General features: G+C 40.8%; 2 protein-coding genes and 1 long non-coding RNA gene across 6 annotated transcripts; 1 reads left to right on the top strand and 2 right to left on the bottom strand.

Annotated features, from left to right (window-relative positions):
* Positions 1 to 2,163: 2,163 nt before the first annotated feature.
* Positions 2,164 to 10,488, bottom strand: pik3ap1 (phosphoinositide-3-kinase adaptor protein 1). 3 transcript variants are annotated; one of them, XM_036215647.1, is made up of 18 exons: positions 10,407 to 10,488; positions 9,955 to 9,996; positions 8,932 to 9,348; positions 8,057 to 8,253; positions 7,715 to 7,862; positions 7,497 to 7,639; positions 7,283 to 7,415; positions 6,876 to 7,072; positions 6,624 to 6,795; positions 6,489 to 6,551; positions 6,155 to 6,415; positions 6,020 to 6,076; positions 5,311 to 5,504; positions 5,160 to 5,232; positions 4,918 to 5,079; positions 4,170 to 4,231; positions 3,578 to 3,672; positions 2,164 to 2,446 (listed from the first exon to the last, which is right to left on the bottom strand). In XM_036215647.1, exons 1-18 carry the CDS (start codon positions 10,426 to 10,428, stop codon positions 2,338 to 2,340), a joined length of 2,547 nt encoding a protein of 848 aa, XP_036071540.1. In that variant the 5' UTR covers positions 10,429 to 10,488; the 3' UTR covers positions 2,164 to 2,337. The 3 variants fall into 3 exon arrangements, with proteins under 3 accessions (XP_036071540.1, XP_036071541.1, XP_024152805.1); XM_036215648.1 differs by having other exon boundaries at positions 3,578 to 3,669; positions 10,407 to 10,485; XM_024297037.2 differs by lacking the exon at positions 10,407 to 10,488 and having other exon boundaries at positions 9,955 to 10,318.
* A 12,490-nt stretch (positions 10,489 to 22,978) lies between these two features.
* LOC118599736 lies at positions 22,979 to 28,381 on the bottom strand. Its single transcript, XR_004949221.1, has 3 exons — positions 28,216 to 28,381; positions 25,203 to 25,282; positions 22,979 to 23,251 (listed from the first exon to the last, which is right to left on the bottom strand). It is a non-coding gene; the product is annotated as an uncharacterized LOC118599736 (long non-coding RNA).
* A 59-nt stretch (positions 28,382 to 28,440) lies between these two features.
* fam204a (family with sequence similarity 204 member A) lies at positions 28,441 to 44,935 on the top strand. Of its 2 annotated transcripts, XM_024297040.2 has the most exons (7): positions 28,441 to 28,773; positions 28,899 to 28,980; positions 29,059 to 29,089; positions 29,780 to 29,882; positions 31,090 to 31,179; positions 44,406 to 44,515; positions 44,612 to 44,935. In XM_024297040.2, the coding sequence occupies exons 1-7, from the start codon at positions 28,573 to 28,575 to the stop codon at positions 44,661 to 44,663; spliced, it is 669 nt and encodes a 222-aa protein (XP_024152808.1). In that variant the 5' UTR covers positions 28,441 to 28,572; the 3' UTR covers positions 44,664 to 44,935. The 2 variants fall into 2 exon arrangements, with proteins under 2 accessions (XP_024152808.1, XP_024152809.1); XM_024297041.2 differs by lacking the exon at positions 31,090 to 31,179.
* Positions 44,936 to 71,698: the final 26,763 nt, after the last annotated feature.

Consider the following 71,698-nt stretch of genomic DNA (forward strand, 5'->3'; position numbering starts at 1 on the left):
AAAAGCCTCAGCTTGGTCTCATGGAGGGATCCCCCCCCCCCCTCCCTCCTCCCTCCCCCAGAGCTGAAGATAATTTATTTATGAATTAATCACATATCATAGAATTTATAACGAACAAAAAGGGAAGAAAAAAACTGGAATTGCATCTCCAAAAACAATTTAAAAACATCTTAAAACAATGACGAGGTTCCACATCTTCATCACTGAACCCCTCATCCTCCTCTGCAGAAGACTCAGGGGTCCTCCAAGCCTCTTGATCTTTCTGTCACATCCCTCATCCATCCAACATTCACTGTAGATTTAAGCCTTTTCACTTTTAATTTATTGCAGGAAGTGCAGAAATGCTGATACACAACCAGGGACGCGCACAGGATTATAGAGGGGCAGGGGCTCAAAGTTAGAAAGGGGCAGCTTGTGAAAAAAAAACAAAAAACGTTTTTTGGTTACACAATATGGAAATATACATTTTATTATACGGAGAACAAGGAAAGGGGAACTTTGAAAAGTGTGTAAAATTAACAAAATGGAAATAACTTGAATATGAAAATAAGGCCCTAAAGCAGCAACCTAATCCTCTGGGGGGCTCAAAGCAGACACTCTCTGGGGGCCATGTCTGTGTGATATTAACCATGTTATATTGATTTATGGGTATATTTTTTATTTCTTCTTTTAATTATTATATGATTATTATCATTAGTAAATTTAAAAAAGCTGTACAATAACCCCATAGTTTTCTATCATGGGGAGGGGGTGGTTTCACCCACAAATTAAAGTTATATTCAATCCTCAATTTAAATTTGACTATGTTGTATGAAACTGCATTATGTTATTTAGAATGAAAAATTACAATTTTATCATACTTTTTTAAAAATTCAATTTTGAATAAAAGGAAATTTTGCATTTTAGATTTTAGCTTTTCTTGGTACCAAATTCAATTGAAAATGTATTTTTAATATTAAAATATGACATTTCAGTTGTTTAAAATTCATTTAATAGAAATATAAAATCTATTGTGTTGTAATTTGCCTTGGTGTGTTTTTTGAACGTTCATTTTATTATCTCTTAGAGGAGCATTTAATTCTGTTAAATTACAGTATTTGTGAAAGAAGGTTGGCAAATCAGCCAACTGGATTATTCATGCATGAAATCATCTATAAGAGTCATTTGAATCCCGGTTCTCGTATATTCAAATTAAGAAGCATTTTCACTTTAAGCTGTGAAATAAGTTCACAAATGCAGAATGTCACAGCAGTAAAGAGTCTGCCACTGGAAAGCAAAGAAACATCATCTTCAGTTCAGACTTGAAACTATAGTGGAGTCAAAGGTTAGGACTAAAAACAGAGCAGCCAGACTCATTATACTATACTTAATTTTGAATTTGCTTTGGGGAATGGCTTAAAAAACGTATCTTGAAAGTTTCAACCAAAAGTATTACCTGTTTAAAAGTGTAGAAGTTTTCATCAGATTTATAAAAAAAAATTCAAGAGGGTAAAGATGATTGATGAGATGGATCAGAGATTCATCCTTTACAATAAACAAGACTAAACATCTGACAGAAAAAGAAAATGTGTCCTGTGTTTCTGATGGGTTTTTTTGTAATATCTAAATAAAGACAGATGTCAGAGAATGGCGAGTTTTCAAGTTTAATGGGAATTGAAATGAATTGAAGTTTTAACTTGTTCGTTCTATACAGAAAACTCCTCAGTGTCTGATTTTATCAAAAGGAGCGAGCGTCCGTCTGTGAAAAAGGAACTATTGAAGAGATCTTCAGCATCTGTGAGGAAGACCCTCTGTGGGAAGTAATGCTAAGATCCCTCCAGAACTCTGGGACGGGAGATGCTCCAGTGTGCTACCATCCATCCACGGTCCTTCTTGAAGGGGAGTACCTCTCATCCAAAAGTGCTGCAGCAGAACACATCTGAGGTTCCAGGAAATATTAGGATCCCATCAAAGATTCAGGAATTCCCCATCATTCATTTGAATACATGACCTAATTCATTTTAAAGTGAATAAATTAAAAAACCTAAAGATTATCAGGTAACATTTCAACAAACACAACAAGTTCCAAAATAAAAGAAAAAAGTATTTTTAAAACGTATAAAGTCTTTGCTTTTCTTAATTGTTATTGACTAAAATTAATCACATTAACGTCCACATTTGTTATTTTTTACAATGAATTATTTTTTGCTTTAAAACAAAAGACATTTTGACACTTCCTATTACTCACAGCCACACCAGCCAAACTTGATATGTTCAGTTAATTTAAACCAGTTTAAAGTGTTCCTCTGTGAACAGCATCCCTCCTTTCACTGATGACCTCTGGGAGACCCGTGGTCATCACCTCTGGCGGCGAGGGACCGGCGGGGCCATGTCTCTGTTCATCGGCCTGTTAGGAAGCGCTCGGGTCGGGCAGGGTATGTAGCGCTCATGCACCACCTCTGGAACCCTGTGAAAACCAGAATCAGAAGCTGAAGACCAACTCTGAGACGTGTGTGACTCATTTCCAAACACAGCTGAGTGAAAACTTCAGAACAGAAACTTCACCTCATGATTCCACCAATTTCAGGATCACAGCTTAATGAATCATTTTTAAAAAGTGACAGCAAAACTGAATTGACATTTTATATTTATTTTCTGAAAGCTAAAGCTTGAACTTCACTTCCAGCTAAGGTTGTTTCATGTGCATCAGTTTACCCTGTCCTCCTGAAATGAGTCACAGAACCAAGAAGCTGAAATCATGAGGGGCCCATCTGAACTCAGACAGATTTTATTACATAAAATAAATGCAGTAAAAGAAAAAAAAGAAGGGTTTTGAGGTTATTTTTGGATTCTTGAAGGTTAAATCTTTGCTAGCTTAAAAATATCTAAAGACTTCTTCAGTATTTTAGATAACGCGCAGTTGTTGTGTTTCTGTTTGTTCTGTTAAAGGTATTTTTTTAGTCTGAATGTCAGAGCTATCTGCGTCTCATCAAAGCTTAAAGTGTCACTTCCTCCAGAGTTCTGCTTTGTGAAGCTGATCCATTGTTGTGCTGTTTCTCATGTTCTGTATTCTCGTGTCAGCCGTTCACTTTTGAACCTTCCGGATCCTTTTGGTGAATTAATCTGACAGCAATGATAAAGCGTGACAGCTCTGTAACGGTGGCAACATTAACCACACAGATAGATGTTATCAGAGCTTTGCAGCAACTAAAGCACTTTAGGTGTCTTTTGTAACAGTTTTTTTTTTTTTTTACAATAAAATCGTGACATTAAGTTGTGCTAAAGACTCCACAAATGTGACGGTGTAAAATTCAGCAGCTCTTTAGGGTCATATCACCATATTTGGTGGTTGAATCTCACAGAATCAGGAAAAAACCTGAGGAGAGGGTTCCCAAACTATTGATTTGTTTAAATATAAAAAATAGATATAGTTTCTGTCTCCTGTGAAAGCTGTTCTGATCATCTGAGCAGGAAGACACTGAAATGCTCATAAACTGAAAAGACTTTCGTCTGGTCTGCATTGCTTCACTTGTGGGTGAACTCTTGTCAGGCGGTTTTTCTAAAGAATGAATATCTATATTTCAAACTCTGCACTGACCTCTCCGGGATCCGTGGAGGAATCCTGGGCGGAGGAACGGGCAGTGGGTCGGACGGCCGTTGCGGACGTGGAGGAAGACTTTCTGCTGCGTCCTTCTTGGAAAAAAATAAGTTGAAGTGAAACTGAAACTTTTAAAACTAGGATCAAGCGTGAGACTCCTCAGTGAACTTTGCAGGATAAGCATTGCTCTTTAGACGTCAGCTTTACCAGAGCGTGACCTACAGCTTTTCTGATTAGTAATGAATAAAACACATTCTGAAGTTCAAGTTCTGGGCTGAACACAGCTCCCATCTGAAAATGTCACCATAAGTTCAGCTAAACTCAGACAAAATGTAAAGAATTTGAAAGGACTGAGGTTCTTTAAAAACAAGTAAAGGTTAAAGCGCATTCAGACCATGATAAAAACAGGAAAGACGCTTTCTCTTATCATTTGCTCTGAACATAGATGCATAAGTAGAAGTACATTAAATTTTAGGAAATGGAAAACTGAAGTAGAGAAACAGAATAAGCGTCTGTGTGAATGCAGGGCTCGCTGCAGGTTCTGCAGGCGGTGAACCTGAGACAGCAGGAACATGTTTGGTCATCTACTCACCTCAAATTCTGGCTCCGTCCCGCTGCTGCAGCTGAAAGTGCTGAGTCTGTTGCTGTCAGTGCCTGGTGAGACAACAAAGAGTAGACAGCAAACACGTGACTTCCAGCTCCTCTGAGGTTCCTGCGTGTGGTGACCTACCGCGTCATCGTCAAGGGGGTTTCATGTTGTAAGTTTTCTGATCGTAAAGCAGAGAAAAGCAATTTTGGACTCTTCTGCCTTTGAGTTAGTTGAGAGGGGAAATTTAAAATACTAAATGGAGTTGAAATAATTAAAAAAAAACCCAACTTTTCTCTAACCAAACTCAAATAATGTGGGCACAAAAAATAAAAGTAGAAGTAGAAATAAAGGTGGAAAAAATAGCAAGTTAGGATCCGATTGGAACAGATGTAAAGAGTGATCACTTTGTCGTGTGAATTGAATTTAAGTGAACTTTAACACACATTTGAGAGGTAATTCTAAGAAAAGGAACTTTTATTGAACTGAGCAAAATGAGCAATTTATGACTTGAAGACAAAAAAATCATCACAGCAAAAATAAAATATTAAGTGTTTTGGATGATTCTGAATCTGATCATCAGTCTTTGGGTTCTTTCCAAAAGTATTGATTAGATCTGTTTCTAACAACTGGGACCTCTGGGACCCAGAAGTTTCCCTCAAACAGAAAAGCATCACTTAAACAAAAAATCAAAGATCTGAACCAGCCAGCATGAGGGGGGTGAGACACTGACAAGAAGATCTCACAGACTCACTGGATGTGCTGGAGGTGCTGCCGGTTTTCCAGGTGCCTCTCTGGATGGTGTGAACAGGCGGAGGAGGCGGAGCTGAGATTCTTGGCGACGGTTCGTACACGCCGCACTCCAAGTTGGAGCCCCAGTAAAGGTTCCTCTGCAGCGGCGCACTTATCTCATATTCTATGAACACAGGAGGGTCTTCAGACGGAGGTCTGACCCCCAAAATAATCAGCATTTAAAAATTAAAAGTCCAGTCCTACCGAGATCTTTTCCAACCTTCTCTCGTTCTTTGTGACGTCTGGTGATGCTGTCTCTGAGCTTCTTCAGGTTTTCCTTCAACAAACAAACATGAATGAGATGACTGAATGAATCCACACACATCTGGAGACAAAATGCACCCGATAAAATTACCTGCTGATAGCGCAGAGAGCTGGCTCTGCGCTCATGGTCAAACTGCCAAGCCCTGAACTCCTGCACCGCCTCCTCCACAGTTATTTCCCCAACTTTGACTCTCTCTTGCAGAGATATGAGCTGCCTTTGACCTGGGGTCTTCATCCCCGCATAGGGGTCATAGGTGGAGATGGGGGCTTCAACCGCGGGCCGGGCTAAAAAGATGGTCATTTTAAAAGACGGAAAATCAATACTAAAAGAGCAGAAAAAGAAGAACAAACAAAAATAAAATAGTAAACTGGAGCAACCCATATCAATAAAATGGTTTGCTTTTGGTTCTATTTGCATTTTAAATAATTTTTATAATTGTGAAACATACTACAATCAGATTTATGTGTGTTTTAGGCTTCCGCTGCTCAAACATGACAGGACGACAGTCGTGGTAATGTTCTTCTCTGTTAACCAGACTGCAGCAGACCGCTGGGAACATGAGGTCTGATCACCTCAAGTTTTATTTTTGGTTTCAGAGATGCACCGTCTTCCCACCATCAAAGACTTTCAGAGGTTCCAGCTCACAGAAGCCAGGGGCTTCAAAAAGCCTTTGGGTGTTTTAAATTGAATGCATGAGTAACATCTGTGCAATGCAAAGTGAAAGTGTCCTCAGGCTTGCAAAGCAGCAAAAACAGAAGCTCTTCGTCTCACTGGGCTAAAAGACTTAACTGAGTTTTACCTGGTGGATATCCGGCTTCAATGGCTGAGTTTCTTGATACATCTTTATCTGAAAACACTTTAGAAAATATCATATTATTTACATTTTGGTCTTTTTAGAAAGCTGATGTTTTAACTCAAAGAACGGGCTGTATACCTCTGGAGATGTAGGTCTTTCGTTTTTCAGGGTCCAACGCTGACTCTGGCCTGGGCACAGGAGCTGGTGGACGGTTCACAATCGCAGGGTTGTAGGTACTTTTAGCATCTACAATGTCATAAATGTCTTCTGGACAGAGATTGTACGGATTCTCTTCTTCCTCTCTCTCGTCATGAAGGAAGCTGGTCGGTCCATCTCTCTGCTCCTCCTCACTTTGAAGGCTGAGGTTGTTGACCTGCCGGTCTGGAGCTTGAGGTTTTGCTGAAGGACAAAAACCTTTCACTACACACATTAATTTTGAGAAGAAAACAGAGACATTTCAATGAGGACAGACCTTGAAAGAATGTCCTGAGCAAAGCTTCTTCAGGATTCGTATCAACTGCACTCATTGCTTCATCTGGAAGGGAAAAAAAAACATGTTGGTGAGATCGTTCTGGAGGCAGTTTGTCTGTGAAGGACACCAGCTTACACAGATCTTCAGCACACTCCGGATCGATTCTCAGCATGGACTCATAGATGTCCTCAGAGCTGCCCGAATACTTCATCATCATGTCCTGGGAGTTGTTTGACATGGCCTCATAGATATCTCCATCTATGTTCGCTGCATCCTCCAGGTGTGACTTCAGCATGTCTGCTGTCTCCTGGATCAGGTCAGAGAGGTGGAATTAAGGAACAGACTGTCTCCTCGTTATTATTCTTCATGCAGGAAAATAAAACATACAACAAACTCATCCATGAAGCGTCTGAGATCGCCAAAGCCGTTCTTTTCCGCCAGCGTGTTGGGATAGTCTCCGTGCTTGTTCATCACACTATAAGCCTGCAGAGCTCCAGGACTGTGGAGCAGCGTGGTGGTGAGCTTCTTCAAGCCGTACTTGGCAGCAAAATGGAGCAAAGTGGGGACTTCCTCATCCCGTTGATCTGAAAAACACAAACTGTCATCATCTGAACCAACAGCACATGCTGCCGTAGAAATGGCTCGGCAGACAAACGGTTCGGTTTGTGGAGGTTTTCTCATCATCTTGATTTGGTCTTTATCTTAATGTTCTGTCACAACAGCAAATTTGCATCCTCTATGGGGGGGAAGGGAGGTTGTCACAGAGGGAACAGGAAATGAAGAGTCACACTCACTTGCTGACATATTATCTGTTTCAATCTGCTTGACTCCAAAAAGCTGAAGACCGCTCTCTGGCATCTTGGATTTGAGTGATTCATTTAAAATTTCATCCACTGATTCTGTTGCGTTTGATGTCAAGTTGAAAGCCTGGAAATCACAAATAAGTCCCGTAAGATGAGGAACAATAAAAATGACACATTTTTCCGCTGAAATCCAAAGGTACTTCACCTGGCAGATGAACTTGAGAGGATCGGCAGCCTGTTCCAGGTATCGGCTGACTTCCCCCATACAGGTGTAATAGGTGACAGGTGTCAGGCTAATGCAGGACTGCCCGATGTACAGCGTTAGAGAAACCAACCCAGCAGACATTTCTGTGTGACGAGCAGAGGATAAAGATTCCCTGAAGACCTCTAGTTTCCAAGTTAATTCTCCTGTAAAGGTCTTACCTGGAGCGGTGACGCTTATCGTGTACTCATTTTCCATGGTGCCACAAAGCCTTTTGGATCCGCCTTTTTCAGATGAAAACTCCACCTCAGGTCCAGAACCAGCATCGCTTACTTTGGTCGTTAAAACGATAAAAAGTTTCTCCCGTTTCTTTGAGAAAAGTTCAAAAAGACAGGAAATCAGTATATATTATGACTAAATGTTTTTAGAATCATTATTTTAAAGGAACTGATTAAATATACAATATAGGAAGAATCCATGTTAGGTACTTTGACAGCAAATCGCCAGAACACATTAAGAAAAAGTCAAGGATGGAGCTTCCAGGTATTAAGATGGCACCGTACCTCACACTGAATCCTGCTGGGCTGAACAGTCAGACAGGTGAGCTGTTCAGATGGATTCACTTCATCACCTGAAGGCTCCACGTGGGCACTTTCTGAATCTGCTGCTTCCTCAGAGGGGTTTTCATGAGCAGACGGAACAGCCATGGGTGGCTCCACTGCAGCAGCTTCATTTTCACACATGGCCTCGGCTTGTCTACCTTTAAAACCATCAAACTCAATCAGATCATTGTTTTCACCAAAGTCACTAATACATACATATTTCCTAAATATATCTGTCATGCTGATATATCTATATGCTGTGAAGGAACTTTAAAGAGCATGATTGTTGTAAAAGGAAAAAGCCAAATTCTCGCCAGTGCCACATTTCAACAGAGCTGAATAAAACCTGATATTTTATAAACCCTGAACCCATTTGAACAGAACCGCATGAGTGTGATCCAAAAAAGGAAGGAAGATAAAACATCTAGCAACCTTTAGTTTTATCAAATGAGATTTCTGTCTTTTCAGGTTCAGAGAATTAAAGCTTCGAATTAACCCTTTGTTACAAAATATATGTTTTACTGTGAACTCAAACGGCTTACAAACATGTTCTGAAATTGTGAGTTCTAACTTATGGGGTGAAACTGATGAACCATGAAGGGGGACATGTGAGTGGGGCTTCTTCTCTTTATATTGCATTGAAAATGATGTAACAGCAACTTCAAAAAAACCTTTGCAAAAGGGAACTCTACTTAAACCGCAGTGAAAGTACTAAGTTGTCCTAAAAGGCAAATAATTTTAGTGACCATCCCCCCCGTGCTGAGTTCAATGTTAGCTGAAGGGAGTACAGACAAATTTGAGAAGCAAAAAGGGTCAAATTTAGAAAGGTTCCATACTATCAGTCACTGCAGCCATGATGGTGGAAACATAAGTATCAGGCTCATCTTCAGCAAAGATTTTCCTCCAGCTGATCCAGTCCCTGAACGTGTCCTTCAGCACATCCTCTTCAAACACCCCACAGAACAACACCACCACTCTGTGCGGGGGCTGCAGAAATCCCTGAAGGGCTTGCTGCAGGTTCTGCTCTTGTAGCATGTCCAGAAATACAGCAGAGAGGAGCAGCACGACGCATTTGCTGCTTTGGAAATTTGCAAAGTTGTATCCATGGAGCTGATCAGCTGAGCTCAGTGAATACAGCAAAACGGACTTTCTGTGCAACTTGTGAGATTTCAAGACCTGCTGCAAATACGTGGCCCATTCATGTGCTTCAGAAGTGTGGAGAATCAGAACCTCACATGTGGACTCAGAATGACCTGTGAGACAGGACAGAGATCAGAACATCGTTATCATGATCATCAGCTGAACACAGGACTATAGTATCAGAACTGTACAGTGTGTTGGTTTCATGGAGCAACAGGTTGTGTTTACTGTGGTGTGCTGCGCTTCGTGAAGGTGACTGTGGTTGGAGGATGAATGTCCACTCTGTTAGAAATGTGGGTGCAGGGCGGGCAAAGAGTTGAACAAACATTTCAGAGTCAACACTGGCTGGAGTCCTTTGGTAGGACTCGTTAGCGTCTTCCAAAGTCACGTTCATCTCAGCTAACCGTTCATGAACCCTAGCAAAGAGCTTTGCCCTCCCTGTCTGACCGGCCGATAAAGGGAAAGTCTTATCAAAAAAAGAACAGATGAGTCAAATTTAGACTGTCGGAAATTCTTCATGAGCCCAGCTGAAGCACACAGGATGCTAACATTTCAGTTCCTCTTTTTCTGGACGTTCATTTGCCACGTTTCACATATAGTTTAAGGTTTAAAGATTAAAAAATGAAAAAGTTTAATGTTCATCAGTAGTAACTTTGACTTTTAATGCAGAACTAAATTCTAATGGAAAAAAAACAGAGGAAGACTGATGGTCTTCTTACCTGATTTGGTGCTTGAGATGGATTCATTCATGGTTCTGGATTCTGGAAAGGAGTCAATATCAGTTCAGAATGGGCATCATCGCAGAAAGAATTCCTCTGGCTTCTCTCAGGAGCGTCTTTTGTGAACGGACACGTCACTAGCTTTCCCCAGATAGAGCCCTTTGCAGCTTGTATAAATAGCAGCTGTTAATTTCCTGATTTTGGTTGCACTGCCCCACTTCCTGAAACAGTTGAAGAAGTGAGAAAATGCCCCGCTTGCACGTCTGAGTGCAACATGTCTGCAAGTATGTTTGACAGCGTCTCTGTGGTCCGGGCTGATTTAAAGTCAAAGGAGTGGTCTAACAAGGAGGCTTGTAAGACAGAGGATCAAAAGTTAACGAAAGACCTCAAGGTTTGAACAAACAGACCCCTGAGGACACTTTTGCTTTCAAAAGAGAAACGAACAATTGTACCTGTGGTGGGAGTGAGAAGCATCTTTTGTTTTCTCACTTCCCTAAAAAGGTGTAAAGTTTCAGAAGAGCTTCCGATATATGTGCTGCGAGGGTATAGTCCAGTGTTTATCTGCTCCACCTTGATTTCTCACCAAAGTTCATGCTTGTAAAAGTCTGTTTAGACGACACCAGGTCATTCTTCCTCAGGGACTGTAGAGTCTAATGATTGATGATATACTGTTTCATTAATGGAGCTGACTTTTAATTTTTCTGTCTGGGGAAATCAGAGAAAACACTGAGGGCAAGGATTGATTTGAAGATTCTCCATCTAGTTTCTAAATATCTTTATAAACTGGAACTTTCTCAGATCTCCTCAGTCCTTATAAAGCCTCCAGAATCCTCAGATCATCAGGTTCTGCTCTCATATCCAAACCCACCCAATGGACCAGACCTTACGGCAAAGCCTATTTTCAGAAGTGTGATCCTCACCTGTGGAAGAACTTCCATGAGGATCTGAGAGTTTTTGCATCTGAGGAGATTTTTAAATGTACATTAATGACACGTTTTAAACTTAGCATACAATTACAATTACATTAACGCATTTGTCTGTGATGGTTTTCATTCATCCAAGTGGTGTTGTCTTGGAAGTTGAGTCATAGCAACTGGACCTAAAGTCTTCTTCCTTGAAATGTTTCACTGCTGATTAGAGTGTGTTCATCAGTATGAGTGGTGTGCAGTTCAGTTCACATTTGTGTCCTTCAGGGACACCCACATTTCTGCAATTGAGTAGACACCCCTCCTCTTGTAATCCCCCTATCCCAGGCCTTGAGGGTCGGTGGGTCTGTCTCTCTGTTGTGTGAAGGGTTCTTACCATGTATTGCTTATTTATTTATATTTCCTACAAGCAGTTTATGGCTTTTATGGTTTATCGTTTGTACATTTATTACTCTTACTATCTTTTAATCTACACAGTTCCGTCTCAAACTATTAGTCATGGCGTTTCCAACATTTTGATTGTTGTTATTTTTAGTCTGATGTGTTTTATGACTTTTTATTTTTAACCCGTATTTATGTGTCTTCTATGTTCTACGCATGTTGATGAAATATGTTCTACAAATAAAATGATTGACTGAATCTGAAAGCAAATAAAGAAACCAGAATAACAAAATGAACTGAAAGGATTTCAACTCCTGTCGAGTTTGCAGACTAAATGATTGTTTTCAGAAACAGCTCATTTCAACAGAAGATCTTCTCTCACAAAGTCAGAAACACAAATGCTTTGAGTCTGTTTATGTCAGTGTTAAAAATAGAACTCCAGACAAATGTTTGTTATTGTTCTGTATATGAGAAAACGATGATCTTATGACTTAGAAGAAAAACTTTTCTAAACTGTTAAAATATTCTGCAAAGCACACCACGGGCACATGACAGTTACAAACACTAGATGGCAGGAGAGATCTATATGAAGCATTGATGAGTCCAGCTTTTCTGAATAGAAGCAGTTCCCATGAACAAGAACCCGTTTTGAAGAAGTGAAGGTGTTCAGTTTAGTCTGAGTCTCATTTTCAGGTCCAAAAAACACAGAAGATCAGCGGAGAGGAGGTCACCGGGAACCCCAGACCTTCCTTCCCACATCGTCCTCACAGGAACCAGTTAGATTTCCCTTCCTCAAATCTTGAAGGGACGATAGATCCAGTTCTTATGCTATCTGTCACTGTGGACATTTCAACTTTTCACTGAAAAGATAGATTTCATGCATAAATGTTCCTGACAGTTTCAGCTAACATCTGTTCAGCTTCACAGTAACATTACAATTAATTCAGAAATAAATCTAAATTCTTTCTTTATAAGGTAAAGCTGGTTGACATTTTTTGTTGTTCTCATATTTTGATATAATGTCATCATCCTCACGACATCTAAACATTCTTCACGGATTTACATATGTTTACCAATTTAGATTTGATGGTGATGAATGAGCCAATCACAATGAAGAAAAGAAAATCTACCAAATCTCAATTATAAGAACATGATCAGGTATAAATATTTCAATCAGAAAAAGAGCAGAGATGAACGTTTCTCACAGAAACAGATTTAGACTCTAAGTCATGAACGTGATTTTAGTTTCACGAAGCTGACCTTCGTGGTATTTCAACTCAACCGAACAGGAAAAACAAACTCTGCTTCACACAGATCAGCCGTAACCATGGCTGTGGTTTAGGGAGCGTTTGCAGCTGAAAACTTTTCTGTTTTTCATCCCCGTTTCTTTTGGCTGGCTAAGGTTTCACCTGAAGGTTACCACCTATACCTGTGCTTCTCCCACTCACATGGAGGTTAACACCCACTCACCTGTGGTTGTCCGTGGAGTCGTCCACTTGGATGGGTTTGGACGAGCCATATGTTAGTGTCTCTGAGTCCTCCATGTCTGAATATTCTAATCTACTTGGTTGCCCTTTGTCTGAGGTTTATGATTGTTTTTTAAGTTTACTTTGGGGTTCTCTGCCACCTCAACTGCTGCTTCTTGTTATTAAATAATCGGTTCTTCGTCTGATCTTTCCTGCATCTGGATCCCCCTGCACCACCGTGACACAGAGTTCCTGGAGCAGCTTTTCCCACAACAGCTTGAACTTTCTTCAGTAACTTCACCATTGCAGGACATGAGTTTATACACCTGTCTGTGAATTTCAGCCATGAAATCAATTTACACATCCCCGCTTTCCTCCAATAACATGACCAGTTTAACCTCCTTCCCCGATGCAGACCCTGGGATGGCTGCAGCAAAAGTTCACCCCCGGACTTCTGAGGCCGCCTCTGAAGAGCAGGGCGATCCATGACCTGCCCTTAAGTACAATTTCCTGTGGAAAAAGAATTCCCTAATTTCTTCTAAATCTGCCATTAGCTACCATAAGCATGACCGTCCCGTCACCTTTTGTTTGGGCTCCCTTGAAACCACTATCTATTAGGTGGCTCAAACCAAATCCCTGTAGCCTGACTTTAATAAGAGAACATTTTTGCTCCAATATTTTAACCTTGTTATCCAATATCCTGTCTTTTCGTGGCGTGTTTTCAGCAAGCCTGCGCGCAGAGCGTGCACTGCGCAGACTCGACATTGCTGCAAGCGTGAACATTTGCAGTGTGAGCGTTCTGTGGGTCTGAATCCATCTGAACAGCAAACAGCTTGAATTCGGGCCCGTCTGTCCTGCGCCTGCAGGTCAGCTACGCAGGCTAAACATGCGTCTGCATGCAAGCGGTGCAGGTTTACAGGAAAGTTTCATTTTTTGAGTGTAATTGTTTCACTCCTGGGCAGGGATTTTGCACGTTAAGTTCCCTCATTGTTACTCGGCTCTAACATCTCTTTTATAGCTGACAGTCATAATTACTGCTGCAGCTACGCGCAAATTGATTTGTGCAAATTTTCCAAACTATGTTTGATTTGACGAACATCTCTGTGGCTCCTGGCTGAAAACTTTCCATGAAGGTAATTTTCTGGGAGTCGGAGATATTCAGCTTTCCTTTAACATTGATGGCAGTGCATTTTTCCCCTTGAAAACAGTTTCATGAGCTCCTGGAATGCGCCGCGCTCACAGAGAAATGTTTAATTGCAGAAAATGTGCAGAAGTCGGAGTGAAGAATAACTCCGGGGCAGGAAGGGTGGAGGCATAGCACTTTGCATTCAGAATGGCAGCGGCCATGGTCATGTTACCATCTCGTTTACTGTACTTCCCCATCCCGGGTAAGCTCTACCTCGTATCTGCTCTGCGTCTGAGCTTCGACTGGAAGACTTTAAAGTGGAGGAAACAGTAACAAAGCCCAGTCCGAGGACACAGAGCTGGTTCCTGAAATGGAAAACTGAAATGGGTAAAAGGGTCTGGAGCTGAAATGTTTTTTGGTGATAGCCTGAATAAGAAAGGAACTTTGTTGGGTTTCTCATTGAGAGTCACCAGCAGGGCTCATTGTGATAAGGAAATACGTCTAACGTTACCTGATCTGGTATAATGTGGACCAATTACCACTCCATTGCACTTCATTACAGGACTGTAATAGGGCCGGGGGTCAGAGCTTGAGATGGAAAATTGAGGCGTCATTGATAATATGATAAAAACTGACAGTGAGAGGCCCCTCCAACAAATTATTGAAATTTACAGTTGATAGGGAAACACTATAACCCCATTTGGTGGACAGCTGGCAAGCACTTGTACAAAGCAGGTCTTCCAGGACAATGAAAGGCTTATGGAGAGCAAGAAATCCAAAACTATCAGGGAATAGTTTGAGGCTACCTCTCAGAGGCCTTTTGCACCAAGAGTTCATGCATTTGACCTAAAAATCACCCAAACAACCCTTTAAGACATGGAACATGAAGAATCTTAGTGAAACGACACTGAAGTCCTGCTAAAAATATATATACAAAAACAATGTTGTTTTTGGGGCAGGAGAGCAAAGAAGAGAAGAGCAGATGCTGACAAGATCCAAGTCTGTGTTTGTTCCGTCCAATCAGGATCTCCTGAATAAATAAATGAAATAAACTGGAGCCAGACATGCATTTTCACTCCATCAAGGTAATCAGATTCTGTTTACTTCAAGAGGAACTATTCTAAAATGTTATTAAAAACTTAAATGGAGTTTAGGCGTGGAATAACGAGGCACATGAAATCGTGAGCAAACAGCAGGATAAGATTCCAATTACTATTAAACAAGCGCCGCCTGGACTATAAAGAGGAGCTTCTCCTGTCGGCCTTCGTTGGAGAGAACATTTTTACAGAGGCAGGAAAAACTGTCTCTCTTTATCAATTACTCAGAGATCCATTTCCAACGTCCATGTTCGTGAGGAGGTAATCATGTCCTGCTCAGTGGTTTACAGGTTACGTTCCTGTATGCTTAAATGTGTGATGGGCTTTAAAGCTTTTTGTTTGAATTGGTCACGTTCCTGCAGCGTCTTCTGAAGGCTGGAACTCATGTTTCCGCTGCAGGAAACATAATTTATGAATCATTTAGACCAATCAGGTTTATCTCTGCTATCTAAATAGGCAGAATACCAAATGCTCATCGATCCAAACCGTCCTGGAGAAACTTATCAAGCATCCATCATCAACTGCTATTCAAACATCGTTTTGCTTCCGTCTCCAGTCTGCACACGTCTGAATTCACTGCAGCATGATAAGACAGTCAATTTGGATGTCAACTTTGGCTAAAGTAATCACACTGTCCCTCAGATAAGTCTGACTTTATTTATTTCTATGAAGTCTACTTAGAGATAATGGTCTCATTTTGCAGAGGAGTTTGCTGGCTGCCCTCATTGTACAGTAAATGTGACAGATTGTGGCTTCATTAGGATTCATCAGGGTGACAAAGATGAACTCATGAGATGAATGAACAAAACTGGGAATCAGCCTGAAAAACCTCCCAGAACTTCTTTTCAGAATGTTTCCTGAACTAAAGTATCACATAAATACAAACTAGAGTATTTTCAGGAAAATAACATGAAATAATACAAACAATTATAAATGAACATCTGAGGAGAAAAAGTAAAATTAAAAAGTACTTGTGTCTCATTTGCTAAACAAAATTCAAACAAACAAAAATAAAATCAGTACACGTTTTCGTTTGGTCAAACCGCACTTTCTGTGAAAGGCACCAGACTCTGGAATTTTCTTCACGCTCATTATGTGTTTCTTAACATTAACTTGTTGTTTTTTTGTTTTTTATTAGCTTTTTTGCAAAAAAAAAAAAAAAAAGCTCATCTGCAAATGAGCATCTGTTGAAAGCATTATTATACAGGTACAGGACTGCTGTTTCATAGTTTTTTTTTTTTTACATCTTTCCATGTTCAAAAATAAATGAAATTCAGAAGATCCTTTTAAAGAAGCTGTACAACAGCAGTGATAGTCACATGACAACAACAATCATCTGTAACCTCCTGAAGAACCGCTTCATTTACAGAAACTTTTTTCAGCACGAACTGTGCTTCTTCAGAAATATTTATAAAGTTGCTTCTCTGTTGTGAAATGATTATTTAAGGTCAATTTCTGACTCAATTTTTTGCACATTTTTTTTATTGTGGTTCTGTTTTTAATGTATATTTATTCTTGTTTATTTCTTATGTTTGTTTTGTTTTTTACTATGCAGACTCCATGAATGGCCAGAAAGGCGCTTTAAATAAAATGTATTATTATTATAATAACTTCTCCTTTTTATTTGTCTTTTGTAGTTAGTTTGTTCAACCAAGCAGCTTCCAGAGTGACCTCTGACCTCTTAGCTGATTCTCTGTGAATTTTTTAATCATTTGAATGAAACAGAAGGTGGAAATGGAACGAAAACCAACAAGGGACTGAAATACTGTTTATAGCTGAAGTAAAAATGTGTTATAAATGACTAAAAGCTGATGAAAAACCAAATACTTTGTCTGTCAGTTCATCGTCCGCTCCTCCTGCCTCTGACAGACATGCTGAGGGCTTTAAGGAACATTAGGAATATTTGATGACATTTCTGTGATAACGGCGTGAACTGGAGGGTGACAGCTGTGCAAAGGTCATGAACTATGTGAAAGAATAAAAACGAAGGGCAACAGAAGATATGGATAATTAAATATGAATGTGATGAGGATGCAACTGACACCAAATCTGCTCTGTTACATGTTGGAGCGGCTCAAGGTTAGATCAGACTGACAGTTTCAGTCTGATTAGCCGGTTTGTTAACTAGGAATGTTTAAAAAATCAGCCTAAATAATTCCTTAAAGTCTTAGCTCATCAAAATATAAAAAGAGCCTTCTAAAGCAGTTTGAATATCAGTAATCATGTTTTTTTTTTTTTATTTCTATTACTTTTTATGGTCAGAGTTGCAGTAAAATCCAGGATCTTGCAATTCCCCAACGTGGCACAAGAGGTCAGATTTTAGCTATAAATTCCAGGTCTGCAGTGAACCCACAGCTCCTGTGAGCAGACATCATCTGATCATGGAGGCCCGGTTCAAAAAGCCGTCTGCTGAAGTAAGTTTAGCTGAAACGGGAGGATAAATTCAATGAAAGCTGTTTAAGTAAATGTGAATGCATGAATAGAAATTATTTAAATTCTTAGCAAACAATTTTTATTTGGTTTAAAATATTTTTTTAAATGGCTGCACATGACAAGAGCATAGCTTGTCATTTTTAAAAGCAGAATTTATATGATTTTTTGAGAAAGAAAAGTTAATTTGAGACATTTTTAAAACCAACTTCCTATGTTAATAAATGCATGTCTGCAGTCCTTTAGAAACACAGTGTTGTGATTTAATTATTACATTTAAATATACAAATACTGCATTCATATAACACTCAGTATTTTACAATAAAGAGAAAATTTGATTTAACAGAATGTAATGCAGAAAAAGTCAGGAAAAATGAGCTTTTGTAAATTGGTAAAAGAATATCAGACATGACGTCCAATTTTTCTGATAAGCATAGCGGCTCGGTTCAAAGCTAATTGTTTTTGTTGGACAAACATTAATGAGACCAAAAACTAATAAGTTCATTCATGTTTGGTATGTTGTGGAAATAGATTCTGACGAGAGTCACATAATGAGAGCGCAGTAGTTCTAATGAATTTTGCAGGGAAGATTTCCGCCGACTCAGCACCAGTCTGTGAGGGCGTTCATTTCTTCTGCAGGAACGGAGATGCAGGTTTATCACTCTGAGGATTAAATCAATAAAGATCTCCTGTTGTCATCTGAGTGAACTGAATTTCTCCTAATCTGTCTGTAACGACGATTCCATGTCAGCGTTAACAGAAGATTCTTCACAGCTTTCAAACACAATGATGGAGATCATCATGGTTGTGTTCATATAAGCAGATGCTCTCCACTTCTTCAAACTTTCCTTTTCATTTTGAGTAGATCTCTAACTTTCAGCAAATGGCACAGAGAAGACGTCCGTCCAGACAGACGAGCGTTCCACTCCCCACTTTTTAACAAGCATAGTAATACATCAGTCAAAAGCAATAATTTTACTATTAATGAAATTCCAATTTGCCTTCAGTGCATTTCACGTTGACATTTTCCACATTGCAACAGTGCTTTGATAAAGTTTTTAAAATGCAAAAACGCATCTAAGAGGCTAAAGAGCAGGCCGGGTGTCAGCGTGCCTGGCAGAGGACTATGGTACTTCATTTTTATCGCCAGGCGCCTCAGGCCCAGGAAGCCTGAATGTTAACATTGGCTCCATTTTCATTATCATCACATGATTATGGATTTTACTGCATTTAGCTGATAATACAACTGGGAGCTCACCTTAAAAGAAGTCGCTCGGAGGTTTCATTTCTGCCCAAATGAAATTTTCATTTGACAAACAAGTATAATTAGGCTGCACTTCTTGTTCAGTGTCAGTCTGTTTTCTGATTGAACTTAGACCAATTTGCTGCCACTAAATGAGTTTGAATAATTTCCATCCTGAATGTCTGGGGGACATTAGCTTTAGGAGTGCTAAGTAGCAGCATCCTTTTTGAAGTTGCTGATGATTTGATGCCACCCCTGTCTACCTGTCCGTGCCGCAGCTTACTTCAAAGTTAGCGGCAGAAAAAGCGTTTCCACGCGGCGTACCTGGGAGTACAATAAGGACCTGAAAGTGTTTTTCTGGGGTCTGCGAGGCAAAGTGAAAATGACTTTAATAAGTGTGTAATGCACTTCGTTAGCTTCAATGCTCCTTGCTGCTTCACTTTATTTCTTTCATGTGTCCGTGTTTATTGTAGTGAATGAGCAGATTTGTTTCTGCTGAACCTGTACAACTAAAAACTAATACTTTTCTATCAGTTTCATTAAAGCTGCTAATTACAAATTAATAGGAATTATGAGGGCAGCTCCGGCACGCGCAGTAGTTTCTGATATAAAGAGTTTAACGTGCTAAACAAGTTCAACAGAAAGGATGTCATTTACATTATTATTATTATTATTAAAATATGGTATTTATGTCCTCTAACAGCAGAAACAGAAAACAGCTGCAGATTATAAACAGCAGTGTAAAAATGCAACTACAAGGCCAGACGCTGCAGGCTGCTGCAGATGCAGGGAAAGCATTTCTGCCTAATGGATTCGGGAGATGACCTCTAATCTCACCAACAGCTAATCCAGTCATCCTCCAAATAAGTAAACACCAAAGTGAAGCACAGAAAAAAAAACAGGCGGGGTCTCAAATGAAGCTCATATCCATGAGGAGGAATGGGGATTCTGACAATGTGATTAAGTAATGGCTTCAAAATGTGAATGTGAGGATAAAAAAGAAGAACTCAGAGTTTATGAGAGCTGGATGTCAGTAAAGGAATTACATTTCATTATCAAACCGAGGAAAATTTCTGCTTTAAACCAGAGAGAAGGATGTAAACGCAGGTGATCTTCAACCAAACAGCTCCCTGCAGGATCATTTTCCCATGAAGCTATGCTGCGTACAGCAGCAATGCACACTCAAAGGCAAAAATATGGTTGAAAAGAGCCACAAAGACACACAAAACTGCTCTACTGCTTCCAGGAAAACTACAAATGTTGATGAGAAGGTGGAATTTGACTAACCTGACCCACAGACTTTTGCACATCTGTACAGTTTCAGTCCAAAAATACATCCAGAATTATACACTGGTAATAATACACTAACAAATGAGGAATTTTGAAGAGTCATATATGAAAATACACATCAACTCAACAAACAACTCAGTGAAAATATTAATTGAAAAAGTGTTAAGCCTTATTTATCAAAAATCAGAAATAGTTACAGATTTTACAGAATTATTTTCTTAGAAAAAGTTGAAATAATATTTCCATAAAATTACGTGTGTTATTTTAAAACTGATATTGTTTTGTCCTTTTAGTGGCACAAATATCATTTTTTTGAGTTTATAATTTGATGTTGAATTTAATTATTTCATTTACCAGCTTCAGTTTTATCAGCAGCTGAAAACGCGTTCATTTCTGTTGCCACGGTGACGTGTTATAGACGGATGTGGAGTTTGCGTGTCAGAAAAGCCTGACGTCTGCAGTGATGATGAAGACCTCAGCACCTTCCTGTGAAAATGTTGGTGCTAAAATTACAAGAAACCAAACCAATTTAAAAAAAATCGATTCTGTTTCGGAAAATGAAATACAGTTTGGATAAACAAACGTGATGACAAATCCCAAAGCTTTAACCCAACAAATGAACTAAACGCTGCATTCACATCCAGACCTCATTTTCCTTTACATATAATACTTAGAAATCATATGCATTAATACTTAAACAAATATAAATATCCTTCTAATGTTTTTTTTTCTTTTTTGTTTGTTTTGGAAGTAACGTTAGTTTATGCAGCTTGATTTGTTTGAGTAAAAGCACAAAGACAGGATTCCCACCATCTCTACACTTCAGAGGCTCAAAATGAAGCTCTCTAACCTTGACAGGTAATTACAGAAGATTGTCAGTCACCTTTGTTCATTAACAGCAGTGCAAACAAAAAGTTTTGGAAGTCATTAGAAGAAGTTGGGGATGATTCGTTGTCTCTCTGGATAAGGTTTCCTGAAGATTAACGCTCCCTTAAGCAGCTGCACCAAAGCAAACAGTGATAAAGTGAAAATCAGATTTGCGTATCAGCATTCCAGCTCAGTTTGGATCTCTGTCCGTAAAAAAAGCTGCTTAGCTTTGGCAGCTCCGGCTTCCGAGGCAGGAACTCCAGGCCGAGGCCTCCTCAGAAACCATGGAAACGCTCCACGGCTATACGTTTATCCCACAGGGGTTATTAGAAAAGATGGCGTGTTATTGCTGCTGAGAGTTTATTCAGCTTCAATAAATATCCAAAGTGTGCGTCTGCTCAGATCTCAGGTGAGTGACAGGTGGCAGCTACAGGCAGCAGCAGAGCGTTTGTTGGTTTAAGCGTGTTTCCTCTCTTTGAGTGACTGATCTGTAAAGGTACACATGAAGGCCCTCCTTCAGCCATGTAGACACAGCACTTCCGTGGAGTACACAGCAAAGCCGCCCCCTCCCTGAAACTTTAAACTGTGAGGGTGGGGGGGCACGGAGGGAGGATGGGGGAGTCAAACAAATGCTGGAGAGTTTGCCCACACCAACAAGCTCCTATCTCATTAACAAACCGCTGAAATAAAAGAGCGCTTTTTTGGCTCACAGCTATAAAAAAATTATCATAGTGATGATGTTCCTCAGCCGTCAACAGAGCTGTGATAACGTTGTTTGATGATGACTTTCCCATGAATGTTAAGCAGCCGCCGCGGCGGAGGAAAGGAGCTTATCAGCGCCTAATGCCCATCTCTAATTCCTGCCCTTCTTGAACTAGCCATTTTCTAACAGCGTTAACTGTCAAATTTACATCCCGTCTTAATGCCACTAAAGAGGACGGGGATGAAGAGTAAATGACAGCAGTGTAATGAGGAAGGTAAGGCATTCCTTCCACTTTCTCCGAGGAGACTTTCCACAATGCGGGGGCTCTCCCCGCCTGATGGAGAGGTTACCTGTGAACTGAGGTTCAGAGGAGCTTGATTAGTTACAGACTTTGTCAAACAGGAAAACAGGATTAAGGAACGGCACGATATTCTGTAAATGAAGAGAGCTTTCCAGAAACTAAAGAACAAAACAACTGTTTTAACAGAACGGAAGATTTCAGTCTGATCCACGATTCTGTTTGTCACTTCAATAGAAATGCTGTTTGTTAATATTCTTATAATATCTTTAAATAATTGATGTTCTTCTTTCCTCTTTCAGAAGTTTGTTTGTGGATCTGCACCGTAATTGGAATAAACTAAAAACAGATACATTTAAATTGGAAAAATCATTTTATAATTTTAACAGTTAAAACAAAATAAGTATAGAATCTCTTCAGAGAAAAGGAGCGATCCCAAAAGCAAAACAAACTACACATGTCATGGTAGTTAGTGTGTTAAAGGTTTGCATTATGAAAACATTTAACATTTAGACATTTATGAATTTCTTCTGCATAAAAAGACGAAAACATATGTTTTCTCTGTATTTCATCCTTTCAACAGGCTGTTCTGACGGACCGTCATCCAACCTTTTACAGCCTTTGATATATCAGAGCTCAGCGGCTGCAGCGCATAATGAAACAACAAAACATTACATTCAGGATCAGCACATTTCTACATGGCCTTATCTGTGAAATGACCACTTTAATTACTTATTTTAAATTTGCATTTTGTGCATTAAGTCAATTAAAAAAGCAGAACAACCTCAGGAAACAATCAGTCAAATATAGAAATGAGAAAATGACCAGCGTCACCGTGAAAGAATAAAGGACTGAGGCCACAAACGTATGTGGAATGTAGAACGATAGAATAAATCATTTTTTATGAAAAAATGTTTTCTTTTTTCCCACTTAAGTGCTTCAGTCTTTTTTCAGTAAATGTCACCCACCAAAAGTTTTGTTTTCTTTAGGTGTAATTTCACATTTAAATCTCCAAACCCAGATACACTTCAGGAAACGCCATCAATATTAGAGCAGAATATCAACTGCCAGAGAAATAAATGCACAAAATAAAAATGTAAACTGCCTAATATACACATTTCCTAGAGGAAAACCTCTTAGAATTAATAAAAATGATGGAAAGCACATTAATGAACGTGATTTATAAATAAAAATAAATATTTTAAATTCTATTTTAATTTTTAGATAGAAAACTGTGACAACACAGAAGAAAGGATGTTTGTTCCATCTGTGTTGCTGTAATCAACCATGGGGGATCGTATGAATATGTAGTCCATTTCATCCGAGGGGTCGGACTCTGGTGAAGCGGGCCAGCAGAGATGAAATCTGCGCTCATCTGATTGGACCACAGAAAGATTCAAACTGAGCTCATTTCATGCTGATCTGGCCGCCTCTAGTGAAACTATCCAAAAGCCGAGCAGCTATAATGATCTGCACAGACAACACACAGACGTGGGAATTACGGTGAAGGGCCTTCTTACCTTTGAGAGGAAATATTTCAATTTAAATGTATCACTTCATCAAGATAAGATCCTCCTGCTTTGGAGCCCCAGATTACACCAATTAGATAGCAAATATGTCGAACTAACTGCAAATGAACAAATGTTTTATGCCTCACTTATCTGACTACATTGCTGATAAACGTCAATTTCCCTGAAATGACTTTACTGAGACCCAATCAAGCTAAAGATCTGGCCCAGATCAGAAACGGATTCACGCTTTCATTTGTTTTTGCAGCAGAGTTTTAATGAAGCAAAAGGAAATACTCTGCAACAGTTTGGCCCCGCCCACCAATTCATTTGAATTGAGCATTTTCTTACTGCCTGTTTAAAATGAATCAATTGATATAATGTAAATACAGCATTTCTGAGAATATTCATGGATTTTGGTTTGTTTTACTACATTTTTTATGTCACCCCCCCCAGCATAGTTTCTATCATTGACTGTATAAAGAGAACTGGACTGAGCGAGTTAGATGTCACCCATAGAAAACGACTTACTCTTGGTTCCAACCAAATGAAGTCAGTTCAGCGATATGTCTGTTGCCATGTTGGAACCAGACATCCTCAGTAAATGTCGGTCCAAGTCTACATTTCTATGGCAACCACTCTCTCTAATCAGTAGTGAGCATGTTAGAAGGACACGCCCCTTCCACTGAAAGAAGGCTCAGGAGAATCTGTCAATCAGATGCTTTGATCAGTTGACATAAAGCCACCTACTTATATTTAGGCATCTGATTGGTCCGTTTATAACTTCAGTAACTTGAACTACAGAAAAAAATCTCGTGAAAAAAATGAAGACTATCAAGAACATGTTAAAAAGAATTATCAGAGCAAGAATTGTTATTCTGACAAATAGAATGACAGAGTAATAGCTGTTTGTTTCTCTATTTAAATCTATGGGATTTCAGATTTTGGGGAGCAGCGGGTACTTCCTGTTTGGAATGCGAAGGTGGGGAGGGGTCACTCAGTCCAGTTCTTGATATACAGTTAGTGGTTTCAAAAACTTCTATCCATCCTCACTCCTTCCTACTTTTTAAAAACCTTTTTTTATGTCTTTTATACAGATTTGTCTCAGTCTATTTTAAATTTTCTAAGTTGTCTTGCTTTAGACGGGAAAAAATAATGATTTTAGATTGACTGACAATGCTTAAGCATCGATAGATACGTTGCTGTTTATGGGATCTTTGTAACAAACTGGCTTTCATGTAATTTATGCTTTCATTTGTTACGTTTGTTGTTCAGTCTAATGCAGGAAATAAATGAATCATTTTAGGGCTATACATGAAGGTTATTGTAAACTGATTAATTTGAACTTTTATTGAATACAAATCTAAACCAAATCCAACGGTCTTAGACCACCCAAGGCTGGAATAGAATAACAGATTATTTATTGTTAATCTTGGTTTATTAAGTTTCAACAGGTACTTGGTTATTAAAATTGTACATTTCACCAGTAAATGTTATCAAGGATTCCAGCAGTCACCATTCACAATGTGAAATTCTGAAGTTTTTTCCTTAAAAAAAGCTCAAATGTCCGTTTTCACTGTTAAAATTACAGCCAAATGTTAAATAATTGATAGAACTACAATAACAAATGAATTCTGACAATACTGTTATGATTAGCTTAGCACAGCGTCAGTAATCCTTTCGGCATTTCCGTGCACTTTAAGTGACTACACATGTTTTTTAAATAAAGTTTTTTATTTAACAGGATTGTTCGGCTAAAGACCACCAAACCAGCCAACCAGCAGCATCTGAGCTCTGCCTGTGGGCTCCATAAATTTGACAGAAGAGTGCTGATGAATCTCATCAGTTTAATGTGTTTATGCTCGCTAAGCCCTAAAAGCTTATTACTGTTCAATGGAGTGCTGCAAAGTTACCTCATTTCCCGCCGTCGTCTCTCAGCGCACCGGCTTCTCTGGGCTCTTCTGCCAACATGGACTCCCAACAACCCCGCAGCCTGTGGAACACACCAGGCACGCAGTGTCTCTCTGATTTGTGTAATCGGGCAGAGAATGGGCTCTGACAGAAATACAAGGCGTGCAGATTGGAAGGTTTTCCTTTTTTCCACCTTAAATACAACCCCTGACAGTCTTCCTCCACATTGATCCCCTTTTCCAGCCTTTTCCTCAGTAAGTACTTCAGTCTTATCTTCTCTGCCTCCACCTTAACCAGCTCATATTCCAACCAGCTGCCTGTGTGACAGCTAGCACCCAGCATTAATTAAAATGTCATGGCTCCAAATCAATGTGGTGAAACAGTTCAAACCCAGCCCAACGCCACTGCTGTGATAAGTGCTTTTGGGGTGACAGGTGAGTCCAAAGACGGAGACGCCACAGAACGCTGTGACAGAATCACCCAGAGAGAACATGGAACATTAAAATGGATGACCCCCCCCCATGTGTTACTTCATTGCTCACAATTGAAAATTATCCACACTGTCATGAAGTGCTCTGCACAGAACTGACAGATCCAGAAAGTCAGCAGCAACCGGCCAGGAGGCTGGATGCTGGAACCGCTCAGCGCTGCGTCCCAGAAGCACGAGAGGAACCCGACGAACACGCTCTCCTGAGGAACTGATCACTGCAGTCCTGTCATGGTAATGCACCTCATCTATTATTATTACTAAACCAGTTCCAGACGACCTGAGTCACAAATGATCCACAGAAACAGAAGAGAAGTGCAAATCCTCCTGGTATAGGGGAGTTTCTGGTTGATTCTGAACTTTGTGTGCGTTCGCAGAGACTCATTGACAGGCGGCGTTCAGAGGCACGGCTCAGGACACGGACAGAATGTGACAAATTCTGTCAAAGTAAATATGCTTTAATAAATGAATTAGCTTCATAAATAATGGCTGTAATGACATTTTAGGGGACAATAAGCCTAAGCGTTGTCAGGAAATAGTTGATGTATGAGTTTCATGCCTCAGCGCTTCCTCAAAATGAATAGGCTTGGGAAGATAGCAGGGGCCTGCAACCAGCCTATTTCCTCAAATTATCTACTTGTTGTCAATTTGCACAGTGGAATTACACATGCAAATTGGACTGCCTGCACAAACACCACTTGGAGATGATAAAAACAAATTAACAAAGGCTATAGAAGGAGGATTTATTTCACTGGCTAACCCAGGTCAAGCAATACATGTATTTTACGATTGTGTGTACCCAATTTTGGTGTAATTATATCAGCAAATTATTCTTTGTAATCTTATTATTTTTCCCCAACCTTCTCCTTACACACATAATTACCTTCCCACGTCTCCTCGCCAAACCTCAGCATGCTTCTGCATCACGCCGGCCAACTTTAATCTGATTCGGGTTCAGTTTTCTCACCTCTCAGCGGCAGAGACTCAAACGGGGGGGAAAGGTCAGCAGTTTAGTAACACTGTTTAGTGCAACTGCTCAGCAACTGAGCCGACGAGTGAACGCAGCCCAAGCTGCAGTGTTAAGACATATATAATCACCTCTTAACATCATCCCTCATACTGGGAAGGAAATGAAGAGTCCTAGACCTCCACGTTTGCTATTAGATATCTCATTTACTTTGTACACAGAGTGCTAATCTCTGCTAATGAATTCTGCCACACCAGCCAGATCCAGATGACTTTAAATTATTACCACTCACACAGATACGCCTTTCCTCATTTGAGGCTCAATTTGGCTGGCTGGCAAAAACAGTCTGTCACAGTAAGATACTAATAATTAGGGTTTTAAGATGATTAGTTTATCTCTGTGCTCTTACAGTCCTGCCTCTTTTCCAGCACGGCCAAAACTTAATACGAGGCTCTAAGTTTTAAAACGCCAACTCCAAATTACCAAGAAATGACAGAAATAATGAACTGGAGGACGTGCCAGGGAGCAGGGAGGAGGGAAAGAGGGGCAGGAAGACGCTCGGCAACAAAGCTGAGGCATCAATTCATGTGTGAAATAGAACACAAAGGCTGGTAATCAATAAAAACAAGATTCAGAAGAAGAGTAAAACCAAAACAGCGTTAACCAGGCTTTGTGGCTCTCATTTACATCCAATCTCTGATGTGCTCATAAACTTGTCACGCGCTGTAATTAAAGTCCCAGCGAAGCCGCGGCCTGTAAACCACTGCAGGAGATACCATGGTCACATGACTGGCGTGACGTTCACAGAGCATTATCACACAACTTTGACTTCATTTTAAAAACAAAGACAGAAACTTTCACACACAATAACCAAATGTGCTGTTTGTTTTAATTTAGTAAATAATTACAAATATATAATTCCTTTACTCTGTGATAAACATGCAGACCAATATATTCTCTAAATTTTTCTCATTTTAGAAAAAAGAAAAATATACTTATTTAAATCATATTAAAACAATAATGTCATAATGATCAAAAGCAGAGACGAGCCGACTGAGTATTATATTATATTTAACAGTCTGTTAATTTGATTCATTCTTTTTGGGTTTTTCCAATAATAACGGCTTTAATTAAACAGCTTAGGGTTAAGTTATGTTTACAGAAATTATACTATAAACTGTTACTTTTAAAGAGATATTATTAGATATTTAGTAAACCCTTTAAAATAACCTTTTCTTAAATACTCTGCAGTTACTCATCCCGTTCTTTACATTTGCATGGCAAACAAACGCGGCTGTAATTTATGTAGGAGTGGAAGTCCATGCAGCACAGAGGCGCAGTGAAAGAGCAATTTAAGCGGAGCAGTGTGCGCCAGGTCCGCAGGCGGCGCAACATTTGCATGCTAATCATTCTAATAAGAATGTAACGCCCGCAGCGCTTCCTGCAAATGGAGAGCTACTGGTCAAAGAAGGAGGCTTATCGCAGCCGGAACATGACACAAATACAGCTTCACATTTGAAGGATTCCTGGAAATTCTTGGACCTGCAGTCTGTCTGCTCACCTCCATTACAAATGCTCCAACAACAGTTTTCCGCATCATTTCAGGAGCTCTAAAAAGCTGCTTCCTGGTCATGTGTGAAGGAAGGCTGTGAAAAAAATCATGAAAACCAAAATTCAAAATTAAAACCAAAGTTATTTCTGAAGTCGTTTAACTTTAACGGATACTTAGTGGTTTTGTTTCATCAACAGCTGATTGGACAATATCTTCCCTCCTGCCCCGCCTCCCTGAACTGCTAGCCAATGATCACCTCTACAGAGCCTACGTCACATTGTTTACCCGGAAGTGCATCTGCGCACTTACTGCAGTATTTAGTTTCTGTATTTTTGTCAATTTTTGCTCTAACGTGCTATAATTAAAATGTACAGCGGACTCCTGCCTAAAGGTTTGACCGAGGAAGACCTAAGTCCAGACGATGAGGCTGAAGAAGACGATGTTAGATATCCGCTTCAACCCCCAGGATGTTCCGCCGAAATATCCACGGCGGAGAATCCTTCTGCTCACGGCAGCAGGGACCCACAGACAGCCGACATGCCGGGTATCTCCCAGGAAATGTGGCAAGTGAGTGCTCTGCCTCCTCCACGATCTAACAGCGAGTGGTTCTGCTGTCTGTTAACGTCAAAACATACCAGGAGCTGTAAAACACTGAAGATGTTTACTCTTTCTTTTTTTTTTTTTTTTTAAAGAAATTCCAGGATCTGCGAAAAAAGAAAAACGAGGTGAAAACGATAAGAATTCGCGAAAAAAGAAGAAAAAGACGTAGAAAAGGTTGATTTAAGAACAACGTCACCTGAAACATTTCACTCTTTGAATTCTACCAAATAAAGATCATCTTATTATTTACAGGAGCAGAAAGGCAGGAACCTGCAGGAACCAGGTATAGTTCTGATGTCACACAAGAAAACAGATGTTTATACCCTTAACAAAGAGTAGGAGTACACTTAGATTTTTCTTATTAAGAATGCTTGAGTATCAGAATTTCAAGTATTACTATGAACATTTTTAGTGTAGGAGTAGTACTAAATGAATACTTCTTCAGACTAATTGGAACATTTAAAGTTTTCAATATAAAGATGGTATATAAAAGGTAACCTTCAGATATACAGATTACATAATGACTAAGATTAAGGAATTCCAGTCAATTCATGTTGTGTGCGTTTTTCATTAAAACCTGTGATGTTTCGCTCTTATCCTAAATCCTTCATGTCAGAAAATAAATGTTTTTGGACAAACAGATGACTTTATGTAACTATATGGAAGTAAAAAAAAATATTTTCAACAATTAGGTTAATCAAGGTGTTTGCTGGTGATTCTTAAGTTATTGAGAGAAGTGGTCTTACGTACACTGACGATATAGTGTCTGATTTGTTGTACTGTATTTATTTGACTTTAGCCTTTAATTTTACCTGTTAATTGTATCAATTCAATATTACTGAGCTGTACTGTTCTGATTCCATTGTAATGGTGGAAGGAACTTTCAGGTCACAGCTTGTTTCAAATGCAGGTTTGAGGCAGCTCATTTCAGCCGAGGAGCTTGAATGATGAACTCCTCCATTGTTGTTGTCAGGGAGCATGAAGAGGAGCAGCAGAAACACTGGAATGACTTACAGCAGTATTTCGGCGTAAATGATCGATTTCAGCCTCCTCCTTGTTCCAAACCGCCTCCAAAGGTAACAGACTCTCCTCCAGCGGATCTTCTTAACTTTCATTCTGCTTCTGTCATAGTTGTTAGTAACACCTTCTCATCCTTTGTGTGTCGGTGCCACTGTGTGTTTGATGTGACATGGGGATTACAAAGGAACCTTCCTTAAAAGTCATTCCCACTGTGTTCGGCTGCGTTTCCTGATGAGATTAGGTTGAATCTCTGACGGGTTAAGATGAACATATGTGGCGTTTCACCCACATTAAACATTTTGTTCAACAAAAGGAGACAAAGTTCCTTCAACAGCATCTGTGAGAACGGCAGCAGAAACATTTCCTTAACAAGCAGATAACAACATTGAACTACTTTTATAATTGAAAAATGAAACTTTCTTTCAACAAGAGCATTTTTAAACGATTTGTGAGTCATTTTAGGCAAACTGCCAATGAAGCAAAACATTCTAACCGAGCGGGTCAATAGAAACTGCTCTGATTTCAATGGGAAATTCCTTTAATGATTATTTTGGAGTATTTTGTGCTTAATTAATCTCACAGCAGCAGAAAATTGGGTTTTTGCTGATTTCAGCCTCATTTGGAAGTGAAGGGATGAAAAAAGACGAAGCAGCTGAATAAAACAGAGCTGTCTCATCAGCATAATGAGAGTTCCTTCATTAAAGGCCGAGCGCCATAATTAATATCTTATTTGAAATATGGAAACACTGTTGTTCCAATGAGACATGTGATACCAGATGTCATATTTTATCCAATCCTCTCTCCAGTGGCATAAAACACATAAGTACATATAAAATAATATCATTATTTTTGAAGCGTATTTGAAAAAAAAAAAAGAGTAAATGAATAATTAGAGGCTTTTTCTGCTGCGTTTTCTTTCCAAAGAACATTTTTGGAGCAGAGGAAATGCAGCTTTCTGCTCATCATGGCAGAACCAGCTTTCCTGCCATAACTAGGGGCTTCTCTGCAACCCCCTTCGCCCAGGCCTGTAATGGAAATGTGTAATTAAAGAAGCACATTTATGTTTGGTAATCTCCTGTAGCATTTCTAAGATTTCCCCACTAATATCCAATCAAAAAGGTTTTCATTTGTGAAGCGAAATCTACATATTTGTGGTAATGGCATTGGTATTAAAAATAAGGCCCCGGGGACTTTTGAAGTTCCTCTTTGATTTTTTTTTCTTCTTCTCCCCTTATTTGAAAATTCTTTCCCCCTCTGCTGCAGTCCGGCCTAGAAAAGAACATTGAGAGGGCCATAGCTGAAGGGGACTTTGCAAAGGCGGAGGAGATGAGCGACAGACTCGCCACTCGAGAGGTACGTGGAGTCGATAAGAGATCTTTGGGGTGCTCCCGCTGTGACAAATCAGGCTAATGGATCCGTGGCCATTTCTGCCGCAAAGACATAGAGGAACAAAAACACACGCAGACATCCTCTATTCAGTCCTGCAGCCCTTTTCCATTCAGTTAATGGAAAGCCCTCCCCTTAGTTTTGAAGTGCTGCTCTGTCTAAAGGACTTTTGGCTCTGCTTTTTAATGAAGGCTACATTGCTTTCAAGCCCAACTGTTAAATCATACTCCAGGTAGGAGTTTCATACCTTTGAAGTGTGCTTGTCCCTGAATGCACTGCCTGAAGTTTTGGAACTAGCCGCCTTGGCTGGCATCTCGGATCAAGTGGCTCCAAACTAATTTAGCGTAAAATGTAGCCCACGCAGGCGTAATGGCGTTTAAAACGGCGCTCCTGCACCAAAGCAGGAAATGCACTTTCAGCATCAAAGTTGCGTTTCTTTGTTTTTGTGTTCATGCTGCTTAGAGCATTACGTCCGTGTTTACATTTTATAACAGCATCAACACAAAGAGGGAGCAGTTCACGCTTCATCCTCACACAGAGAATTCATTGTGTTTAAACACGAGGAAACAGGAAAATTCTTCTAAATCCATCAGGGGCGCAAAGATAACCTTCAAGTTCTTCAGCAAACAGTGTTTGAGCTGTTTACACATTTAATTCAACTTCAACTATTCTCCATGTAAAGATACATCACTCAACTAAAACAATTTTGATTTTTTTTATTCCGTTCTATTAAAAAAAAAAAGCAGACTATATGTATTCAATCCATCTTCAAAATGAAAAAACTACACCAAATGCATTAAAAATGGTAAAAGTGCTCTAATGGTTAAAAAGAACAGAAGAACGTAGAACCTGTTTGTAATATCAGGATCACTTTCCTGTTTCTAACAGATCTGTTACTGTTTTTGCTCCTCATTCCGTGATAATCACTAATCATTTCCAGTAAGTTTGATGCAGAAAAGGAAAATCATGTTTTTTTTTGTTTTAACATGTATGTGGTTGGTTTTCTTATGAAAGAAAACAAATGTAATAAGAAATCATTTCGTTTTTACCTGCCTAGCGTGCCTAGCTCAGTGTTCAAATCGGGGCGGGGCTACTCGGCTCCAAAAGCCATGCCCAATCAGAGGAGATTTTGGAAACTGAAGCCTTAGATCAACATGAAAATTTGATTTTTAAGGCATTTAAGTTGTGGGATTTTTTTTAAAAAAACTTCACAATCATAATTAATTCACCCCTGGGAATGTTTTTTAACACAAAATTGTCATAGGGGGACTTTAAATATTTGTTGGAATCAGCGTTACACAACTTTTCTGAGGAAAATCTTTCTGTTTCCAAAAAATGTTGTGACTAAATGTCGTTCTGGAACAGGACTGTACTGCGTTTCCTGTCATTAAATGTGCCTCCAGCGTGAGGTTTAGACATTCCTCTCAACGTCTGGTCAAATGAAGGAGTTGTTTGAAAGCTGCTGTGAGTGGCACCCGCTGCACCAGCAGAAAGCTTCTTACTGCAGGCGTGGATTGGTTTTTAGCCTGAGCTGGGGTCTCTCCTCTCCGGCACCTGCTGCGCCTGCTGCCAGAACAGTGATGGGAAGTGACAGCAGTTTGGCTGCACCAAGTCATTGTAGTGCAGTGATAACTTCATTTTTAGGGAGGTGAGAAATGGAGCATTTTAAAGCCCAGAATCGGCAGATACGACTGTGTTTACAGTCAAATGAGGGAGAAAGCTGTGAAAACCGGGGGAACATCCAGGAAAGATTCTCAACTTTCAGAAACATTTCTAAAATATATTTAATAAGGTTTTGTTTTTCCACAACCGTCCTTTCCTCGCCCTCTCTACACCTGTGTTTATGTCAGATGGTGTTAGGGGGATGGACTCCACATGTCCCAGGAGATGTGCTTATTGGTCACATCTGAACTCTGGAAGGTGCTGAGTGATCATCTGCACCACAGTACAGTGAAGTTCAGGTGAAAGTTGGAGAAGTTCCTCTTTTATTTTTTCATTTAGAAAATGATTCACCTATTTGTGGACGGAGACCGCTCCCACGAAGTTTCAGAGGTTTACCAGAAACATGTGTGCACTGCTTCTCTCGTGCTTTGTTGTGTCATTTCTATGGAGTCACATGATTACCATAATTCATCACCATAAACATGTAAACAAATAAAAGATTCAAATGTAGTTTTAAACAATATTGTTTTTATATATTTAGCTCAAAAGCTGTTAAAATACTTTAATGTGTTTTACTAATAGATATGAACAAGTTTGGCTTCAGATTTAGAAGCTGATTTTCATGTCTGATAACTTAAACACCCCGAAGTCTTTCTGTTGTGTCGATGAACTTCTTCTGACTCCAGTGATGTTTTTCTAGTTCAGCTTTGGTCCGTATGAAAAAAAGACTTAAAAGGGCAAAGTTGTGCGCGAATAAATACTTTGTGTACAACTTTGTCTTTATGTATTAATTTCTATATTGAAGTGGACTCAGTTTCTCTCGGGATTTTCTTTCTTTTCATCCAGGAGTTTCACACTCCAAAATGTGTTCCAACGCTGCAGCACCTGAATTTTCTAGACCATATCCAGACCGTTTTCAGACTTTATCCAGGCCTTTCCCAGACTTTTACAGATCTTATTGAGATTTTATCCAAACCTAATCCAGACTTTATTCAGACCATATCGAGACTTTATCCAGAGCATATCCAGACTTTAACCAGACCTTACCCAGACCAAATCCAGACTATATCCAGACTTTATCTAGGCCAGAGGTGTCGGAATCCAGGCCTGGAGGGCCGGTGTCCTACATGTTTTCCAACCAACCTGCCTTTGAAGCTCCTTATTGGCCAAACACACCTGATCCAGGTAATCAGCATCAGATGAGGCAGGATTTCTGGAAAACCAGTAGGACATCGGCCCTCGAGGACTTGAGTTTGACACCCCTGATCTAGGCCTTTCCTAGACCATATCCAGACTGTTTCTAGCCAGACTTTATCCAGACCTCATCCACACCATATTTAGACTTTACTTAGCCTTATCTAAACCTAATCCAGACAGTATCCAGACCAGATAATATTTTAGAATATTTTACTGCATTCTACTATATTTATGAAGATCATGAATCAGCGATCTTGGACATTGTGAATATTCGTACTCGAAATCTCAGGAGCAGATTGCGAGTATTCGAGCACCCGGATACTCGGCAATCCAGGCTGTATCCAGACCATGTCATATCTTATCCAGACTATCTTCAGAACATATCCAGACCATAACCAGAGCTTATCCAAACCTTTTTAGACCTTATCTAGATTTTTTTCTTGACCTTATCCAGGCTGTATCTAGACCATATCCAGGCCATATTTAGACCTTATCTATACTTTATCCAGATCCTATCTAGACTTTATCCAGACCACTTCCAGTCACTATTCAGACCTTAATTAGACCTTATCTAGACTTTATCCAGACCACTTCCAGTCACTATTCAGACCTTAATTAGACCTTATCTAGACTTTTTCCAGACCTCATCTAGCTTGTATCCAGACCATAGCCAGGCCATATTCAGGCCTTAATTAGACGTTATCTAGACTTTATCCAGACCTTATCTAAACCTTATCCAAACTTTTTCCAGAACACAGGAATTTATTGTAGTTCAAAATCTCTTCACAGTTCCCAAGATCTTTCCCTTTGGGATAACCTGAAAACCTGAAGTGAAGATGCCATGGCCAACATTTGTTCTCTTCAGACGGATCAATCCTCTGCCGTGGCCAGAATCCGTGTCAGGGCTGTAATTGAGAGGCTCATTTGCTCTGAAATGGCTTCTACCTTCGGTGTGTTTACAGTCATAACAGCCAATCCCAACAATGGCCGTCTGTTTAGCTGAAAGAATGGAAGCAGGTCTTCTTTGGAAAAAAGGTTGCGACAGCTGTGAAGAAGTGAGGAGGTCTGTTTGTCCCTGCAGGCATTGTTCTGTGCAGAGAACAGCTCCTGCTGGATGACAGCATTTCAATGCATGAACATCCATACATCTTTATTCTAACCCGTTTCCACTCATCTCTTCAAAGCAAAAGGAAATGAAAGGAAAATAAAGAGAATCCCTCCTTTTATGACGGTAAATGTTTTTGTTGTTTTCTGCTTCCTAAAATCATTTAATGATTTTCATTTCATTCTTTTGTTTCCAGAGGGAACATTAAAGTGATTTGATAAGCCGCGTTCTGAAAGCTGCAGAAAATCCAGGCACGTTGATACATCTGTCAAACATCTGAGATACGTTTCTTCAGTTGAATGTTGTTATTCTGGTTACAGATCTGAAATGGCTCCAAAGAGGAAAGTTCTTTGTTTGCGATGAACTTGTGAAAAATTGAGGAACTTTCTTGATTAAAGTATTAACATCTTGAAGGTTTCAGCAAATAAACTACTTCCTGTTTCCGATTACAAACATGAAAAATGCCAAACGTCTTTAAACAAAGCCCTCATCAAGTGTTGCAGATATGACTCCTGTTTTTGTTTTTAGCCCTCTGAGCTTCAGATTCCTTCTTATGGTTGGATGTAAAAGCTGCTTCCCTCTGAAGTGCTTCTTGTAGGTCCAGTAAATTAAAAGTCCTTGAGAAGACTGGGTTTCCATACTTTGATCGCTGCCCCTATTTTGAACTCAACAAGTCTCATATTGGCTAATTAATTCTGTAATTAGCTGAAGACAAAGTGACTGAGGCTCTCTGCAAACGGCTCAAAGCTCGACTGCAGGTTGGACCTCCAGCAGAAGCTCCTGTTCAGCAGACAGATGTTTCTGTGTTCTTCACTCCATCCATTCATTTTTTTTCGTGGAGGTCTTTGAACCTTCACATAATTTCTGTCATTTGATCAGAATCTTCCTACCAGGGAAGTTTCAGACCAAAAACCTTCTCTGATGTTTCTTTGCATTGTTTCACAGATTCTAATGGAAACACAGGTTTAAAGTGTGGAAATGGTGGTTAACCTCCACAGTTAGTATCCGTGGAACACGCTTCATATCTGTAAACGTTTCTGCACATGAAGATCAATGAACATGTTTAGATTTGATCACAGCTGCTGTTCAGATGACCGGGGAGGTCACCAGGGTCATGTGTGTTCCTCAACATCATCACAGTTTCTGTGAAGATAAGGAACATTTGGAAGATCCATTTGATTGTACCAAATGTCACTGAGAAGTTCATTTGAAGAAGAGCAAAAATATTGAGAAAAAGAGAACCGTTTAACAGTTAACTAAACCTTCATTCTAATTAAACATCCTTTAAGGTATTTTTTTCAAAATTCTGCTTTTGTTTTGCAGTTCTCTGCTGTCCTCTGCTCCCTGTAGCTGTCATCTTACCTATTAGAGCTCGGGCTGGGTATCGCCAATCATTTCTAGAGTCGATTCCATTCGATTCACCAAAGGCTGGATTGATTCAATTCCATTTTTCTTTTTTTTTATTCTTGTGATCCTCTCAATTCTATTCAATTCAATTCAGTTTTGAATTTACACAGTTTACACATCTAGACACATTTGTTTAGAAATACATTAAATGTATATATATATAGATGTTTTAAAGATATTCACATTAATCTGATACAGTTCACATACTGTGAAATGTATTGTTGAAATTATAATGAAATTGTTAATACCATACAGTGTTAATGGATTCTCAAACGGAGAAGCTCCAACAATTGTTCTGCTTCTCCTGAAGGGCGTTTAAGTTTGGCCACTAGGTGGCGATCGTGCTATAGCATTACACCTTATTCTAGAAGAAGAAAGAATGAGCAAAAAGCTGTACTTTAGAGCACAAGTGGTTATGTTAAAAAGTATTTAGAGTTTGGAAAAGTCATGCCTGTGAGTATATAAATATGTTAAATTAGTCAGCAATATATGCTAACGTTGACCGAGCGTAAGCACTAGCCGTCCTATGGGAAATCCCATTATATGTTAGCATTAAGCTAACGGACTTTAGCATTATGCGTTAGATCAAGCTCTACTTTTATGGATCGATTATTGGTCTATTAAGCTTAGATCGATTCAGGTCGATTAATCCATTTTATCCAACTATCCCTAATTAGAGCACATTTCCACTTCAAAACATGAGCACCCTGTCTGGTGCATGGCAGCTGGAGCTTCTTAAATGTGAAGAAAAGAAAATACAGCCGAATTGCTGGTTAATAGGTTCTTCTGATTTTTTTTTTCTCCAAAAAAAAAAAAAAAAAGAGCTGCAAATGTTACATTTTTAGATCACAACCCAATGCAAAATCCTGCAAAGGATTTGGATGTTGAAGTTCGTTTGGATGTTCCACTGATCTGTCCTGTTTGGTTCGGTACGGTCTGGTGCGGTAAGGATTAGTACAGTACGGACCAGGTAATTCTGGTGAGCTCTCCCACTGAGCGGTTTGTTTTCACGGCACATGCATGGTGTAGAACGCTAGCGTGCCGTTACGCCATTGTAGTGCGACAACTAGAAAAGCAACAAGAATGGAGGTCATCCAACAGCTCGTCTTTTTCTTGCTTTACTTTTTGTACATTATTGTATAACAAGAATTTAGTTTTGTTTGAAAGAAGATTGAAAAATTCCTCATAATTTTTGCTTACATTTGACTAAAACTCGGATTGATGATGATGATAGGATTCTGTTGTCCAGGGCAACTAGACTGTGAAGTTATGATGGAATGGTTTAGACACCAGATGGATCAAATAATGTAAAACTATCTCCTCCTATAGCAGTATGAATGTTTCATAACTGCCCCTTATCTGAGTATTGAGGCAGCAGCTGAAAGGAAAAGCCCTGCCGTCCAGCAGATCTGCCCTCTGAAGGACAAAGATCTGAACTTAGACAGTTTGATGATCTTTACATCATAGAAAGGTAAAGGATGTTTTTGTGGCCCTCCCCTGATCAGACCTCTGCCCCCCAGGCTTCTTCGTTGGTTCTTCCTTCAGCATTAAGTCCGTTTGTGACTGAATGAGTCACATCCCATGTTTGCTCATTGGAGCGGGGGCTAAGCTTTTATCAAATGCTTTGGAATCTCATTTGGATTATTGTGTTTCATTAATTACTTGATAGACAAAGCATACTTTTCAATGTAGATTTGTGTGCTGTTTTATTAATTAGCATGTTTTCTCTTTTAATTAAAGCCATTTTTTAAAATGAAAGCCCACAGCAAAACACATATATAATTTGTTTGTAATTAGGCCTTAATTGGTGGTAGTGGAAGCTTAGCACCCTCGCTTTCCTTTTTCATGATTGCCATTTTATTGCCAGTAACTCATTAATTAAACTGTTTTTTCTAATTAGCTCATAAAACTGTTGATGGCATATTATTGCAAGTGTGAGTTCAAAGCTTCCTAATAAGCCTAGCCTCCTCAGAAGAAGGGAGATAATGAAATGTGCACAAAGCAGAGGAACTTTCAGAGATTTAGTGGAAGCACGCTTGCTGCCCAGAGATGACACGTCTATCAGATTACTGGAAACCAGAGTGGATCCATGTCTGCCTCCTGCGCCTTCCCTGGAGTGGCTTTCTTTTGACTTACCATGTAATTCTGTTTGTCAAAGTGGGGGCTAGATTACAGATAAAAAAAGGGATGAACTTTTGCAGGAGAAGCAGTGTGAAGGTGGTGGCTTTGGGGCTCGCACTTTCTGCTTTTTGTTTTGGGGACTTTGTGGATTTTTGACTCTAAAACATCCACAAAAATATAAAGCAGTGAAATTAAATGTATATGCAGATGAAAAATTAAAAAAGCATGTTTTTATTAATGTTGTAATATAATGATCAGCATTAAGTTCAAAAGTTTTACAATTGAAATAATTAAATTAGATTCAGTAGCAGCTGTAGATTAAATAGTACATGTAAGCTGTCATCCATCTCTGAATTGTCCAATCTTATTTGCTCTTTAAAATGATGTAGCAGTGACACTGACCCCCCCCAATAGTATGGTTTTCACTCAAAATTTAGCATGAATTATGAAAAAAAATATAAAGCTTTCTAATTTTTTAGACAAACATAACTGGAGTTATTAGATATAACTGTGAAACTCTTGTAAATATTTTTTTTTGTAATTGGTTTAGTGGAGCCTCACCTGGTTTTTATACATTTTTCTACACTTTTTGACTTTGTTTTGAGTTTTTTTTTTGTCTCTACACATTCGTTTTTTTATAATAATTTTTTGGTTTTTGTAGTGAAAAAAAATTTGAATTAAATTTTTTGGACAGTTTAAGGTTCATTGCGGAATTATTGTGCAATATAATGAAAAACATACGAAAAAACAAATAAGATGTACTGAAAAGATGGATGTTAAACATTGCTACAAAAATAGTTTGAAATATAAAATGATATAGCAAATTATAAAGTAGGAAACAGTTTTAAAAAAGTCAAATCAGAAGAAATGGTGCATCTTTAATAATCATAATAATCATTATGTCTGACTAAAAGATGAACAACATCAGAATGAAGAGTAGCTGTTTTTAATGAGCATCATTTTCATTCTCTGGAAACACAACAATAAAAGATGATGCAATCAGCTCCTCTCTTGTATTCCTCTTTAATTGGATATAGGTGGCACTGTTTGACCTTGTGATCTTCTGACCCTCCTGGTTCTCCTGTAACTCTGAGGATCTGCGGTCACATTTCTGCAGCCCTCGAATGCCTCACTCCCCAGGAAATCAGGCTGAGAAGCACACAGGCTGCCTAATCTGATATTCACTCCTTTCTTCTACAGCCCTGCTTTCCAGAGTTGACTAAGGCCACATTATTTAGGCATTAAGGTGGCGCGATAAAGGAATTAGGCTGGTCATTAATCGTTTACACGTCAAATGCAGCAGAGCAGCTCGGGGAGGTGATTTAGCGAGGCAAAGCCATATAGCCCTCGTTAATCCAGCTCTCACACGTTTTAATTGGAAGAGGCTTCCTGGATAGGACATTTATGAATGGGTTTAAGGCCATTTCTTCCTTAAAGCCATCATTTATTTCATATTGTTAATAGGAGCTTTAACACTTTATCCACACACAGACGTATTTTCCTCATCTTTCATTCAGCTATTGTCTTTCTGCTCCATAATTGGCTCCGTGTTTTTCCTGATGGTTTCATCAGGATGCACAAACACATGCAGCTTGGTGGGCACTACCCTGCGTTGCTGCTTTACATTGTTGCTCTGCGTTGCTGATATGCATTGCTTTCCTGCATTGTGTTCTGCATTGCTGTTCTACATATCTGCCCTGGACTGCTGCTCTGCATTGCTGAGCAGCGCTGCAGCTGTTCCTGCTAGACCCCATGTCCTTTTGAATCTCCATGACGACCCAAACATGAATGAAGAGAAAGCGGTCCTGTTGACTTAACCCCGGCAGTTGTGGTTGCAGTGCCAGCAAGGTTAGGATGAGTTTTTCTGCCTTCAGATCCCTCAAAGGTCACGCGACGAATCCTCTGAATAAATGTTGTTTTTAGCTGCACACAGGGCCCCGTGCACAGCAGAGCGGCAGCACAGCAATGTGTCTGTGATGGACGTCTAATTGGATAGTAATGTGTGATGGAGTGGGAAGAATTGCCTTTTAGGAGCCACATAAAAAGTGGAATGCTAGAGGTTTCCTGTCTCTTTGCTTTAATCCCGCTTTTTACCTCCATTGTTATTTTTCAGCAGCTTCTGATCTGAAAGGACTTGGCACTAAGATGCACACAGGGGGAGGGGGAAATCCTCAAAAGTGGATCAAAAAAGTAAATGAAAATAATGTCACATTACTGAAAATATGAGAGGCTAATTTGTGCCGACTTTTTGCTAATTTTGTTCTCGCCTCAGAAAGAGGAGCCGTCACCTGCTCGGCGCCACGGCGCTGACAGTGCCAGTGATCCATGAAATAAGCTGCCGCTGGCTTTGTTCAGATAAGAATGAACAAATCTGCACAATGTACTGCTCTCCCAATCTCATTTTCATACTTGCATGCGGGCTAAAAGAAATAAGCTGTTTGCAGGCTTGATTAATCAGACATTTGAGAGTTTTTTTTGTCTCTTTGATCTGTTCCGTCTCCTAGGTAACTCGCTTGACATTAATGTTGAGCTCTGCTAAAGACAATCAGTGAATGTAGACGAAGCTGATAAAACCAAGGGCCTCCGACGCTTTAACCACAGTAAGGCTGTAGATGCTGACAGTTTAAAGGAGGCATGGATGCGTCCGGAGCAGCAGCCGTTTGAAACGGTTAGAAACTGCATTTTTTTTTTTTAGACGCTCCCCGTTTCATATTCAGCCCCACAGGAGAGTGGGTTAATGTGGGTAATCCTTTTGTCCCCTTTCCCTGTGAAAAAAAGGCAAAAGCTCTGTTTGTAAATCTCCAAATGAAACTATTTAGCATCATCCAGTTTTGTCTGACGCGTTTGCAGAATAAGCCCGTCTGATTTTTGCTTCTTCATCCCTCCTCCAGCTTCATAGAAAGATAGCTGCTCCTGGATTTGTCAACAATTTAATAAACGTGTGGTTTCTAATCTCCACACGCATCAGAGCCACTCCGAAGCATTTAGCTCACACAACCCCCCCAACAAGGAGCTGGGAACACCCTGAAGTGAATTTATCTGCCAGAGCGATCATGGGTTCGAACTGGCTTTAAGAGGAGAAAACATGATTTGAGGAATTTAAAAGCTATAAAATGGTGAAGAACTGGAGAACTGTCATAGCGTGTACGCTGCAGGTTATTCAGACGCTTTCACAAATCTTCCAGTGACTGTATAGATGAATGCCTCCAGGGCCCAGCCGGAGCCCAGGACTTGCAGCCAGCCGAAGCCCTTATCTTAAATCCAAGCAAAGTACCATTAATCTTTTTGAAAGACCTTTATGGCTTTTAATGTATCCCAAATTAGAACATTTTACACCCTTGGTTCCTGAAATATGGTGATAAAAAGCCTTTAGAGTTTAATTTTTCCTGCCTGCTCGCTCTGACCTGCTTAATCCCAGCATGCATTAGGAGATATTTTAGTTTCAGTCTTTCTAATAAAGTTTATCCCACTTAATTATAATTGAAACATTTTTTTTTTTTCCGAGCAGGTCTTTTTCTTTTTTCCATGGGCGCAGTGGTGGCACATTTCTTCATTACCTCCAGATTCCCCCCCGCCCCCCTGATTGCGCTCTCAGAATTATCCAAAGGTTTGGCGAAATTGTTCCAAGTTGTTTATCAAAGTTCGCCTTTGCTTGAGTAATAAACCTATCTCCAGAGTGGGAGCGGCGGCGGGGTTTTGGCCTTTGTTTCGCGGCGTCTGTGTGACTGGGGTTATTGGGATTATTCTGCTTCACAATACGCTCCTGCCTTCCCGGGGATTTGGATGTTTGCCTCTCGCAGTCACGGTCATTCTTTTCTCTCCTGATTTCAGGGACCGCTTACACCACGCCATGCAGGCTGCCTGTTTTCAGCAAAAGAAAAACCTAAAACATCCCCAGTTTTTGATTTTTAAGAAGATCAAACGTCATTAACTTTGTAATTTTTTTTTCTTTTTTACTTTATAGTTAATTATTTGTTGAAGGAAATAAGAAGTGACTTGGAGCTGCAGGGACACAACTATCAAACTGTTCAGCTGAATGCAAATAAACATAAAAATCACCTAATTTTTAAAATAAAAATATTTAATATTTATCTCCTTATTTTCATGTTTCCTTTTTAAATTCAGATAAAATTGACTGTGCACCTATTTACATATAAATAAAATGAAATAAGCAGGAAATGACAGTAACTGCACATAATTTTACTTAAATACAGTAACGAGAATTCTGACAAAAAAATGTCTTAATCTATTTTAGTCGTTTTTAAGCAGCAGATTTTACACACTAAAACCCATTTAAAAAAGTTGAGTTTTCCAAGCATTAATTTCAACAGAAAAGTTTTTGTCATGAATCCGTTTTTACATTTAAATGTAGTCTCGTTTTTAACACAGAGCTCATCCGTCAGTTCGAATTTATGGCATTGTTACATATTTCAGACACAAAACTGATTTAAGCATTGTTTTTGATTCTGTGTAAATCTTACAGGAGATTTTTCTTAAGGAGTAAATATGAAACCAACTGAATAAATCCGAAAATAGAAGACTTTTTTGCCTCCACCGATTTGAACCACCTTTAGAATCTGATGGATTTTCTGATAAACCAGTAAAAAATCTGTTAAAATCAGAGATGATGGCGATACTCAAAACCTCCACAGAAACACAGATACAAGCAGGTTATACTTAGAGCTCAAAGGGGATTGATTTAATTTATCGGTTTATTTCAAACATAATAATCATGGAATAATACAGTAAAAATATAAAACACAGATTTATCAAACCCATTTCAGATATAACGTAATTAATTGATTAGAATATAAATGAAAATTAACAAAGGTCTTAAAAAATGTCATCTTCTTGACATAATTATTCATAATCATAAATAGTTGTTTTTGCAGTAATGCATACATGTCACATTAAATTCAGGATTATTAATTGCAGACAATTAGTTAAAAGGGAAGAAGCCATCTTATATAATCCCTATTATTCATTTTATTTTTTCTTCACATAGTTACCATAATCTGATTGTTTATCAGATCAAGTGCAGATTATTTATCCTGTAGTAAAATGGAGTCTCATTGATTATCCTCAGAAAACATAATTCAGTAAACGTTAACATGAATATTGAACCTTTTCTAGTTTAACGGCTGACAGAATTGACTCCAACGTTAGCGTTATGAACCTTTTTGTTTGATTCTGTGACGGCGAGTTCCCCTAGTTATGTTACCTTCCACATCATAATACTACCACAGCCGTGCTTCACAGTGGGTGTTTGTACTGGTGACTATAGCCTTTATGTTCTGCCGTTAACCCTTTAAGACCGGAGCTCCAGTGTTTATGTTCTTTGATTTACTGTAAGCTCGTACAAGCCGCTTTTCTCCTTCACAATCTACTGGAATCATGTTAAAAATTGAAAAGTTACATTATGTTAAAGATTTTGTGTTTAAGTGTCGCCGGCGACGCCTCAGCTGTTAAACACAATAAGCAGTAATGGTCTTCTCTGCCACTCACCGTCGATCTTCTGATGAAATAATAGTGTAACGTTTACTCTTCTTGTTGGTCCGATTTGACACCAGGTTTGTACCTTCGGCTCTCTCTCTCTTTTCTTTTGAATGGGTACAAGCATGCTGGGATTTCCACAACATGTCCGACTGTTGCAGCACTTTGTTTCCACCCCCCCCATTCTCTCCGGTTTGTCGTTTAATAGCTGGCTGTGAAAATTGCCGAAGCCGCCGACTGTCGGGACTTCGTTCAGCGCAAACAGGAAGAGGAAGCTTCCAGGGCGGCGCAGAAGAGGAAGGAGCAAATACCCTGGGGGTACGACCTCTCCCTCAAGTCCATCGTCAGTTCTTTCTGGTTTCAGAAGAAGACCCAGAAAGACTTGACCTGTGAAGGCTGTTTTCTGTCTTTCAGATTCGAAGCAAAGAAACGATGGGAAACCAAAAGCAACATGGGCTTCATGTGACACAGATGAAGGAAAACAGCAGCGTTTCCTTTCCATCACAGAGACTGCTCTTTTTGTGTGTTTTGAGGGATTTGCACCAGCAGCTTGTGAAGGGGGAAAAGTCAGACTGTTGGCTGTCAAACCCATCCAGAGGGTATCAGAGAAAAACCCATCAGGCGTTGGAATAAACGCCGAAGGCGCCCATCGGCGTCTGCATTGTGTTTTTCATTACATTTCAGTGATTTGAGCTTTCTGGCTCCGTTTTCCCCTCAAATTAAATCTGGTGTACATTACAGGATGATGCGTTTATTTATTGCTGTAAAGTGGGTTAATCATGGAGGCGCTCCTTTCTTCTGAGGAGGAAGTAAAAGAAAAGATTAGGACTCTAATGCAATGAACAGGATAATGCGCCATAGGATTTGGGAGTGGAATTGAAATGTGGCGGCTGTAAATTGTTTGGAGCAGTGGTAAAGTTGAAGTTTGAAACAGAGGCTTTGCTGCTGGCGTTCATCCACACGGGAAGACGAGCTTTTGTCTCTGGGTTTGAACATGGGGCTGGCGCTGTATCTTCATGCCTACGCGTGCTGCTCATTGTCTGCTGAGCTCTCTGCAGCATCTCGTCTAGAAAGCATCAACCGCTGCAGCTTTGATCTTTTTAGATCCTTAAAACTTCCAGAATGCTCATTCGGATTTCACCAACACTCCATTGCAATAAAGAAAAAAAACATAATTACTTTTATTCGTAACTCCCCCTCTTCCCCCAACCCACAGAAAATAATTTCTTTGCAACAAGGCGATGAAAACTGAAATTAATGGAGCAAAGTTGTTTGCATGGGGAAGATTTGAGCAGTTTGTCCTCTGGTCAGACGTTCCTGCAGCTTTGCTGCTGAATCAGTGGGAGAATAAACGAACACACCATCAGCGGAAAAAGTTTGTGGGCAATTATACAAATTAACCCGGAGAAGGAAATCTACACGACTGAGAAAACGTTTGCTGATGAAAAAAACCCGCTTCGTGTGTTATTTTACACCAAACGTGTGTCTGAGAAGCTGTCAGTGAGAGATGGTGCCAATTAAACTATTAATTATATCTGTAATGAGACGCAAGTTAAAAAGGGTGCTAAGCACTTCCAAGTACAACACGGGATTTCTGCACTTTGATGAAAAGTGGATCTCCACTGAGGAGTGAGGAAATATCACAGATGCCTCATTAACGGGACAAATGGAGGCAAAACTTTCAGGCCCCTGGAAGGTTCTGAGCACAAAATAAAAACTCATTTTTCAGAATTCCTAAATCCACTATTTTAAATTATTTAGAAACTTTTAGGTCTAAAGAAACAGATTCTAGCAGAAACCAAAACTTCCCATCTCTTCATCATTACATATGCTAAAGGCTTCAACACCTGAGCACAGGTCATCTGCATATCAATAACATCTTATTTTATTCATCGTTTCAAACACAGCCTAAAGCAGAGATGAGACTGCTTTCAAACTGGAAAATCGACTGTCTGCTCCGCTGGCATTGAGGACCGCCTTCCGGCAGGCCAGTCTTAGCCTCTGACTCTGATTCCTCGGGCACAAGTCAGACCATCTTCAGGAGAAGATGTTGTTGTGAGAGATAGAAACAACAACAACAATCCTGTTAAGTGGATGGAAAGCTGCTGTTGTGTGAAAGTGAACATATGTTCGCTTTTACGCAGACATCACCACTATCGCTCGCTGCTATCAAAGAGGGGATTAACTGCCAGGAAGATGCTACTGATACAGACGTGCAGCAAACGCCTCACGCGCAGACCCTGCTGAGTCCCAGAGGAGGTTTTCTGCTTTTATTAGTAGTATTATTAATACAATTTTTAATGGAGTGATGCACAGAAAACGGGAAAAGTTTTTCTACATTCAGTTATTTCTTCATTCTAACATGATAATATCTGATTTTCTTAAAAGAAATAAAGTTGGCTGCTTTAAGTCGTCTTTGTAAACTAGGTTTTGTGAAATGGGCCGCGTTTTGTTGGCTGCGTTAATTTGGTTACATAAAGTTAGATGTGTGTCGCCGGCTGCAGTAAGTCGGCTGTGTAAAATAGGCTGCGTTAAGTCATCTGCATTAATGCGGCTGCATGAAGACGGCTGCGTGAGGTCGGATGCATTGACTTTGTTTCATGAAGTTGGATGTGTCGGCTGTGTTAAATAGGCTGCGTTAAGTCATCTGCATTAAAGCAGCTGCATGAAGACGGCTGAGTGAAGTAGGCTTTGTTAAGTTGGCTACATTAAAGCGACTGCATGATGGCGACTGCCTTAAGTCGGTTACATGAAGTTAGATGCATGAAATCGACTGCATAAAGTCAGCTTGTAAGATAGGCTGTGTTAAATCGACTGCATGATGGCGGCTGCATTAAATCAGTTTCATTTAGTTGGCTGCGTTTACTTGACTGCGTTGTCGGCTGCATGAGTCCCTTGCGTCTGCAGCCCCCACATATTTAGCACCTTTAACCAGGTGAAGGTTTGCTTTGGAAAAAGGCAGCAGAATGGTTTAAAGGCTGATGTTTCAGCGCTGCTGTTTCTCCGTTAAAGACGTAACATTTGATGATTGAAAAAAGAATCGATCTGTGTAGATGACGACATGAACTTTGGTGCTGTGAGGATCCTTTTTCAGCATGATGTTGGAGAAGGTAAGGAACCTGCTGTTTAAAAAAAACACTTGTAATCAGACGATGAGCTGCAGCTTCACACGTATGGTTCAGAAATATCACATGATGTTGTCATGGTAACCAGAATGTTTTCTTTTCACATACAAAAGTTAAATACAAACTTTACAGAGCAAACAATAAATTGGGTCAATAGAGTTTAAACAGTGATTTTTTTTTCTCAATAATTAGAAGCCATAACATGTCATGTAGATTTCATTTCTTTTCTGCCTTCAAAACTGCTTAAAAAGCAACAATTTGATCCTTTATCACAGAACAAAAAAATCTGAATTAATTCCCTCTGAGCCGTGGTAAATGAAAACGTTCCCACACACAAATATGCTGAGCACGCACTCATTCTGGATTCATCTTTATTCTGCAAAGCACATATTCCATTTTATCTGAATGAATTATTAACCAACTTAATGAATATTTCAGTTTTCTTTATGGAAGCGTTTAACAGTCCACAGAGGTAATGACATCTTAAGCAGGGTGAGGACCTGCAGAACCGTTTCTTTGTCAGGGTTCTGCTGCCTCTGAATGGGTTTACCTGGTAAAGTCTTATATTAACTTTAGCAACAAACACATGAAAGGTGATGTTTCCGCTGAGCATGCCGATGTCTTTATTGTTCAGGGTAACTTACACTGACCTGCTTTTATTTCCACCCCGACTGAGCAGAACTTTCTTTGTATGTGAAGAACAGAACCTGCCTGAGGGAGCTCTGCACTGACAGAATGAAGCTAATGGAGTAATTAACATTAACTTGATTTAACCCAAGAAGACCTGAGTAAGTAAGCTTGTGCGGTAAGACTGACCGCATGAGGAACACTCGCCGACTGTACAGCAGCTAATTACAAACAGGCGTGATTAGACAGAGGAGGAAACCGCTCCGTACTCGTTATTGATCAATTAATACTGTAATTACAGTGTTAGCAGACAGAGGAGGGTCAGTGAATTAACCTGATGTCTTTGAATGGGTCTTCCATATGTGGGTCAAACATGTCCTGGGTCACTTTTGTTCCTCTTTCTTTCCTTTAGCTTTAAAAGCTAAAATCTCATTTTTTTGTAGTGTTTCGTTAGATTAGTGAGACCTTATTACACATTAGGAGTCTGCTGGACCACTACACAGTTATAAATACAGTTGTTCTGTGCTTAAGAGTTTTTTAAAATAGTTGATAAAGACTCACGCCAATCATTGTTTGAGCTATTCTAAAAGCGTTCCCAATTATGATTCAAAAGAGCATTTATTCGCCTGGTCCTGATTTACAACGATTTCCGTGAATTAGGAAATAGTCAGTCAGTAATACTGTTTAAGCTTAATTTTATTTACATATGTCCTCCATCATCAGAAAAATACCTCAAGAAAACGTGAAAAAAACACCAAAAATGTATAGAGTAATCAAGCCTACACTGAAAAAAGTCAAACATTGGATCAATTAACAAAAGTTCTAATGAAAATTATTAGTTTTCATCAAATTAAAATTTTGAGTTTATGGTTTACTCAGCTTAAAAATATAATTTCATAAGATCTAATAGTTTTTAAATGTAGAAAATTTCAAAGCTTCTGTTAATTGATCCAATGTTTCAATTTTTAGTGTATATAGTAATGAAAAGAAAAAAGTTTGATACCCAATCATGAATTTACTCTTTTCCTAACTAGATAGACTATTATCATTCTGTCACTAATACACATATCTGTGGTGATTCCAGTTATTTTCTCCTTCATCATTGTCTCATCGCTGTAGTAAAACACGCCGCTGTTATGTTGTCACTTACAGTTCAGGTAAAGTCGATGAGCGAAGAACTAATTTGTGTCCAAACTCCAAGAAACTCCTAACTCTGTCAGGTAATTCCCTCCCTTCTGGTTCTTTAAACCTTGTCTCTGCAGAAACAATACCAACGTCTTGTAAGAGTGACTATAAAACTTCTGCCAAGCAAAACTTATCACTTGGAAAACAATAAGCCACTTAGCACAGCTTAATTATTCTTGTTCTTTATCTTCTACTTGCTTGCCGTTGTGCGGTAACGGTGGACGATCATTAAAGCCATGAGGTGACATGCTGCTTCTTATCTGAAGCTTGGCCCTCAAGAGTTTACTTTTGATAAAAAAAAAACTGCTCAGCCATGACGGCAAAATGACAGCAGAGTCGGGAGGGCTGAGCTTCAACTGGTACAAAGCCTTTTCTGTTTTTAGCAAACTTTTCGAGATGACAAAAAGATCACTTTTTATTTGTGAAAAAAGAGAAGAAGCTGGAACTTTAAAACTGAATTTAAGGCCATTGAAATATGACATTGGTGTCATGCTAACAGGTAAATAATCTAATTTTACCAGGTTTACTTTAATGGGATAGGGGGTAGTAAATGGTATATACTTGTATAGTACCTTCTTTGAAGACCAAAGTGCTTTACAGTTACAGTCCCATTCACACACACACTGATGCCTCTGGCGCCGAACTATAGCCACCAGAGGCAAAGTGGGGGTTCAGTGTCTTGCCCTGGGACACTCTGACACCTGGGTGGGCAACGCTAGAATCGAACCTGTAATCTTCCGATCACATCTTCCCAAGCATCAAGACTGACCAAGGAGACAAGCTACTGACTTCTGGACTGGAGTTTATCTGAAAACTAAAATGATGCTAGTGCAATTCACTAGTCCACCACTAGGGGCATGTTGCACAAACAAATGCATTAGGGTTAAAGAGCATTGGTCAGGTGTTCATGGGATTCCATTGAGATTCTCTATCTCATACAAAAAGGAATTCATCATCTGCATAGAGTTAAATAGTTATGTTGTCCTTTAGAACTCAAAGCTAGAATTTGAGAGTCTGTTGTTTGTTACACTTGAAATGCACCTGAAATATCCTTTCACAGGTACAATAAACGACACTGAGAGAAACAAGTCCATTTATCTGAAAAAAATTCAAACAAGCAAAATTTGCTGTCAGTCTTTAAAGAGTTTGTCTGAATCTCTACATGTGTGCCGTGAACAGCTGATATGAGTTGTGAGGCACTAATAGATAATAAAATGACTTAAAATGTCAGAAATCTGGATCCACATTGGATTTTGGTTTCCTTCACACTCGTATAGTTTCTATATTTTAAGAACAGTTTCCGTCTCTTGCAGACATCATCTGTCTATCACACATCCTCGTAGCTTTAGCTTCCGGGTGACTCCTGGTTCTCCTCAACCTCTGGTGTCATGCTGACAGAATTATATCTGTTCACCTTCATCATTTCAAAGACGCCATGTTTTCCCATGATGCTCGTGTGTTTGCTCGTGACCCCACTTTATGTTAACCTCTTGGATTTCTTGGTGCTGACTCTGTTCTGAAAGAAAAGAAAAACATAACAATGTTTTGTTGACAGATGAGACCAAAATGAAGTTTGACCTAATGTCCATACTTGAGTTTCTCCAGCTGCTGAGCATGGCGGTGGAAGTGTGATGGTTAGGGCTTTACTTGAAGCATCAGAAGAACTTGAGTCAGTGCAGAAGTTCTCCTGATGTTTGGACTCAGCAGCAATGCATGTTTTCCAGTAAACAGGAAGCAAACAGCGGTTCGACCCCCTGTGAGTCCTCCATCCGCCGATAACCGTCATAATGGAATTCACCATTAGGAGAAACAGAATGGGACCTCTGTCATTTACGGAGTTCACTGTGGTAAAAGGCTGAATGCTATCAAGCCAGAATTCAATTGTTAAATTAGATCCTCTTTGTGTGTGAAGCCAGCGCGCTCCTCTCACCATCTCCATTCAAAGAATTCTCCATTTAATTAATTCTAATATGTGGAAAAATTCATGAATTTATCTGCAGTTTGTGCTGCTTTTCTTTGCTGGGGACTTGAGTGGTGATGATGGGCTTTCAGGCAGTTTGGAAGGGAAAAAGCCCCCCCCCCCAACAGAAGAAACAACTGTTTATGTAAATAGAAAGTGGCTGTTTACTCCGTGTAAAAAGTAGAGACCCTGAACAGAGCGCTGAGCTTAGTGTGGATCAGCCAAAGGGGACCTCTCACCATCAACTCCAGTCTTATTAAACTGATTACCAACTCCAGCTAATTAATCAGAGACAGTGCCCTTTCTTGTTATGCAGGGAGGGAGCTCCTCTCTGCGCTCCCCCTCCCATCTGCTCGCCTCTGTTGCCCCCTTTCTCCCTTTTCTTTTTCCTGCTCTGATTGAAGTAGGGGAATGGTAATTTTCATGCATCATCTGGGCCAGCAGGATGGGAGGACAAGTAGTAATTACGTTAAACAAACAAGACCAAGATTGCTGGAGAAGCTACCTCTTTATTTAAGCTGCTGGAATCAGAAAACGGGCGGGGAGCAAAATGGTTTCAAAACACATTTTACCGTCCGTTTTGCTTTCAGTTTGGTTCTCAGGTCGAATAAAGGTTCAACCAAAAACAGATGAATTTGTCATTTAGTCAAGGTTTCCTTTTCTTTATTTTTTTAAATAAACATGCAAATGGTGCATTCCAACTGGAGATGCTCCAGACCTTTTTCCTCCACACTGATGTGATCTTCCTCAGTTTTTTTTCATCCACATGAACCAACAGGAGGAAGATGTTTCCTCAGCAGGGCCAGATGTCCGCATCTGAAGAACATCAGGTCCTTCAGGTAAACAAATAAAACCAGAGCAGAATCAGTCATTACAGGAAAAGCCAAATGTTTGTGATGGCTCTCTCCACAATGAAGTCTCCAGGAGGATTCGACACTTGTATCAATGCAAACTTACAGAGTCTGTTTTAAGATATATTTTAATTTGAAACTTTTGTTATTTTATTTATTTAACCAAAACATAAAAAACAGACAAAAAAACATTAGATAACAGAAATGTGAGCTACTACTGAATCAGATAATCACCAGTACAGCTTAAAGTTTGTATCTTCCAGGAAACTGCTGCTCCTGCCACAGAGGAGAGGCTTTTATTTTGTTGGGGAGCCCTCATAGGTCACATGGGTCCTGGCTTTGTTTTTTCTAGCTGGTAGTAAATAGCATAACTCAAACAAACTTTAATTAGACATTAATTAAGTCAGTCCATGCATGCAGACACAGCCAAGGTGTTTAGCCTCTACTTTGCATTAAGCCTTTTCCTCCTTGTTTTTTTTTTTATTTTTTTGCAGCCAAAGCTCCCAGAGTTCCTGAATCCTCTGCTCTCCTCTGCTGTCCAGTTCCATTCTGTGAACTGGACTCCAGAGCTTTTGGAACAGTTCATAGCTGTAACTTCGGGTGAGTTTTCGTTTTGTTTTTTGTTTTTTTCTTGACAATGTTCTGCTTTTTCTGCTACCAACATTAACTCCTCTGGTGCTGTGGGTACGGTGGTGGTATGACTTTTAAAGTTCTTCTGTTCTTTGGCATTGAAAGCCAAAGCCCAGGATCTACGATCTTGCTTGAAACATGGTTGATGTCAGATTTGTTCTTTGTGTTTGTCTGCAGTCCTGAGCTGAAATGACTCAGATGCTTGATTGTAGGAACTATTCTGAGCTGATGCTCCAGGAGAACCTGCTTTGTGTGGGAGGGGGCTTGAGAAGCTCAGATCCTCATTCTCCAGGCTCTCGCTTCCTGCTGTTCTAACTGATTGTGTCGTCTTTGTCTCGGCCTGATGCCACACCCCCCTCCTTCTCCTCTTGGGGGGGGCGCTAATGCAGACCCCCTTTTTTCTCCAATCTCTCCAAATGCCAAGTGTAACTGCTGCCCTATTGATACTAATTAATGCGTGATTACAGAGTGAAATACGGGATTCGAGCAGTGATTTGTTTTTTTTCAGGGAGGCAGAAATTAATCCCCTTTGGATCTTGCAGAATCATTTAAGGATTCTCCTTGTTCTGTTTATCAAATAAACCAAGTAATTAGAGACTTTAGATAAGTAGGCTAAATTGATGCCCGCCCTATGTCTTCCCAAGTTAGCGCTGGCTGATAGAAACAGCTGTGTTGCTCTGCTAATGTGTGGTATTAGAATTGTCCAATAACAAAGGCCTTTGTGTTTGGCAGTCGTGTAATTACACCGGGGAGCCTTCGTGACCTTGGTAAGCGCGTCTATCTTATGTGTGGATCAGTGTATTTCATTTCTTAACCTACATCACGGGGGAGTTTATTGACAACCCCATGGATTCACAGTACTGCCAATGCGTGATAGTACAGCATGGATTAGTGCAGTTTACAGTTAGACAAGTGCAGCCGGTTCTCATATCTAGTATAGGATGAAGGCTTTACATTTCCTTCTTCACCAACTGTATCTTTTAACTTCTTATGCACTTTAGTTTTAAAATGTGGGGACGCAGGAGGCGCCTTCACTTCATAGCGCCGCCGTACCCCCCACACCCCCTCCTCCCTGTACGGGAGGAGCTGAACATTTCTGCTGTTGCATCAGTGTTTCCAACATTCCACCTGCAGCAGACGTCCAGCCGCACACCTCAAACGGTGCTTTAAAGCCAGGCGGCAGAAGGCTTTGTAAAAGACTTCCTCCTGTCCAGATAAAAGGGAAGATGTTTCCCAGAATTAAGCGGGATCGGGCTTTTATTTTGACGACCTGCTGTCCTGAAAGGGTCTCAGAATTGAAAATCAGAAGTTCACACATCGTGGCTGTGTCTTCCTGTAAATACATTCACTGAAACTGCAGTAAAAGATAATAAATGTGCTTTATGAGACTTGCTTTCTGTCCCAGAGTTAAGGATGGTTAAGGTCGGCCTGAGTCATGTTTGTTGGTATTCTGCTGCTGGAGGTTTTCCTGGGACTCATTTCTCCTTCTGTTCCTCTTTGAACATTTTTCCTGTTCACTTTTTCTCTCCTCCATGGCAGTAGAAGCTGCCACTAATGCCCCGTGTTCCTGCTGATGATCAGCCTCTGCTTCAGCTTCATTCAGGTTCATGCTCTTTAAAATAAAATGTCAGTTATCCTTAAAGGCTGATTATTGAATTCATTTGACAGAAGGATGACGACTGAATTAAACAGTTAAAAAGACAGACATTGGAAATATTGGAAATGAAGCTAATCTGCTTGGTTTCACCTTTTTCGTAGATTCTTCTGAGAAACGACCTCAGCTGGAAATTTCAGCTTTGGAATAAGATCTAATAAGTATGAAACAATGTATATACGGCTGTTCTCATATCAAGCTTCCTTTCAACAGGATCTATCCTCATTAATTGTGGGGACATATTTGTGAAACTGAAGTTTTTGTTCTAATCTGTGATTTTACAGACATAAGATTAATTTTGATCCATTGGAAAAATCTTCTGTGTTCTTTTCAGTGATCATCAATGTTCTTCTTCAGATTTCTTCTTCAATGTTGTTCTTTAGCGTTCTGCTATTGTGTTCTTTTCAGTGTTCTTCAGGGTTTTTAGTGTTCTTCTTCAGCAATCTTCAGTGTTTTTAGTGTCCCTAGTGTTCTTCATTAGTGCTCTTCAGTGTTATTCATCAATGTTCTTCTTTAACGTTTGTCATCATTCTTCTTTAGTGTTCTTCAGTATCCTTCTTCAGCTTAATTCTTTAGTGTTGTTCTTCAGCATTCTTAATGTCCTTCCTCAATGTTCTTCTTCAGTGTTTTTAGTGTTCCTGGTGTTTTTTCTTCTCTTTTTCAGTGGTTTTCTTCAGTTTTCTTTAGTGTTCTTTAGTATTCCAAGTGTTGTTCATCAATGTTCTTGTTCATCAATCTTTTTCATTGTTTTAGTGTTAGTGTTAGTGTTCTTAGTGTTCTTCTTCAGCATTCTTCTTTAACGTTCTTTAGCATTCTATCCCAGCATTTTCTTTTCAGTATTCTTCCTTCTTTTACCGCAGACTTCATAGCTTTACATGGAAGGCTATGAAGGAGACGTCTGAGTGAACTCAGAAGATCTGGAATTATGGGATGGATTAGGTGATGATGAGTCATCCCAGTTCCTCTGACCACTGTAGATATTTCTAGTCCCTGTTTTGAAGTTGCTTGCTGAACACCCGCCTCACCCGCCCCATTTTGCATTATAAGCGGCTGCAGGAAGACAAACGCTGTTAATCTCTTGTTTGCTGGCAGTCCATTACAAAGGGGTAAAGCAGGATTTTTCTCCAGCGTTGTAAACACTCAAAATTCAGCATTGTCCATTACCTCTTAAAGACAGACGATAACAAGCATCATTAATTAAACTGTGGGAGTAAGTGGGGTTACATAAATTGAAATTAATAATCGGGAGCAAACAGAAATAGAATGCATGTTTCCCAATTGTTTCCTCAGAAAGTCCCAAACGTGGCCACCTAGATTAAGAAGGTTTGGCTCTGGTTTCGCCTGTGATGTTTCCACCAATCCCGAGGATAGGTTTAGTCATGGAGTGCTCCTTTAATTTGTTTGCCACATTTTCAAATTTCCTCAGAAAAAAAGATCAAGTAGGCATTTAATTACTTTAAGAAAATAAATCACTTCCCAGTGCTCTTGTGCTGCTGCCAAGTCTATTGCACATAAGCTGTAAAGGAAATAAAGTATTCTGCCTCTTGTGTATGAAATGCCCACAATGGAGTCAGTTCTAGACAGTGTGTGAAGGTGTGGCTTCACATGGACACCAAATCGTTATGTGGTGTCTAATTACATCACAACAGCTGGATTTCTGTGTGATCTCAACAGGGGACAGAGAGTGTTGTCTTCAGTGATGACACTGCATGACACTCGGGGTTCGTCTCCGAGGGCGTCAGCATGCATGACTGAAGGTTGTCATGGAGGATCAAGTGCTGACACGCCTGTCGACATCTGCCACGCAGAAACAAGAAAACTTTACTCCTAAACACAACGTTGTACATTTAGGAGCAACCATTAAACACTTTCAAAGCTGTGCATGTGTTTCACAGCCAACGATCCCAGTCAGTGACAGCTAGCTCCGCCCATGATTGACATCACTCTCATGTATAAATAGAAGCGACGCTGGGAAGCAGCTTCACCTTTGGGGAAACACCAACCCGCTGATGAGGAGTGATAATCATAGTCTAACAGAAATCTCCAAAAGTCCCTGAAGGTGACATGGAGTCCCCCGAGCGTTAAGTTGAGCGATGGGTTGGACAAACATCTGCCAAAAGCCACAGTTGAAATCCATCTGGCGGAGACCTAATTGGCACGTGCAAGCCCGGGCTTGACGTGTTCATGAATACAGAACAGCAGTGTGGGTGGGCGAAGGTGGCAGGAGGTTTGACCGCGGGCACTGGTGTCCTCCTGGATCCTCACGACCTCGGTCTCACGTCTTGTCTGAACACAGTAAATAAAAAGAATTGATTTCACAGTGAAGTCTTCTTTTCACGTTGGTCTTTACACCGACTGCTTCATTGAAGCATCTTCAGTTGAAGCAGCTGAAGCATCATGGATGTCCTCTGCTCAGGCCTGTTCTACCCACATCCACTTAAGTGTTTTTGCCTATCTCTTCCAATTCCAAACAAATGAGTGCTCCCCGTCAACAAACTACCATCAGTGCCCTCACCCCCACCCCCCGCAGCCATGGGAATTTCCATTAAAGACGTTTGAGGTGGAATCGGCATCCAAATAAACGAGGAGCTCCTGGGAAATCACAGCAACAAGCAGATACATGTTAAAACTCAGGAGGGCTTCTTATTGGAGCTGGGGAGGCTTCCCCCAAAAATCCAGATGTGGTGGTGGGAGGGGGGGCACAGACGAGACTCGGGCCTCCTCATAGTAACCAAGCAATTACAGAGACAATTATGAACACCTGCGCACTGATTGGCAGAGCACGGCCCGGTCTCCTTAAAGACGCCTGACTGTTGCTAAAGTGAGCCTCTAACAGGGCCTGTAATGATGACGAGGGGCCAAAACACAGCGCTGAGATGCACGCACACACACACACACACACACACATGCACAGTCACAGGAGGTTCGCATTAGGAGGAAGAAGAGCTCATCCCACACAGCCTTGCGTCATGTATTATTGAAACCAGCTCTTGTATAAACACAACTCCAATAAATTGGGGTCTCAGTTTTTCTGATTCATTAAGGTTAATGCAGTTTTAATTAGTGCTTGATTTGAAGCCTATTAGAGGCAATTTATAAGTCCTTTTCAGGGACCTGCGAAATGACGTTGCGTGGGATTAATGTGATAAAAGGCACAAGTTGGAATGGCTGGTCCTCCTGGGTTCCAGCACAGACTCCGGGATTCCTCTCCTTCCTCTGGAACAGCTTGTTTATTTGCTCAACTGCTTTCAGGCACATTAAAACAATCTAATGAATGGAAAGCTTTGGCTGAGGGGATTGCTTCATCCACTGCTCGGGCGAAGGAAAACGCGGTTAGCCTGATTAGAAGAATGCTCCGAAAATAGTTTGAAACAGCTGAGAGCTGTGATGACAGCAGCTGACGGCGTTTCCACAAACACGCCAGCTTTTCCCGCCTGCAGCTCGCGGTGCAGAGAGAAGCACCTGCAGCCGAGGCGACGGGCAGGTAGACCGACGTGACCTTAATGAGACTGATATTAATAATGAAAGTCTTTCATATAAAACTCTTTGATTATAGAGACGTTTCCATCTGTCTTTGTTACAACAGATTCTGGCATCAATTCTGGATGAAACTACTAATGAGATTTTAATGTGAAAAATGTCTGTTTATGAAATCATTTTCAGCAAGTTACATGAGAAGAAATATAGCTTTGATTTTTTTAATAATTTAATGTTGAGTTCTATTATATTTACTATTTAAATTAAATATTATTTAATAATTGAAAATAGTTAATCAATTTTAAAATTAAATTTTATATAAAAAACAGCCTATAAGCTCAATCATTCTTGACTAATTTTAGATCTTTAACTTTTCATTTGTTATCAAAATAACTTAAATTTCATTTTTTTTTTACATCAGCCAAGCAAGGGAAGGAAAAAATATCACTGTGGCTTCAGTGAAATTACAAAACTTCCAACAAAAAAAATTAAAAAAGCAAAATTAAATAAAACACTAAAACAGTTGCAGCAATAGTAATTATTAAAGGTATTTTTTAATTTTTATCTACACTGCTGGTACAATCAATAAATGTTGTATCAAAACATCAAAAATCCAAATAATTTACTTTTAATAAAGTGTATTTTATAAAAAAGAATCTGAATAAGTTTAAAGACAATCCTACATGTCTATATTTTTATTTCTAGAATAATTACTGATCATTTTCCTTTTTCACTAAATGCCTCATAAAGTGGTTCAGAGCTTCTTGCTTTTCCCTTTAATATTGAGTCTGGAGTAAGTGGAATTTACAAGCAGACCTCAAACGCATCTTGAAAAGGCTCTGATTATCTCCTGAACAGGAACATCTTTCATTCATCTGGGCCACACAGGTGTTTTGAAAGTTGCTCGCCGCTCTCCACCATCAAACATCAAACCGCAGCAAACAGCTGAGCGCTTCGGCGGTCGGCGGCGTTTTGAAAGGCTGTGAGATGCTGCAAATTACAGGAGGAGAGAGCGCCGCTGAACTGCTGACAGCAGGAGTCACAATACATTAGTAGATCCTCCAGCTCTCTCTGAGGCAATCCCCTCCACTCAGATGAATTGTTAACACACATGGGTTGACAATGTCACTGCCGGCTTTTTTTCAGGGAAATTGTGCTCCAACAAGGTTAGAAGGCAGGTGGAACTCCATCATGTGGCTCACAGGCGGAGGTGGAGGGCTCTCAGTTTTGCATGTTTGTAAATTGCCACCAGAAGTGAATAAAATGGTCCCATCTGTAAAGTCAAGCTCTGTCAGCTCACTTCACAGACCCGAGATCCATTCTGGAGCGTTTATTCTCAGAGAAAGGCGCAGCGTGTGAGCTCGCAGAAGATACGTTTTCAATTGGATAATGGGGTTGTGAAAAGAGGGGATGTAGAGGGCATTGCTTTCACACATTCTTATGGCTTCATATCTCTGTAACATGAGCCGTGCACCCCTTCAGTCTCAAAAGCTCCTTTACCCCCTCCCAAATCAAATTCAATTTGCACCAAGACTTTTGCATCCTAAACGGAGACTCTGTCCCAGCGAGTGAAAGCTCATCGTAATGAGATAAACAAACACATTTGATCCAATTCCGTCTGTTTTCTTTTAATTTTACTGATGTAAACATCTGCAGTTGACTTTGAATCAAAGCAAAAAATGTCAGCTATGTAAAACTGGAGAAAGCAGCTGCTGTTCCTCCTTAACCTGCTTCAGCCACTAGATGGAGCATGATAACCACAGAGGGGCTCCTGGGCCTCCTGCTCCTCTCCTGCTCCTTGCTCTCCTCCTCGGTTCTGATTCCATTCAGCCTCAAGATTTTTCTGCATATCTTTGGGATCCACATAACTCTTGACAGGAAGTGTGACACGCTCCACCACAGCAGCATCTCACTTTACAGGAGCACATGTTAATGAGGATTTTTACATTAAAACCCAAAATTTATCAGCCAAATTTATTTATTTTTTTCAAGGATGAGAAATAATTTCCTTTATTGATAAAATAATAAAACAGTCAATTATAAAGCTTTTCCTGTAATTTACTCTCAGCTTTTTAACTGTTTATTTAGGTGATAAAAAAGAATCCTAAAGTTAAAGTAACCCTCTTCATTATTGTTAAAAAGACAAGTTGGAGGAACTTTATTCTAATTCAGTGAACAGTTTCAGTCTGAGCTCAAATTTCACAAAAAAAGTTCAAATGAACCAATGGGTCACAGAGACCCGCTTCTGACCCGACCCCACAGTCAGCTGCACGGCACGCCAACGAGCACCGAAACAAGGCTGGTGTCTGCTTTTACCCTCACCATAAAACTTTATTTAAAACTGCATGAACAACAGAAAACTAGCAGCAACACTTGAATCTATTTCTTTTATTTTAAAAAAGAGAAGAGAAGGAAAATCTCAAAGAGGTGAGTTTCCTGACTGATTCTTCTGTGGATCAAATTAACATTAAATTCTGGATTTAATGACCTCCATTTTTTTAACTTTATTTTCTGCATTTTATTTCTGCCTAAAATAGAAAAAAGCAAACTGTCAGTTAATGAAATACAAATAACTGAGTAATTTTAGAAATTACAGCAGAAAATATTTTCAAAGTGCGGTGAGGATCCCGCCTGCGGTCTCACTGAGCGTTTTGGATTCACACCTGACTGGTCTCAGATCTCTAACAGAAGGGTAACCTGATTGTTAGAAATGAGTCCAGTTAAATAATAAAGAGATCGTCCGGGTTCTAAGTGTTCGGGGCAGATTAGTGGGTAAAAGAACGGCCTCTCATGGTGGTTCTCCAGCCTGTGAAACCGGCTTTCAAAGCACGCAGAAGCTTCAGTGTTTGTGTTCGACATGAAGGCAGAAGGATACACCTTTGAAACAGAAAATGAAAAGCAGCAGGACTTACTTCAGCTCTTTAAATCATTTCAGACAAATTGAAAGTGACTCCAGTCCCTTGCCCGTGTATTTTCAGAGCTCCCCACTTTGTTAACGTCTCATTGAGTTGTTGCTGAAAGACGGCGTCGCTGCAAAGCCGTGGCGTTCTAATGACGGGCGGCGTGGAAATGGATGCTCCTTATCTGCATTAAAGCTAAGCAGCCGTTCCTTCACATCAATGACCAAAACAGATTTCTTTTACGTAGGGCACCTGTGTCAAGAGTAGTTACAGGAATTACTTAGGATGCAGTTCCATTATAGGATGTCAAATATTTTGATGCCATCGGTAAATGGCAGCGGGGTGGGGGGGACAGCAGCTGGATAGCAATTCTGCAATTCCTGGATCAGAAAAAAAAAAAGCCCGCCGCCCGTCTGCTCACCTCTGCAATCTCAGGGCTCACTGCAGCCAGCAATGTAATGCTGAACAATGAATTTTAAATAAAGTCAAACATTTGCTTCATGCTCGTCTACAGATGGGGACGTGTGGATTTATTGTAAGTAAGAGATATAAGAGATAACTTAATCCCCAATTGGATTGTAAACTCCACCTCTGCTTCGCTTGGCTCCACCCCACCACTCCGCTTCTTTGACCTTTTGTCTCATTTCTCGGCGGGTAATGAATGCTTTCGGACTATTTCAGACGAAAAGATCTGCACACAGTCCGAAGCGTCGGAATGTCCTATCAGAAAATCAGCCAATCAGCATGCTGGTGCTGAGAGCAAACAGAGATGCAGGACGCCGCGGCTGCTGCTGTCGCCGCCGACCCGGTAGAGGAGGACTGGGTCGTCTGGATGTCAATATAATAGACTGGCTTATGATGTGTAAATAACACTCCACTTAATGCCCGGCTCCCACTCCGTCAGAGCATTTGGAGGCGCGGGGGGCGGCCTGTTTCCCCCCACGGGGTCGCTTCCCGGCCCCTCTCCGGGCCGGGCCCTTTTACTCGCAGCAGCCCAGCTCCGGGGCCGACCTCCTCCTCCTCCTCTGAAGGCTGCTGTGCCTCAGAGTTAACGGAGATCACCAGCAAAACTCAGAACTCTAACTGCTCTAAAAAAATAAATTATTTTTTGAACATTTTGCTAATATTTTTACACACTTAAGACCTTTATAAATGTATTTTTCTCATCATTCTAGAGTGAAAAATAAGAACAAACATTTTAATTTAACAGAAATCCAGGAAAGTAACAGTAAAAGGAATTATTCATTTTTGTCTTTCTAAAAACATGCTTGTTCTTTTTTTTTGTTCTTTAAACTGAACAAAAAAATTATAATTGATTGACCTCCAAATGTAAATAAAGCTTTGCATTAAGTAAACCTGAGGAGAATAAATCCTTAGAAGGCAGCAGACGCATTTAAAACAGGATGTAAAGAGACAAACATGCCCCAGAGACATGTTACAACACACAGCCTAATAATTTTATGATTTCATAATTACAGTACTCACTCTTTTTGATGTCAGCCGTCCTTTCAGTGGTGGGGAGCACCATGACAAGTAGAACAATAACCTTGAAATGAACAGACTAAGTCTATGACACACTTCAGTGGATTCGCTTTATTAGTTTGTAAATTTGTGAACACAAAGCTCTGCTTTCTCTGAAGATTTCACGCCGTCAGCCTCAGAAAAAAAACACCACCCCTCGGAAAGTTTCTGACTCCGGAGGAAGACGAGGGTGCAGCTTCAGACGACAACTTCCCACACAAGTCATTCACACCTGCAGGTGACAAACATCAGGTGTCCCTTTATAAAAGGCCGCTGGACATCTGATCCTCTCGTAATAAATAGCTGTGACCTCCGTGGATCACTCATGATGGTCCCTATTTTGGTCAGACCCCGGAGACGGTTCCCACATCCCCTGACCTTGGAGCTTTCTCCAGACCCCCCCTCAAGGCTGCGCTCAGTCTTCCTGTTGTTTTTGTACATTAGCAAACCTTGACCCCCTCCCCTTCACCCGGAGCCCCCTTGAAGACCAACACCTGAGCGCCAGGCCGGCCTGAGAGGAGTGGCAGGAGGGCAGGTCGAGCTGGGTCAGGTGGGGGGATCAAAAAACAAAGCGGACGGATAAAAAATATAATTTCTCCTCCTCCAGAATCCCGGGCTTCTGAGAGTGACCTCTGATCCGGCCGCATGTGTGGTATGCTGAGCCGCCTGCCTGTGCCGCACGCCGCTCTGATCCCGGGAAGCAATCACCGAGCGCGGCTATCAGAGGCTGGCGGGGAAACGGCCTAAGCTCGAGTCCGGAGGCGGGAAAGTGTGTAGGGATGCAAAAAAATAAGCAAGTGCAGCCAAGCACACAGGAAGCTGATGGAGCAGAGCAGCACACGATAACGGTAAAGGGCCTGATGTTTCTGCAATTTAACCTCCAGGTTTTTCAGCCGCAAAAAAAAAGAAACAACTTTTATAATTATGCCTTCATTATTAGGAAAGATTTTTTAAAAATCTGATCATTTTAGAAGACAGTTCTTTCCAACTGGATCAGATTTTGTTACCAGACAGTCTACATGATTTGAAAGGTGCAGCATGTGTAAAAGCGGCTTCACAGGTCTGAACGCCGTGGGCGCAGCACAGTCGCTGCATGTGCGTTTTTGTGTTTGTGTTTAAGAGCGATTTCCGGAAAGCACGGTTTTGGACGGGCCAGGAGCTGCCTTGTAACAATTATGGGGTTAAATGGCACTTGGCCACACAGGAGGGCATTTGCCTGCTGGCAATCCCTTCCTGCTCTGCAGAGGTCAGAGGTCACAGACTTTTAGGAAAAGTCCATTTCTCAAGCACCCTGAAACAGGTGGAGGCCCGGACAGCCGTGTTTACTGAAACAGCAGAGGGGAAATGGGAAACATTAAACCGGCGCTCTCTGTCAGAGAGGAGCCGCGCTCCTTTCGGACATGGAGGTGCTTTAACTGCCTCCTTCCAGATCGAAATCCTCCCACAGCGGAGCAGAAAAAGACTGAAACACCTGAAGCCCCGAATCTGGATGAAACTCTGATTTTTTATTATTGAATTACAAGGAAAGTGAAGCAGTCGATTCGCCGTTCTCTCATCTTTTGGATCAGGTGATCGTTGGACCCAGGCTCAGAGTAATGGATCCTTAAGGTCCAGAACCAAACCTGCAGGGGCAGAGGAGAGCCACTGCAGGAGGAGGACACATCCAAGGCTTTCTCTAGCCTCAGAGGGACGACAGCTGCGGTGCTGCATGCTGGCGTGGCCCAAGGGCAAGGTCAGCCTGACGGACCGGGGTAACAGCAGCCAGATTGTTTTCACTCCACTTGTGAAAACCACGGAAATACTGGAGGTTCCAGCTGCGGAGGTGGACTTCTGCTCCACAGCCTGACCTCATATTAACACCACAAAGGGAAGCCGGACTGCTAATGACCCGCGGCCTCTGGCCTCACCTGAGCTCACACAGCCGCCACCGGACACAACAGGTCATGTGACTCACTGACAGCGCTTAATGAACAGGTATTTACGCTGGTCGTTTCTGATTTCTAAACTAGAAGCTATTTTGATTGTTGATTTAATAAATCTAAAAAAAGGAAAATTATTTTCTCCAAATTTCCTGGATTGGCTGGTGTGTGCAGCAGTCGCATGAATCCATGCGTGAGACTGTCGGCCTCGGGCGAAACTGAGCCGGACAGTTCACATCAAAGGCTTTCTCACTCCTCTATTCTCTTCTCTGACACACTTTCATGCTATTCTTTAAAAAAAAAAAGCTTCAAACATTGTAATGAAGGTCATTTTCCATCAATTCACTTTGATCTTTAATGGCAAAAATTTTGCATTTTAATAAAAAATTTGGAGGTGCTTCCAGCGTTCAGTTTGCTGCCGTCTTACATATATTTTACTTTTTTTATGATTTTCTTGTTTTCCTCTTTTCTTATCAAAACTTGTATGAGATTAATGAGACTGAGCAAATGAAGATCACAACACAAACACATCATTCTCATTGCTGTGGCCCAACATCTGCAGCAGAAGTGTGAAAGGACCACAACCAGTGGCACAACAAGCTGCAACACCAGCTGCACAACCAACTGCACAACAAGTACCACAATGAACTACACAACCAGCTCCCCAAACAGCTGCACAACCAACTACACAACCAGCCACACAACCAACTGCACAACCAACTGCACAACCAGCTGCACAACCAGCTGCACAGCAGTTGCACAACAAGCACCACAACCAGTCGCACAACCAGCTGCGCAACCAGCTGCACAATGTTTTACACAACAAGCCACACAACCAGCTCCACAACCAACTGCACTGCCAGCTGCACAACGAGGGCCACAACTACCTGCAAACAAGCTGCACAATGAGCTTCACAACAAGCCGCACAACCAACTGCACAACTAGCTGCATCCAGCTGCACAAAATCACCTCTGGAAATTCCCCCTTAAAGCAGTCGAAGATTATCACTTAGCTTCTGAAATTGAAGGGCGGTTGTTAACTTTGTTTATTGCTGTGCCAATCATGAATGAATATAAATAACATGTTTGCTTGAAAGGAAAGTTGAGCATCCCAGCATGCTCTCACAGCTTCTTCTGCAGCTGTGAGCGTCCATCATAATGAGAAATCTACTGGCCTCAGATCAGCCTCCCAACGCTGTAACCAGCCGCTAATACTTCAGGATCAGCTGCAGTGGATGAGGCGGCTTTATCCACTTATTAGGGTAATGTAATGGAGTCCCATAATCCAAACCCACCAAAACCTGCCACCATAGGGGGCACAATAGAGAGGCAACATGTTATTCCATCACAAAGCTCCCTTCCCCACTAATGTAGCAGGGCAGCCAGGCTCACGGCCCGTTCTCACAAGTCCTTCACAGTATCTCCCATAAAATGATTTTCTTCATCTTTTTCTTTCCTCTCATTGGCCGCCTCCAACAAATGCTGAGCTGGCGGGGCATATTCTACGCTCCTTAATGCCAAATTAAAGCCCAACTCTTTTATTTTAAATGAGAAAAGGCAAAAGAGAGAGCTGACAATCTTGATTAGGCTAAAAAGGAGGAGGGGAAAGAAGAGCAGCAAAAATTAAACGCTATTAAAAATACAGAACATTACATTAATGCCGTCCGGCAGAAATGGTGCTAATTGGCAGATAATCCAGCAGCTCTGGGCTGGGCTGAGAGCAAGGCGGGCCTCCTGTCCTCTCCCAAAGCCGAGTCCTGGGATGGGGTCAGAGCACGGTGGAGGAGGAGGGATTAGCGCTGGCATTGTTGGCGCTTTCCACTGGAACATGACCTTGACAAGAGTTTGGTTTGCCCCCCCTCACTCCCGCCTCCCACTCCTCTCAATACTCCAGCATGAACTTTATTAGGAGCATAATTGGCCGTTTTAGAGGAGCCAAGAGAAACACATGAAACGCGGAGATACCTGGAATGAAGTTAAAACACCTTTGAATATCACCCCGTTTGGGAAAATCCACTCTGGCTGCACGGGTTGAAACAAAGGACACACACATCCACACACATATATAAACGTACACCATGAAAAACCACATTTTTCCCTGATAGAATAAAAAGGGTTGATCCTGGATGCTGTGAGGATCAGAGTCCTCCCAACACTTCAGGCTCAGGAACAGCTGCTCCTCCTAAAGCGCTGGAGTTTAAGAGCCAAAATGAGATGTGTGATCCACAGTGCTGTGGGAAAGCCTGTAAATGTTATGTGTTTTGAAAATGCTTCTGATAATCTTTCTCCTAATCCCCTAATTGGGAGTCAATGCGGCCCTCTGTGAACACAAAGCCACTGGCTGGGGGGAGACTCTGAAAAAGGAGCCGTCTACACCTGATCAACGCGCTTTTCACTTCTCTGAGGAGGCTTTCAGGCAGGTCCTTGGCTGTGAAAGTTCCTATGTTAAAAGCCCTACCTATTAAGGTACATCCAACCGAGATGTGTTTCCGCGCCGCGTTTGAAGATTTCCCATTTGCATGAAAAAAGGAGCTCGGAAAAACTGTAACTTGTGAACTGATCAAAAGCCAGCGGCCGTTCTCCAGCTGAATGGCTTTCCCCCTTTGACACGAAAGAGGCTCTCTTGAGGCGCCTTCACAGCGGTGGCCTTGGAGGTTAGGAAAATGTACCCCCCCAGACCATACGGGACCATTCTGCGGAGTCCGAGCAGCACTTGAGTCTGCAGCAACAGAAGAGAGCCGGTTTGCTGTTGTGGATTAGTCCTTCAACAGGCCTCACTCACATTCCAGCAGACGGCTTTCACCGGTCCAGCCCACGGCCTTTCATGTTCAGAGTGTGTGTGTCTGTGTGTGTGTTTGCCATCAATAAATGCACATAGATTTCTTGGTAACACTTTAGATGAGGGTCTGCAAAACACTCAATATAATGCTGACAAAGATAGTTAATATTTTTGTTAAGTTTGTAAGCAGTTTATTAATATGGCCTTTGTAGACAATGGTCTAACTGTATATGGTAATAATTCTTTTTGAGTATGTTAATAAAACCTTATTTGGCTTATTGTACTAAAAAATGCCTTACTAACACATTATTAATGCTTATTAAAAATAACACTTTTTAAGGAATCTTATAAAGTGCTACTGATTTATTTAAAAATACAAATATTGTATTTATAACCAAACAAAAAAACTATTTTTTCTTTGAATATTTGGGGGTCAATGGAATAAATGTAAGTAAATTAATGCAGATGTTCAGACAAACCTGAGCTGAATCGATTCTATTAAATCTTCAGAATAAAGAGTAGAAATCGAATTCATGTTGGGCTGCACCCCCGCCCTCCTGACTAAACTTTGACGCATAGCAAACATGCCGCTCCAGGCCCACGAGCTGCTCCGTCCGGCCGCGGCCCCCACACTCCCCTCCTCGGCCCAGTGACTCAGCTGGTTTCACTTAGAGAAAACATGGAGAGAGCAGGTCATGGGGTCGCGGCGTGACCTCATCAAATTAGCCCCAACCCAGTGAGGTGTTTAGCACCAGTTAAAACAAGTAATCTGAAGAGCATTAAATGCAAATGCGACGGCCATATGCCCACTTCAAACGCCAGAGTCCCTCTCCTGCCCCGCACCCCCGCGCCCTCTCACTTACACACAGGGGAGCCGTTGGCGGCTCTCACAGAGTAAGGGAGGTACTGCTAGGATGAGCCCCCACCATGCTGACCACGTGCAAAACATTTCATCCGACGGTCAGCATGTTTGATATGTGTTCTGAGAAACGTCTGCGAGCTTTGAAAAGAGATGTCTCCTGCAGGAACGTCTTATCTGCATGAAGATCGCTCCTCATCCCGACCTGAAACCGGGAATCTGGATGTAAAGCGGGCGTTGCTTACATAGGCTGTCCAGAAGTTCACGGAAGAGCAGGAAAAATAACAGCACTTTTGCAGTGCTTCATAAACGCTCCACCATGTGCCCCCGTTAGTGAGAGTGAGGGCTCGGCCAGGCTGTGAAGATTACGGGTGAAGACTGATTTGGCCCCTCCGGGCGGCGGCCGAGCCGGGAACATGTGGCAGCTCATATGTGCTAATAAGCACCTGTGGAGAGGAGGAGGAGGAAGCAGAAAGCCCCCGCAGGGCCATGCCACCTGCACAGACCTCCACTGTGCCTCTGACTCAGAGAAACCTGACAAACACAAACGGCTCCTGAACTCAGCACCGGAGAGCCGGAAAGTGGGATTTGTAAAGTTCTTCCCAGTTTTTGCTTTGAGTTTTCAGGCGAAAAATGCTATAATTTAATCTGCAGGCACCGATACTTTCTGCTAACCCACATAAACGAAACGTCGCTGCAGGAAATCCGACATTTCCTGCAGAGGTCTCAAGAAATGTACATCCCATAAACACCCCGGTGATGGATTCAAATGACTCACAGATTTAATTACTTGCAGTGTTGTTGACCTGATATCAGCGTTTAGCGATAATAACTCTCAGTGATGTGAAATGACTTCTGAAGCGTGTCATGAGGAGCAGATTCAGACCCGTTTCCTGCTGCCGGTTGACCGTGTGTGTGCAGCCCACATTTTCAGGTTTCATCTCATCCAAAATGGCGCACAACTGCTTAGGAGGAATGTGAGCGCAGAATGAAGACATAGTGGGAGAGGGTTTTGGCAGCCATGTTTTTAGTTGGACCTCCAGCCGGACACGCCTCCTTTAATTTCACATCAGAATAAAAAATTTGCCGTGTTTCTGCATAGTCAGCTCTGAACAAACTGCAGCCTCACATCTGTGCAGATGTTATCCACTTGAACACTGTGCAGCAGAAGTATCAAGGTTCTCCTGGGTGATGGTTTTCAGCAGCAGATGTTTGCATGTGTCAGCAACAGGCGAATGCCGGCACGTCCACCTTTAGACCGGACCGTCCTCGGTTTATGAGCCGCCAGGTCTCCTGTGTGAGAGCTCTGTAAACCACAATAAAACCTGCCACCATTTAGAAAATATGCATCTGTGTAATCTTTGGAAATCTGCTGCGAGCGGTGAGTGATGCGCCGGCCAAACAGAAGGTTAATCAGCCAGCCGTGATTTATAGAATTTCATATTTTTCACATCTGGAGTCCATCTAAACAGGAATATTTAAGACACTCTCTGCATTCTTTATTGACAATGGGACTGATGCAGCAGGAAGCGCAGGAACCAAAAGCTGCTCCCAGAGTCTGCATGGAGATCCGCCTTAAACTCCACAGAATGACTTTACACTTCATTCTGACAAAAGAAAAGGCTTGATATCCATTTCTACTCATTATGTAAAGAATGTTTAGTCTTTTATCAATAAGCTTTGACCTCTTTCATCAAAACCATTTTGGGAATAATTGTTCCAATTTCTGTTAAAGTTTGTGGGAAACTTCTCCAGTTTGTGAGACCAATAGTTAAGGGTGTTTGAGGAAATAAGCAGAAGTTATCAACCACATTAGAAGATAGTCCACATTTTGCCAACGTTTCCCAGCTGCTGCCGCAGAGACACAACTAATATACAAACGTAAATAATGGAAATGACAGTTTGGCTTTTATGTCCATCTTTTTAAGCTGTTGCTGACCTGCTAACTCCTGCTGCTTTCTGCATTCTCCACCTGGAGTTACACTTTACTACCAAAAGTATTGACTCACTTATGAACTGAAGTGCTATCCCATTCCTAACCCAGAGTTCAATATGATGCCGGTCCTACTGCAGCTATTACAGCTTCAACTCTTCTGGGAAGTCTGTTCTCAAGGTTGAGGAGTGTGTTTATTGGAATTGTTGACCATTCTTCCAAAAGTGCTTTGATCAGGTCACACACTGATGTTGGTGGAGAAGGTCTGGCTCTCATTCTCCACTCTAATTCATCCCAAAGGTGTTCTATGGGGTTCAGGTCAGGACTCTGTCCAATTCATCCACACCAGACTCTGTCCTCCATGTCTTTATGGACCTCGCTTTGTGCTCTGGTGGACAGTCATGTTGGAAGAAGAAAGGCCCGCTCCAAACTGTTCCTACAAGGTTGGGAGCATGGAATTGTCCAAAATGTTTTGGTATCCTGAAGCGTTCAGAGTTCCTTTCACTGGAACTAAGGGGCAAAGCCCACACCATCATTCCTCCTCCACCAAATTTCACACTGGGCATAATGCAGTCTGAAATGTATCGTTCTCCTGGAGACCTCCAAACCCAGACTTGTTTATCAGATTATCACATGGAAAAGTGAGATTCATCACTTCAGAGGAGGCGTCTCCACTGCTCTAGAGTCCAATGGCGGGGTGCTTTACACCACTGCATCCAACACTTTGCATTGCACTTGGTGATGTGTGGTTTGGATGCAGCTGCTCGACCATTGAAACCCATTCCATGAAGCTCTCTGTGTACTGCACTTGGGCTGATCTGAAGGTCACATGAAGTTTGGGGCTCTGTAGTAATTGACTGTGTAGAAAGTCTGCGACTTCTTTGCTCTTTGAGCTTCAGCATCTACTGACCACTCTCCATCAGTTCACCTACCACTTCACTTGGTAAGTGAGTTGCTGTTGTTCTTCCATTTTGTTCTGATAGAGCTGACTGTGGAATATTTAGGAAACTTCACGACTGAATTTGTTGCACCGGCAGCGTCATATGACAGTTCAACACCGGAATTCACTGACCTCCTGAGAGCAAAACATTCTCTCACAAATGTTTGCGAAAACAGTCTGCACCTGTGGCCAGGTGAAGTGACAAGCAGAAGTTATCAACTTCTGCTTATCAACCACATGAGAAGATAGTCCACATTTTATCCGTTTCCCAGCTCCTGATTCTGATCATTTGGATGAGTGAGTCAATATTTTCGGAAATATGGTCTACACTTTTGACACTTTTGACTCTTTGACACTCAGCACTAGGGATTGTTTGGACCATCAAAAAATCCACCTTAAAACCCCACTCGACCATCTTTAGATCTTTTTAAAACCTTCTTTTAATTATGATTAACCCATATTAGAGAAATCAAAAATAGCTGCATAGTTTCTGCAGAGTGGCAGTAGTTCATTAGAACCTCTGAGTTGTGGGTGGGAGCAACCCCGACTCTCTTCCTGTCTCTCATAACTGAGCTGTTTGCGCTCTCTCCCGCTAGCTTAAAGGCCCTCACACCCCTTACTCAACTAGTGCAACAAAAATAGTGAGAATAGAATCTTTATTTATCCAGACGGAAATTCAATAGTGGTAATCTCCACAAAACTAGCAAATCCAATAACAAGAAAGAAGTAAAATAAATTACATTCAAATCCATTATTGGAAATAAAATAAACCATAAACTTTCAAAAAGGCCTCATGCAGAGGGCGTGGATGATTGGTTTTGATATTGGAGCTATCCAGCTGTACAGTGTTGATCCTGATCCAAGCTCAGAAGAGGAAAACAAAAACGTACATGGATCTATTTGTCTGTAAGTGGGTGCATCAGAATGGAGCAGAGCTGGGAGATTGAAGCTCCGCCCATCATATTTTCCATATCACAAATGCAATCTTTTTAAAGCTGAATTTTTTTTTGTCTGTTAAGCCTTTCAGTGTAAACTATATCCATATTTTAAATGAAATATGGATCATTTTTGTGAGCTCTAAGAGAACTAAGATGCCGATCTCTGAGGAACCACCTTTCGCTCCTTGTGGGTGCCACCCAAT

Source organism: Oryzias melastigma, linkage group LG15 (genome assembly GCF_002922805.2).
Source record: "Oryzias melastigma strain HK-1 linkage group LG15, ASM292280v2, whole genome shotgun sequence".
In the NCBI taxonomy this organism is placed as follows: domain Eukaryota; kingdom Metazoa; phylum Chordata; class Actinopteri; order Beloniformes; family Adrianichthyidae; genus Oryzias; species Oryzias melastigma.

Coding starts and splice junctions, on each gene's coding strand:
- pik3ap1 (XM_036215647.1), bottom strand. CDS start 10,428: ATGCTTCTCACTCCCACCACAG. Junction 8,254..8,931: donor CATGGCTGCAGTGACTGATA/GTATGGAACCTT, acceptor ATGGTTTTAAAG/GTAGACAAGCCGAGGCCATG. Junction 7,073..7,282: donor AACAGATAATATGTCAGCAA/GTGAGTGTGACT, acceptor TGTGTTTTTCAG/ATCAACGGGATGAGGAAGTC.
- fam204a (XM_024297040.2), top strand. CDS start 28,573: ATGTACAGCGGACTCCTGCCTAAAGGTTTGACCGAGGAAGACCTAAGT. Junction 29,883..31,089: donor GTTCCAAACCGCCTCCAAAG/GTAACAGACTCT, acceptor CCTCTGCTGCAG/TCCGGCCTAGAAAAGAACAT. Junction 31,180..44,405: donor ACAGACTCGCCACTCGAGAG/GTACGTGGAGTC, acceptor GTCGTTTAATAG/CTGGCTGTGAAAATTGCCGA.